Below are 72,089 nucleotides of genomic sequence, written 5' to 3' on the forward strand. Positions count from 1 at the left end.
GATTGACCTGAATTAGATTGTCCTGGATTAGATTGACCTGGGTTCGATTGACATAGATTAGATTGGCCTGCATTAGATTGGCCTAGATTAGATTGACATAGATTATATTTACCTAGACATGTTTGCCTAGGTTAGATTGATGTTGATTAGATTGACATTGATTAGATTGACCTGGATTAGATTGGCCTGGATTAGATTGACCTAGATTAGATTGACATAGGTTAGATTGGCCTGGATTAGATTAACCTAGATTATCTTGTCTTGGATTAGATTGTTCTAGATTAGATTGACATAGATTATATTTACCTAAACCTGTTTTGCCTATATTAGATTGATGTTGATTAGATTGACGTGGATTACATTGACCCAGATTAGATTGACCTGGACTAGATTTACCTGGATTAGATTGACCTGAATTAGATTGTCCTAGATTTAGATTTACCTAGATTAGACTGACCTGGATTAGATTGACCGAGATGAGATTTACATAGACCTGTTTTGTCTAAATTAGAGTGACCTTGATTAAATTGATGTGGATTAGAATGACCAAGATTAGATTTACCTAGGCTAGGTTTATCTAGATTAGATTGAATTTGATTAGATTGATTTGGGTTAGAATGACCTTGATTAGATTTATCTATACTAGCTTTATCTAGACAAGATTGGCGTTGATTTGAATTACCAGAGCTAGTTGGACCGAAATTAGATTTACTGAGACTTGTTTTGTCTAGATTAGAGTGACATTGATTAGATTGACCTGGATTAGATTGTCCTGGATTAGAGTGATCTGGATTAGATCGTCCTGGATTAGATTGTCCTGGATTAGATTGACCCGAATTAGATTGTCCTGGATTAGATTGACCTGGGTTCGATTGACATAGATTAGATTGGCCTGCATTAGATTGTCCTAGATTAGATTGACCTAGATTATATTTACCTAGATTAGATTGACCTAGATTATATTTACCTAGACCTGTTTGCCTAGGTTAGATTGATGTTGATTAGATTGACATCGATTTGATTGACCTGGATTAGACTGACCTGGGTTAGATTGACCTGGATTAGATTGACCTAGATTAGATTGACATAGGTTAGATTGGCCTGGATTAGTTTAACCTAGATTAGATTGGCTTGGATTAGATTGATCTAGATTAGATTGACATAGATTATATTTACCTAAACCTGTTTTGCCTATATTAGATTGATGTTGATTAGATTGATGTGGATCAGATTGACCCAGATTAGATTGACCTGGACAAGATTTACCTGGATTAGATTCACCAGAATTAGATTGATGTTGATTGGATTGATATCGATTAGATTGACGTGGATTAGATTGACCTCGATTAGATTGACATAGGTTAGATTGTCCTAGATTAGATTAACCTAGATTAGATTGGCTTGGATTAGATTGATCTAGATTAGATCGACATAGATTTTATTTACCTAAACATGTTTTGCCTATATTAGATTGATGTTGATTAGATTGACTCTAGACTAGAGTGACATTGATTAAATTGATGTGGATTAGAATGACCAAGATTAGATTTACCTAGACTAGGTTTATCAAAATTAGATTGAATTTGATTAGATTGTTTTGGGTTAGAATGACCTTGATTAGATTTATCTATACTAGCTTTATCTAGACTAGATTGGCGTTGATTTGATTGACCTGGGCTAGTTGGACCGAAATTAGATTTACTTAGACTTGTTTTGTCTAGATTAGAGTGACATTGATTAGACTGACCTGGATTAGATTGTCCTGGATTAGAGTGATCTGAATTAGATTGTCCTGGATTAGATTGACCTGGGTTCGATTGACATAGATTAGATGGGCTTGCATTAGATTGTCCTAGATTAGATTGACCTAGATTATATTTACCTAGACCTGTTTGCCTAGGTTAGATTGATGTTGATTAGATTGACATCGATTTGATTGACCTGGATTAGACTGACCTGGCTTAGATTGACCTGGATTAGATTGACCTAGATTAGATTGACATAGGTTAGATTGGCCTGGATTAGATTAACCTAGATTAGATTGGCTTGGATTAGATTGATCTAGATTAGATTGACATAGATTACATTTACCTAAACCTGTTTTGCCCTAATTAGATTGATGTTGATTATATTGACGTGGATTAGATTGACCCAGATTAGATTGACCTGGACAAGATTTACCTGGATTAGATTGACCAGAATTAGATTGATGTTGATTAGTTTGATATCGATTAGATTGACGTGGATTAGATTGACCTCGATTAGATTGGCCTGGATTAGATTGACCTAGATTAGATTGACATAGGTTAGATTGTCCTGGATTAGATTAACCTAGATTAGATTGGCTTGGATTAGATTGATCTGGATTAGATTGACATAGATTTTATTTACCTAAACCTGTTTTGCCTATATTAGATTGATGTTGATTAGATTGACATGGATTAGGTTGACCCAGATTAGATTGACCTGGACTAGATTTACCTGGATTAGATTGACCTGAATTAGATTGTCCTAGATTTAGATTTACCTAGATTAGACTGACTTGGATTAGATTGACTGAGATTAGATTTACATAGACCTGTTTTGTCTAGATTAGAGTGACATTGATTAAATTGATGTGGATTAGAATGACCAAGATTAGATTTACCTAGACTATGTTTATCAAGATTAGATTAAATTTGATTAGATTGATTTGGGTTAGAATGACCTTGATTAGATTTATCTATACTAGCTTTATCTAGACTAGATTGGCGTTGATTTGATTGACCAGGGCTAGTTGGACCGAAATTAGATTTACTTAGACTTGTCTTGTCTAGATTAGCGTGACATTGATTAGATTGACCTGGATTAGATTGTCCTGGATTAGAGTGATCTGGATTAGATCGTCCTGGATTAGATTGACCTGGATTAGATTGACCTGGGTGAGATTGACCTGGATTTAGTTGACCTGGATTAGATTGACCTGAATTAGATTGTCCTGGATTAGATTGACCTGGGTTCGACTGACATAGATTAGAATGGCCTGCATTAGATTGTCCTAGATTAGATTGACCTAGAGTATATTTACCTAGACATGTTTGCCTAGGTTAAATTGATGTTGATTAGATTGACATCGATTTGATTGACCTGGATTAGACTGACCTGGGTTAGATTGACCTGGATTAGATTGACCTAGATTAGATTGACATAGGTTAGATTGGCCTGGATTAGATTAACCTAGGTTAGATTGGCTTGGATTAGATTGATCTAGATTAGATTGACATAGATTATATTTACCTAAACCTGTTTTGCCTATATTAGATTGATGTTGATTAGGTTGACGTGGATTAGATTGACCCAGATTAGATTGACCTGGACTAGATTTACCTGGATTAGATTGACCTGAATTAGATTGATGTTGATTAGATTGACATTGATTAGATTGACCTGGATTAGATTGACCTCGATTAGATTGGCCTGGATTAGATTGACCTAGATTAGATTGACATAGGTTAGATTGTCCTGGATTAGATTAACCTAGATTAAATTCGCTTGGATTAGATTGATTTTGATTAGATTGACATAGATTATATTTACCTAAACCTGTTTTGCCTATATGAGATTGATGTTGATTAGATTGACCTGGATTAGATTGACCCAGATTAGATTGACCTGGACTAGATTTACCTGGATTAGATTGACTGGATTTAGATTGTCCTAGATTTAGATTTACCTAGATTAGACTGACCTGGATTAGATTGACTGAGATTAGATTTACATAGACCTGTTTTGTCTAGATTAGAGTGACATTGATTAAATTGATGTGGATTAGAATGACCAAGATTAGATTTACCTAGGCTAGGTTTATCTAGATTAGATTGAATTTGATTAGATTGATTTGGGTTAGAATGACCTTGATTAGATTTATCTATACTAGCTTTATCTAGACTAGATTGGCGTTGATTTGATTGACCAGGGCTAGTTGGACCGAAATTAGATTTACTTAGACTTCTTTTGTCTAGATTAGAGTGACATTGATTAGATTGACCTGGATTAGATTGTCCTTGATTAGAGTGATCTGTATTAGATTGACCTGAGTTAGATTGTCCTGGATTAGATTGACCTGGGTTCGATTGACATAGATTAGATTGGCCTGCATTAGATTGTCCAAGATTAGATTGACCTAGATTATATTTACCTAGACCTGTTTGCCTAGGTTAGATTGATGTTGATTAGATTGACGTTGATTAGATTGACCTGGATTAGATTGACCTCGATTAGATTGGCCTGGATTAGATTGACATCGATTAGATTGACAAAGGTTAGATTGGCCTGGATTAGATTAACCTAGATTAGATTGGCTTGGATTAGATTGAACTATATTAGATTGACATAGATTATATTTACCTAAACCTGTTTTGCCTATATTAGATTGGTGTTGATTAGATTGATGTGGATTAGATTGACCTATATTAGATTGACCTGGACTAGATTTACCTGGATTAGATTGAACTGAATTAGATTGATGTTGATTAGATTGATGTGGATTAGAATGACCCAGATTACATTGACCTGGACTAGATTTACCTGGATTAGATTGACCTGAATTAGATTGTCCTAGATTTAGATTTACCTAGATTAGACTGACCTGGATTAGATTGACCTAGATTAGATTGACCTGGATTAGATTGAATTTGATTAGATTGATTTGGGTTAGAATGACCTTGATTAGATTTATCTATACTAGCTTTATCTAGACTAGATTGGCGTTGATTTGATTGACCTGGGCTAGTTGGACCGAAATTAGATTTACTTAGACTTCTTTTGTCTAGATTAGAGTGACCTTGATTAGATTGACCTGGATTAGATTGTCCTGGATTAGAGTGATCTGGATTAGATTGATCTGGGTGAGATTGATCTGGATTTGGTTGACCTGGATTAGATTGAGCTGAATTAGATTGCCCTGGATTAGATGACCTGGGTTCGATTGACATAGATTAGATTGGCCTGCATTAGATTGGCCTATCTTAGATTGACCTAGATTATATTTACCTAGACCTGTTTGCCTAGGTTAGATTGATGTTGATTAGATTGACATCGATTAGATTGACCTGGATTAGATTGACCTCGATTAGATTGGCCTGGATTAGATTGACCTAGATTAGATTGACCTGGATTAGATTGAATTTGATTAGATTGATTTGGGTTAGAATGACCTTGATTAGATTTATCTATACTAGCTTTATCTAGACTAGATTGGCGTTGATTTGATTGACCTGGGCAAGTTGGACCGAAATTAGATTTACTTAGACTTGTTCTGTCTAGATTAGAGTGACATCGATTAGATTGACCTGGATTAGATTGTCCTGGATTAGATCGTCCTGGATTAGATTGACCTGGATTAGATTGACCTGGGTGAGATTGACCTGGATTTGGTTGATCTGTATTAGATTGACCTGAGTTAGATTGTCCTGGATTAGATTGAACTGGGTACGATTGACATAGATTAGATTGGCCTGCATTAGATTGTCCTAGATTAGATTGACCTAGATTATATTTACCTAGACCTGTTTGCCTAGGTTAGATTGATGTTGATTAGATTGACATCGATTTGATTGACCTGGATTAGACTGACCTGGGTTAGATTGACATAGGTTAGATTGGCCTGGATTAGATTAACCTAGATTAGATTGGCTTGGATTAGATTGACCCAGATTAGATTGACCTGGACTTAATTGACGTGGATTAGATTGACCTGAATTAGATTGTCCTAGATTTAGATTTACCTAGATTAGACTGACCTGGATTAGATTGACTGAGATTAGATTTACATAGACCTGTTTTGTCTAGTTTAGAGTGACATTGATTAAATTGATGTGGATTAGAATGACCAAGATTAGATTTACCTAGACTAGGTTTATCTAGATTTGATTGAATTTGATTAGATTGATTTGGGTTAGAATGACCTTGATTAGATTTATCTATACTAGCTTTATCTAGACTAGATTGGTGTTGATTTGATTGACCTGGGCTAGTTGGACCGAAATTAGATTTACTTAGACTTGTTTTGTCTAGATTAGAGTGACATTGATTAGATTGACCTGGATTAGATTGTCCAGGATTAGATTGACTTGGATTAGATTGACCTGGACTAGATTGTACTGGATTAGATTGACCTGGATTAGATTATCCTGGATTAGATTGACCTGGACTAGATTGTACTGGATTAGATTGACCTGGATTAGATTATCCTGGATTAGATTGACCTGGACTAGATTGTACTGGATTAGATTGACCTGTATTAGATTGACCTGGACTAGATTGTACTGGATTAGATTGACCTGGATTAGATTGTCCAGGATTAAATTGACTTGGATTACATTGACTTGGATTAGATTGACCTGGATTAGATTGACCTGGACTAGATTGTCCTGGATTAGATTGACCTGGATTAGATTATCCTGGATTAGATTCACTAGGATGAGATTGACCTGGGTTCGATTGACCTGGGTTCGATTGACCTGGATTAGATTGTCCTGGATTAGACTGACCTAGATTAAACTGACCTGGATTAGAGATTGAATCGGATTAGACTGACCTGAATTAGATTGTTTTGGACTAGATTGACCTGGATTAGACAGACCTGGGTTAGACTGATTTGGGTTAGATTGTCCTGGATTAGACTGATTTGGATTGGATTGTCCTGGATTAGACTGAATTGGATTAGATTGTCCTGGGTTAGACTGACCAGTGGACCTGGCTTCCACTCCAGGCTGCACATGAGCTGGCTGGTTTGACTGGCCCCTTGTGAGTGGGGGATTGGTCCTGTACCTTTCGCGTGTAAACAGGGGGGAGGGGGCGGCAGTAAAATTTGCCCTCCTGCCTTTTGAATATGGAAGAGCCTTAATTTGCTCCCTCCGACCCCAGCCGCACTGCCCCAGCCCTGTACAAGCTCGGGGTAAGATTTGCACTTTGAAGAGGGTCCAGTTTAGCGGAGCTGGGAGACAACCCCGGACCCCGGTGGGTCATGTCCAAGTGGCCCGATTGATTCCCAAGGGCCAGTGTCAGGGGTCCAGCAAGTGACGCCTGCAGTTTACCTCCCCGGCGTCACAATGGGACAATGTCTAAACCACCAGACACCCCCCTCAGACCGCCCCCACCCTCCCTCCCTCCCCAACCCCCTCCCCAAGCCCCGACCGAACTCCAAGCTCCCAGCGTCATTTCAACTCTTCAGTTGAGCCCTTCGATCCCATTTGTGTGTCACTGGCAACAGAAGGGCCACTCGTTCCATCCCCTCCCTCCCTCCCGGCAGAATGCAGCGGCTGCCGCCCCTGGGGCCAGGAAACCCCCACAACATCATCATTGTCAATCCCAACGGGTTGCCCCAGCTACCTGGCGGCCAGGTAAGCCAAGCGCCAGGTAGAGCCATCGCACACCAGCAGCACCAGCAGCAGCACCAGCACCAGCAGCCTCAAGGGGCTGGGGTGTCTCGCCTGCATCAACACCCAGAGCCAGGATTGAGGACAAGCCTTCTGCAGACAGATGCAAGCCAGCCAACCAGGAGACCCACCTCACAGCAGCAGCCAAACCGCTCGATGCTCACCTCCATTCTGCACCCTCTCCCCTCCAGTGCTCAAGGTTAGCTATTCCAATGTTGCCTCTTGCTTTCCCTCCACCCTCCCCCAACCCTCCCTACCCCTCCATCTTCCCAGTGAAATCTCTGAATGTGAGGCTGGGACCATCACAGGGAGCTGCTGCCTCACGATTTCTCTCAGGCTGAATGAATTAAAGAGGATTCCCTCAGAGTGGCAGAAGCTGAGAGGCCACTTGAAGGGTCAGAGAGTTCTTGTTTCACACCAGCAGATGAAAGCAAAAGTACTGCTGGATGATGGAAATCTGAAACAAAAACAGAAAATGCTGGAAAAGCTCAGCAGGTCGGGCAGCGTCTGCAGAGAGAGAGAAACAGAGCTGACGTTTCGAGTCTGTACTTGTTCGCAGGTTGGGAGCATCGCTGGCTGGGCCAGCATTAGTTGTCTGTCCCTAATTTGCCCTTGAGAAGGTGGTGGTGAGCTGCCATTTCGAACCACTGCAGTCCATGTCCAGGTACACCCACAGTGCAGTTTTTGTTCCTTTTACACTTTGTAGCAGTATAATACAAATGAATGGCCCATTTCAGATGGTAGTTAAGAGTCTGGAGTCACATGTAGGCCAGACCGGATAAGGATGGCAGATTTCCTTCCCTAAAGGGCATTAGTGAACCAGGGGTCGGGGGAGGTGATGGCGTAGCGGTATTGTCGCTGGGCTAGTAATCCAAAGACCCAGGGTAATGCTCTGGGGACCCGGGTTCGAATCCCACCATGATTGGAATTTGAATTTAATAAAAGTCTAAGATGATCATGGAACCATCGTCAATTGTGGTTAAAACCCATCTGGTTCACTGACACCCTTTAGGGAAGGAAATCTGTCATTCTCTCCTGGTCCGGCCTTCATGTGACTCCAGACCCACAGCAACATGGTTGACTCTTAACGGCCTGCCAAAATGGCCCTAGCAAACCGTCACAAAAAAGGAATGAAACCGGATGGACCACCCGGCATCGACCTGGGCACCAACAATGGCAAACTCAGCCCTGTCGACCCTGCAATATCTGAATGTGAGGCTGGGACCATCACTAACATATGGGGGCTGGTGCCAAAATTGGGAGAGCTGTCTCATAGACTAATCCAGAAACAGCCTGACATAGTCATCCTCACGGAATCATATCTTACCATGTCCCAGACACCACCATCACCATCCCTGGGTATGTCCTGTCCCACTGGCAGGGCAGACCCAGTAGAGGTGGCGGCACAATGGTATACATTTGGGAGGGAGTTGCCCTGGGAGTCCTCAACATTGACTCCAGACCCCATGAAGTCTCATGGAATCAGGCCAAACATGGGCAAGGAAACCTCTTGCGGATTACCATGTACCACCCTCCCTCAGCTGATGAATCAGTGCTCTTCCATGTCAAACATCACTTGGAGGAAGCACTGAGGTGCAGAATGTACTCTGGGTGGGGGGATTCAATGTCCATCACCAAGAGTGGCTCGGTAGCACCACTACTGACTGAGCTGGCCGAGTCCTAAAGGGCATAGCTGCTAGACTGGGTCCGTGGCAGGTGGTGAGGGAACCAACAAGAGGGAAAAACATACTTGACCTCATCCTCACCAACCTGCCTGCAGCAGATGCATCTGTCCATGACAGTATCAGTAGGAGTGACCACCACACAGTCCTTGTGGAGACGAAATCCCGCCTTCACATTGAGGATACCCTCCATCGTGTTGTGTGGCACTACCACTGTGCTAAATGGGATAGATTTCAAACAGATCTAGCAGCTCAAGACTGGGCATCCATGAGGCATTGTGGGCCATCAGCAGCAGCAGAACTGTACTCAAACACAATCTGTAATCTCATGTTCCGGCATATTCCCCACTCTACCATTACCACCAAGCCAGGGGATCAAGACTGGTTCAATGAAGAGTGCAGGAGGGCATGCCAGGAACAGCACCAGGCATACCCAAAAAAATGAGGTGTCAACCTGGTGAAGCTATAACACAGGACTACTTGCGTGCCAAACAGCATAAGCAGCAAGTGATAGACAGAGCTAAGCAATCCCACAACCAATGTATCAGATCTAAGCTCTGCAGTCCTGCCACATCCAGCCGTGAATGGTGTAAACAACTCACTGGAGGAGGAGGCTCCACAAATATTCCCATCCTCAATGATGGAGGAGCCCAGTACATCAGTGCAAAAGGTAGGGCTGAAGAATTCGCAACAATTTTCAGCCAGAAGTGCCTAGTGGATGATCCATCTCGGCCTCCTCCGGAGGTCCCCAGCATCACAGATGCCAGTCTTCAGCCAATTCGATTCATCCCACATGATATCAAGAAATGGCTGAAGGCACTGGATACTGCAAAGGCTGTGGGCCCTAATAATATTCTGGCAATAGTACTGAAGATTTGTGCTCCAGGACTTGCCCCGCCCCTAGCCAAGCTGTTCCAGTACAGCTACAACACTGGCATCTACCCGGCTATGTGGAAAATTGCTCAGGTATGTCCTGTACACAAAAAGCAGGACAAATCCAACCCAGCCAATTACCGCCCCATCAGTCTACTCTCGATCATCAGTAAAATAATGGAAGGGGTCATCAACAGTGCTATCAAGCGGCACTTGCTTAGCATTAACCTGCTCACTGACTGGAGCAGCACCAAACTGGGCGTTTGGATTCTGCCAGGGCCACTCAGCTCCTGACCTCATTACAGTCTAGGTTCAAACACCAAAAGAGCTGAACTCCCAAGGTGAAGTGAGAGTGACTGCCCTTGACATCAAGGCAGCATTTGACCGAGTGTGGCATCAAGGAGCCCTAGCAAAACTGGAGTCAATGGAAATCAGGGGGAAACTCTCGGCTGGTTGGAGTCATACCGAGCACAAAGGAAGATGGTTGTGGTTGTTGGAGATCAGTCATCTCAGCTCCAGGACATCACCTCAGGAGTTCCTCAGGGTAGTGTCCTTGGCCCAACCATCTTCAGCTGCTTCATTAATGACCTTCCTTCCATCATAAGTCAGAAGTGGGGATGTTCGCTGATGATTGCACAATGTTCAGCACCATTCGCAACTCCTCAGATACTGAATCAGTCCATGTCCAAATGCAGCAAAACCTGGACAATATCCAGGCTTGGGCTGACAAGTGGCATGTAACATTCATGCCACACAAGTGTCAGGCAATGACCATCTGCAACAAGGGAGAATCTAACCATCACCCCTTGATGTTCAATGGCATTACCATCACTGAATCCCCCACTATCAACATCCTGGAGGTTACCATTGACCGGAAACTGAACTGGACTAGCCATATAAATACTGTGGCTACAGGGCTAGGAATCGTGCGACGAGTAACTCACCTCCTGACTCCCCAAAGCCTGTCCACCATCTACAAGGCAAAGTCAGGAATGTGATGTAATACTCCCCACTTGCCTGGATGAGTGCAGCTCCCACAACACTCAAGAAGCTTGACACCATCCAGGACAAAGCAGCCCGCTTGAGTGGCACCACATCCACAAACATTCACTCCCTCCACCACTGACGCACAGTAGCAGCAGTGTGTGTACCATCTACAAGATGCACTGCAGGAATTCACCAAGGCTCCTTAGACAGCACCTTCCAAACCCACGAACACTAGCATCTGGAAGGACAAGGGCAGCAGATAGATGGGAACACCTCTACCTGGAAGTTCCCCTCCAAGCCACTCACCATCCTGACTTGGAAATATATCGTCGTTCCTTCACTGTCGCTGGGTCAAAATCCTGGAACTAGCTCCCTAACAGCACTGTGGCTGTACCTACACCACAGGGACTGCAGCGGTTCAAGAAGGCAGCTCACCCACCACCTTCTCAAGGAGCAATTAGGGATGGGCAATAAGTGCTGGCCTAGCCAGCGAAACCCACATCCCGTGAATGAATAATAAAAAAAATCAGGAAGCACTTTTTTTTCCTCAGAAGGATAGTGGAATTCCCTCTGCCACAAAATGCTATTGAGGCTGGAGGTCAATTCAAAATGTCAAAACTGGGATAATGGATTTTTTTTTGTTAAGTAAGAGTATTAAGAGAGAGGGAATGATGGTGGGTAAATGGAATTGAGGTGCAGATCTGCCATGGTCTAACTGAACAGTGGAACAGGCTCGAGGGGCTGAATGGCCTCCTCTCGTTCCCTATGTGAGTTTGCTCTCAATCACTTAAGCCAACAAAATTTGCGCAGTGTCAACCACCCCTGCGTTCTTTGATGATGCCGTACTTTGTATGTTTTTCTCTCAAACTGCAAAACTGTGCAAGGGACTCACATCGTCAGTATGTGCTGTTAATATTGATGCTAATATCATTGAGGTATGTAGGGTGTCTGCAAGGCTAACGTGGTTTGGGGATAAAACTGACTGCTCATTGGTCCCTGCTGGAGATGTCTGCTCCCTCGTATGTACTTTAAGTGGAGTTTTAATAAATCAGAATTGGAGGGTTGCTTTGCCTCCTCCCACCTTGTGTTTTGGGTTTGCTTCACCCATGGTAATTTCCTTCCTAGAGCTGATTCTCTGCCCCTTTGCATGAACCGTTTAGTCAGCTCAGTTCCAACCTTCCCTTTATCCTCCTTCACAGCCTTGTGTTCATTTTCTTTCTAATCCCTGTTTCCTGATTATTTTGATGATTGGCTTTCAACACTTTAACTTGTTTCCATTTTGTCTAAAATTGGGCTGCTCCCAATTCCCTGGCCTGCCCCAAAGTTCCATTTCTCGTGAATCATCTTTGTAAGGTCAAGCTAATGGGGGCTCTGGCTTTTTTCTGCTTTCAGGTGACGCACCCAATTCACAGAGAATTTGATGGCATTTGTGCAACCAAATATTTATAACTGCCGATGTTGTAATGTTCATGTTGTCATCTTGATTTAGGGCCTTAAGGCGGGCAGTCTGAATTGGACTCATTACTAGCAGCTTCTGCACTTTGTAATGGGCAGAAATTAATCATTACAGAATAGCCTGTTCATCAGATCACAGACTCTTACAGCACAACTGGCGCTGGTGTGGTGGTATTTTCACTGTAGTATTCCAGAGAGACCCAGGGTAATGCTCTGGGGACCTGGGTTTGAATCCCAAATGGTGAAATCTGAATTAAATAAAAGTCTGGAGTTAAAAACCTACCTGCTTTCCTACCTGATCTGGCCTACATGTGACTCCAGACCCACAGCAATGTAGTTGACTCTTAAATGCCCTCTGAACTAGGGCAGCTTGGGATAGGTAATAAATGCTCCATTTGGCCAGTGACGCACACATCCCATGAACAAATTTTTTTAAACATGCTGCCCATCATACCTGTGCCAGCCCTTTGAAGGAGCTGTCCAATTAATCTCCCTGGCTCTCCCCATCCCCCTGTAGCACATTTGTCCAATTGAAAGTTCCCACTAACCTGCTTCTCCCACCCCCTTGCCAGTGGAAACAGTTTCTCAGCATCTACTTTATCGAAACCTCTCTATTAAAGCTCGCATTGGTGGCTGTGCTTTAGGCTACCTAGTCCTCCCTGCCCCTTGACCTCTCCCTCCTGACAGCCCTTAAAAATCTACCTCTTCGGCCATCTCCCCTAATGTCACCTTAATGAGGTTTAGTGTCTTTTTTTTTTGTGCTTTATGACGCTCTTGTGGAGCGACTTGGTCCATTTTATTACGTTAAAGGCGCTATATAAATACAAGTTGTTGTTGGTCTTCTGTGTTCAGAGGAGAACAATCCCACTCTTCCCTTAGTATACCCAGTCTGTGCCTTCTCCCATGCCTTCTTACCGTGTGGTGCTCAGAATGAACACAACCCTTGGACTAGGCAGTGATTTCTAAAGATTGACCATAAGTTGGTAGATTGGTCGAATTGTCAATGCCTTGCAGGCTTAATAATGAAGTAAAAGGGTAGCAAGAAGCTGAGTTCCCCACTGTCTTCCAGCTATGGGTAAGATCATTTATACATACACTGGTGATAACAGTCGCTATTCCGATTTCTTTACCTTTTGCAGGGCCTCTTGTGCATCCAATCGATTATTTCTATGATCTGGGACAAATGACCAGCTTAGATCAGCCCAGCTCTCAAACGGACTTGCCTCGGTATTCAAACCCAGTGCCCTTCACGCTTCAGAACATGGCGACGCAGGTTCCCCAAGCGCCTGATTTTCATTTCTCCCTTTACCTCCTGCTCCCACCTCCCGAGCACAGCGTCCGCTTCCAGCAGCCGCCCGTCACTGTCTACGAAGGAGGCCAGACGTTCTACACGACGCTGCCCGTCCAGGTGCGCAATGCGGTCTACGCCCCCAGGTCCTCTGGCGGCCCACCCAGCCAGCCCCAGACACCCGCGCCGTCTCCGGGCAACGCCAGTGCGCACTGCCCGCCCTCACCACAGCTCCAGCAGCATGACTGGAAGCAGAGCCAACACTGCCAGCCTCAGGAAATTCAGATCCTCCAAGGATTCCCAACTGAAGTCACCCACTCCCTCAGTAAGCAGCAGCAACGCCACTTTGTGTCGATGCAGTACGACCCTGATGTTACCCCTGAGCCAAAGGCCCTCGACTTTGATTCTGCTCCTGGCCCGATTCTGAATCTTGCCTCATGCAATGATAGTCAGTCACAAGAGGACTGTCAACAACACCCCACGGGGCTTAACCAGGCCCAAAACCCTAACCAAGACGTTGAGACAAGCTGTGGACGGGGAGATGGCGTCAGCTCCATCGACCAAAACGAGGAGTGTGAGAGGAAGCTGATGATGCTCACGTTTGAAGATGCGGTCATGATGTTTGACTTTGAACTCTTCGACCACCCGAGGTTAAGCGGCCACCTTCCCGATCAGGAGCAAGCTCCAACCCAAAGCAAGGGAAGGAGTAAGGACAGCCAGAGGAAGACGAGCGAGAAGGTCGACGAGGAGGCCCTGGCAAAGGGGGGAAACTCGGACCCCTCCGTATTCGAGGCGGGGCGTTGCGCGAGTATTAAACTGACCCTGGCCAAGAGGTCACTACCCTCAGCCCACGTTGAAACTCCCAGCCTTCCTCGCAGGCTCGTCAATGACCACTCCTTTTACAACCTGAAACCTGAGCAAGTCAACCTGCAGATGCTGCTGGAACTCGAGGACATTTCAGACGATGAAAGCTGCTGGGAATCATTGAGTCCAGAGAGTAGAACAGCAGCCGGGCATCACTCCCTTGGTGCAGAAAGCATTCCGAAAACGAAGAATCTAACTAACAGGAAAAGGAAACGACAGTGCCTGGATCTTGAATCCTAAGCGACGGACAGAGCCGGAGCATGACTCACTGGCCCCCTACAGTTGCAACCCCTTGAACTTTCAAGGCATGAATTTTAGAACCTGTATATTATGGATGCTGAATGTAGTACAAAATGTTCTAAATTTCAGGCTTATACGTGTTTAATTCTATTTTAATTAGCTGCCGTGTTATTGAGTCAGTAGCTCCTGTAATGGGCTGAAGACTGCTTTACACAGAGGGTCTGGCACTGTCCAAACCCTGGACAGTTCTGTGGGGAACACCCTCTGGGAATCTGCATGAACAGGGTAGAACCTTACGCAGGGGATGGTTGTGTGAACAAAGCAGTGAATTCCATGGGGGAATTGCATTGGCCTGATTGCATATGGACACAAGGGGAGCTGTGAGGACTGGAAAAGGCATTGCACAGAACAGCTGCATGGAGCAAACGCTCAAACAGTCAGGGGACCCGCACAAGCTGAGAAGCACATTGCCCGGAAGGACATTCTAGAGGCTGGGCTGTGCATTCCACAGTACAGTATCCCCAGTACACTAGGCCTCTTTGTCATGCATTATTCAGTCCCCATTTGTTTCCCTTGTGTAACACACTGCACGAGAGGAAGGAATGAATATCGTACATCTCTAAGAGTCCTCTCGATGTGTCACACCAATTATTTCTGAAGAATGCTTTGTAGGCAAATTGAGCAGGTCAATTTTCACACAACTAGAGTCCCAAGGCAGCATAGAAGATAAGTGAGCACTTAATGACTTGACGCTGCTGTTTGGGGGTTGAACATTGGCTGGGGCAATGGCCTACGTGGTTTTTTTTGCGTCCACCTGAACAGGGGGTGGAGGGGGTGGTGGGGAGGTGGTGGTGGTGAGGCTTTCATCTCAAACAGAAGAGTGCACCTCTGACAATGTAGCACTACCCCAGGGACTGCATTGAAATGTCAATAGCCAAGGGCTGACTTCAGATTTGAACCCCCCCCTCCACAACCTTATAACTCAGAACACTTCCAAACTCATGCCAGCTCCCATTCATAAAGCTACCCTTTTGTAATACACTGCTTAGCTTCAAAACAGCTCTGTCGTCTAATGTGTGGTTAAGCCAATGCCGTGGGCTGAAAAATTCTGCACAAACTATCCCTGGGAAGGGCAAAGCTTGTTGGAATGCTTCTGCGCAGCCCTGACCGTGGCTCGTTCCACTGGAGCGCCTCAATATTTTGGCCGTGCCCTGGTCTCACTTGCAGCATGTCTGAGACAAAAGCCTCAGATGAAGGTGGGGAGGAGGGAAATTACTTTACCGCTGTCTGAGTGGACATTGAAAACCTTTGTTGACTTGCCCCGGGGGACGATTTCAGTAATTTGCTTGATCCGCTCTGCTATCTTATGGGTGCCAGCCTTTTGGAATTTAAGTTCCCCGCACCGCACACCCCCTCCTCCCACCCTCCTCCACCCCACCTCCCGCCCCCGCTCCCCAAGACTTTTTTAAAATACTGAAAAACAGGGGGATGCGTCTATATTCCTTATGCTCGACAGGTCTATGGTTCAAATGTGTTGTACAGTGCCTTGCCCTCACTTGGCTCCCCTTATAACATGTGCCTGCTGTCCTTCATAAGGACAGGGTATGCCGGGGTGGGGGGGAGCAGAAAGCACCACCTTGAATGAGGGTAAAAGCAGAGTGTCAGCTACAACCAGAGGGGGTGGGTGTGGATGGAAGGGAAGAGTGAGGCAGGTTGAACTGGGGAGGGGGGGTCAACAGAACACATTGCGGGTGTAATCGGTTGGCGAAGGAGAGTGCCAGCACGATCGAGGGCTGCCAATTCTGGTCGGCCATTTTGCTGGAGGCCTCATCGCATGCTCTCCGGCCTTTATCCACCCCACTCTGCCCCGCCCCCCCCGACACTTCAGCTATTGGTCACCCAGCACACTGCCCCGCCTTCCCACGCCAATTGGAAAGTGAAGAGGCTCATTTCCCCATTGGACAATTATTTGGCTGTCAATCAAACAGCCTCTATTCCCGACTGTGCTTGCTGGTTTGTTGAAAGATCAAACGTCACCTCGCTTTTATTTACTTTTCGGTCGTGCGCTTAAAAATAACCAGGGCGCACCCGTTTTTATGAAAAAAAAAACAAAACTTGGCGGGAGAGAATGCCTTCTGATCCCCTGCCCCCACCCCCACCCCGGAAATGCAGTGTGGCTTTGAGAGGGGCCAGAACTTCAAAGGAATGTGTACGATCCTTAACTTGCTGCCTGAGATCAGCTGTGATCGTATCGGATGGCGGAGCAGGTTCGAGGGGCCGAATGGCCTACTCCTGTTCCTATATTCTTGACCAGAATAACATTACGCTCAAGAACCGAGCTGCTTTGAATCACTTCATTGCTGTTACATTTCTTGAAAGAAATAAAGTTATTTTCCCCTTCCTTCCTTCCACCTGAAGAGAAACCTGTTTGCGGGGCTACAGGGGAGGGGGTAGGGGCAGGGTGGGGTGGTGGGACCAGCTCTTGCAGAAAGCTGGCACAGGCATGATTGGGCAAAGGGCCCCCTCCTTCTGTGCTGCAACCATCCTACAATTTTAATGAGCTGTAATTGGAATAAGGACGTTTGAAAAGACGTATAATTTATTTCCGCGTGATCACTAGAGCAGTTGCCGATAAGTTTAAGCAAATGTCCCCTCTGTTTTAGACGATAGAAACGCATTGTCTGCCGTGCACTGTAAATTACAACGTGCCATAAAATTCACCAAATAAAGTTTGATCAATCATATTTCTGGAGTGGATCATGACACCGGACCCTTCATGAGGAAAAGTGTGCATTTGACATCTGTGTGCGTATTCATTTTAGTCGTTAGAGTATCGCGGGAAGTGCGCATTGTGGGCTTGGCAAGTGGCTGTTGAAGGTGTTTCCAGCCCTGCCATTAGGGGAACGTGTTCTGGATCACAAGGTGTTAACGTGGCGTTCGGACATCCTGTGTCAAAATGCGTGGAAAACCCCTGAGTCAGACCTTCCCTGTGGGTGAAACGTTGCACATGGTCTGCCAGTCACTGCAGCTCTGGTTATACTGGTAGTTAGAAAGGGGTTCCTGGTGCAAACCTGTCCAGATTCTAAATTGTTTTAACACTGAGGGGTTTTTTTTTGGTTATAGAAAATAATTTTAGAACCATAGAACACTACAGCACAGAAAACAGGCCATTTGGCCCTTCTAGTCTGTGCCGAAATATTACTCCGCTAGTCCCATTGACCTGCACCCAATCCATAACCCTCCAGACCTCTCCCATCCATGTATCTATCCAATTTATTCTTAAAACTTAAGAGTGAGCCCACATTTACCACGTCAGATGGTAGCTCGTTCCACACTCTCACCACTCTCTGAGTGAAGATGTTCCCCCTAATGTTCCCCCTAAACCTTTCCCCTTTCACCCTAAAGCCATGTCCCCTCGTGTTTATCTCTCCTAGTCTAAGTGGAAAAAGCCTACTCGCACTTACTCTGTCTATACCCCTCATAATTTTGTAAACTTCTATCAAATCTCCCCTCATTCTTCTACACTCCAAGGAATAAAGTTCTAACCTGTTTAATCTTTCCCTGTAACTCAACTCCTTAAGACCCGGCAACATCCTAGTAAATCTTCTCTGCACTCTCTCAATCTTACTGATATCCTTCCTGTAGTTAGGCGACCAGAACTGCACACAATACTCCAAAGTTGGCCTCACCAATGTCTTATACAACCTCACCATAACATCCCAACTCCTATACTCAATACTTTGACTTATGAAGGCCAGTATGCCAAAAGCTTTGTTGGAGGTTCTCACTGACCTGCCTTCCCTCTCAACAATGACAAGTAATTCCAACTCTATTCCACTATCCACATAGATCAGGCTTTCAGTTAACCCCCACTGGACCTTCGAGATGGGTGCGAGAGTAACACGTAGCTGATGAAGTTTACAATTCCCCCTGCTAATACCTTGGTCCCTGTGGTCAGTTGGTGTTCCTCCCATGCATATAGACTTTCAGCTCTTGCTGCTTCTCCACAATGTATTCGGTACCTCGTAAAACCCTCCCTTTCTCTTCCTCCCCGGCCCCACTCACTCTCCTGGATTCAATTCTTCTCCTCTGTGTCACCTCCTCTGCTCCCCTCATTGCTCTCCTGGCTCATTTTTGCTCTCCTCTCACTCCCTTTGCCCCTCTCCACCCCATGGGCTGAATCTTACCGATGTCGGGCAGGCTGGGCGAGAGCGGGCGCAGGTGGACGCGGAGCCGATCGCCGCCCACGATCGGCTCCGCGCCGCCATTTTACGCGGGCGGGCCAGTTAAGGCCCGCCCAGCGTGAATCGCGGCTCCCGAGGACAGCGGGAAGGGACCAGGCGGCGGTAGGACTCCACCGATCGCTGGGTCCAATGGCGACCCGGCGACCGCGCAGGCAGCCTTCCAAGGGCCGGCAGCGATGGCGCACAGGGAGACGTCCGAGAGCGCTCTCGGGGGGCAGGCCAGGCGGGAGGGCAGGTCGGCGGGGCCGTGTGCCCCGAGATTCTCGGATGAGTGCCTCGCTGCCCTCCTCGAGGAGGTGGCGGCACGGCGTGAGGTCATAGTGCCAAGGGACGGGAGGAGGACGCCCCTCCCCTCCCCCCCACACATGACGGGGAGGGGGTGGCAGAAAGGGTCAGCTCCCACGATGTGGTGAGACCCACCTGGTTGCAGTGCCGCAAGCGGTTCAATGACCCCCTGCGATCGGGAAGGGCGAGCACCGTGTTGGCCTGGGTCGCTCAGCACAGCTGTTAGGTTGGTCCTCCCCACCCCTACCCCAGCTCGGAATTTAGTTATTGCATTGATTCATTCACGGCATGTGGCCTTCGCTGGGTGGGCCAACATCCATTGCCCATGCCTAACTGACCCTGAGAGGGTGGTGCTGAGCTGCCTTCTGTATCCGCTGCATGCGGTGCACTTACACCCACAGGACTGTTTTGTGGGGGGCGACCTCAAGGATCTGCATCTAGGCGCAGCGCTGGAACACCGAGACATTTCCAGGTCAGGATGCTGAGTGACTGGGAGGGGGAACTTCCAGGTGGCGAGGCAGCCATCCATCTGCTGCCCTTGTCCTTCTAGGTGGTAGTGCTCCTTGGTTTGGAAGGTCATACAGCGTGAGTGGCAAATGTGATGGAGGCAGCTTCTGGGCAAGGGGGTGAGCCCTGGCTGCTGGGAGTGAGTGTGCGGCAGCTCCAGGGTCATGAGCCCTGCAATGTTTCGCTGGGGTGGGGGTGGCAGGGCTGCAATGGCAATGCAGGGTACAGGGCGGACCAATCAATGCTCCTCTCTCCTTTCAGGAGAAGACCCCACACACAATAATGCCGAGCGGCTGCAGACTGGCGGAGGGCAGCCCCACCTTCTCATACTCACCAGATACCAGCAAGAGGCGTTGGAGCTGGAGAGGCACCGTGCGCCCAGGTCTACTGGCCGCGGTGAGGTTGGGGTGCCAGTGGGAGGTAAGAGTGCCCTGAGGTCACAATGTCTGTCAGTGCAAACATTCCATTGTTGACTGTTTATTGAATTCAGCCTCCGACATGGGTTTCCCATTGATAATGGAAGGAGGAGCACACCCTGATCCAGGGGGCCAGGCTTGCACAGTAACAGGGTAACGACTTCTACTAATCAAATGTCCTTGTTCTTCCTTTTAGCCTCACCAGAGCACGCCCGGGCTCAGGAGGTAGAGGGACCGCCGCTGACCCCTGAGGGCTCAGGAGATATAAATGCACCAGCGTCACACCATCTCAGCCAGGCAGGCACCAGCGCAGATCCCAGCACCTCAGTGGGGATAAGATCGTCGGCTAGTATCTCGGAGCACAGCGATGAGGGCACTTCACACTCACTTGAGGTACAGGTGGAGGCAGAGAGTGCCCAGGGCGCCGGCAGTCGAAGGACTGCAGGGGCCCAGGAACATGTTGAGCCGGTGGCTGATGATGGGCCTCAGGAGTTGTCCCTGAGGCAGCAGATGCTGGATGTCCAGCAGGGTGTGCGGGAGGATCTGGCAGAGATACATGAGGAAATGCGTGGCATGGTCTCTGTGATGGAGGAGTCCATGCAGAGCATGAGCAATGCAATGACCCTCACGGCCAAGCACAATGCCTCCTCCATGGGGAGAGTGGCAACTCTCATGGAGAGGCTGCTCCAGGAGATTAATCAGGACTTCCTGGGGATGCGCTCGGACCTGCAAACCCTGACACCAGCAATGACCTCAGGTGGTCAGTGCCAGTGTGGGAGATTGATTGGGCACCCAGTATCCCAGCTCGGTGCCCATCCATCAGTGGTGAGCAGGGAGGTCCGAAGCGACCTCACGTTGGTGCACGAGCTACTTGTCGTCTCTGCGGGCTCCTCTCAGGGCGCTCTGGATGAGGGCAACAGCTCCTCTGCCCCTCTGTCAGTGACCATGGCATCCAATGAGGCTGCGGTGACTGGGGAGATGCCAGCCATGCCACTGGCCGCTCCCTCCCAGGCGGGGCCAACACAGGCTCCACGGGCCAGAGGACACCCGCCAAGGTCACCAAGGCCAACAGCACAGCAGAGTGAGCAGGCTGTCTCCAATGCTGGTGTCAGCGACAGGGGAGCATCTAGACGTAGCACCCGCAAACGTAAGTGTAAATCACCTTAGGCACAACGCCAGTGTATCACTGGTGGTTTTCTGTTGCCCCAGTATTAGTTGCTTTTCATTAGGTGTGCTGCTCAACACCTTATAATGCACTTTCATTTCTGTTTTGTAGTATGAAATCATTAAATGTTTTAGTTCGCAACAAGCCTCTGGGTGCTTCCTTACTTCTGCAGGTGGACGGGAACCCATGATGTTATGAGTGAGTTGTTTGTCATTGAGCTTTATTGACAAGGCACATAGTTAATGTTCCTAACCAGACAGATGTTGCTGTCAGGTATCGAGCATGGAGCCTGCAGCCCTGGCATGTGTTGGAGGTCCATCTGTGCTGGGCTAGCTGAAGGAGCGTTGGATCAAAGCCTCCCTGGTGTCCCTGCCTCCCTGGAGGTTGCCCTGGTCAGTGTCTACCCCCTCAGCGTTCTCCTGTGAGTGCTCATCCTCGGACTCACTGCTGGACTCATCGTGTGCAGCCAGAGCATCTGTGTCTACATTTTCTTCGTCTACTGCATCCCCCCTTTCCAGCACAAGATTGTGGAGAGCACAGCATGCAACCACTATCAGCGACACACGATCTGGGGGATACTGGAATGCCTGAGCGGTCCAGGCATCAGAAGCTCATCTTGAGAAGACCGATGGTTCTCTCCACCACAGCCCTTATGGAGCCATGGCTCCTATTGTACCGCTGCTCAGCCTCTGTTCTTGGTTGGCGGAGAGGCGTCATGAGCCACCTTCTGAGGGGATAGCTCTTATCACCCAGCAGCCATCCATCCAGCCGGGCTGGAGCACTGAAGAGCCCCGGCACCTGAGAGTGTCTGAGGATGTGGGGGTCATGGGAGCTGCCTGGGTACCTTGCACAGACTTGTAGAATCAGCATCCTGTGATCACACACTATCTGCATGTTCATGGAGTAGAAGCCCTTCCTGTTGACGAAGGCACTCGACTGACCCACTGGCACCTTGATGGCCACATATGTACAGTCTATAGCACCCTGGACGTGGGGGAATCTAGCAATGGCCGCGAAGCCTCTGGCTCACTCACCTGGCTGGCCTCTTCCCAGCGGAAGTGGATGAAGGTGGATACCCGTCTGAACAGAGCGTCTGTGACCTGCTTGACACAAGTGTGGACAGCTGATTGAGAGACACCGCAAAGATCACCCACCGAGCCCTGGAAGGAACCAGAGGCATAGAAGTTGAGGGCAGCTGTGATCTTCAGAGCCACTAGCATGGGGTGTCCACCCACACAGTTAGCAGAGATCTCAGGGCCTATCATCTGACAGATATAGTTGACTGTCTCCCTTGAGAGACGGAGCCTCCTTCGGCACTGCACCTCAGACATATTGAGGTAGCTGCTTCGCTGCCTGTAAACCCTGGCAGCAGGATAGTGGCGTCTTCTGCAGCCCCTTCCACCTTGGACTACCTGCTGGCCCTGCACCCCTTGTGCCTACACCTGTCCTCCCAAAGGTGGCTCCCCTGGAGGCTGAATATGGAGTCCTGGCCTCCTCCCCCTTCTGGCCCTCCCTTCCTCCTCAGGGGAGGACCCTCCAGTGGAGAGCACAATCCCCATTCCCAGGGTGAGGGAAGGTTGCCTGAAACCTGCAAGGCCCCAGGAATGATGTTTACTCCAGAGTCCTGACCTGAAGCCTGTTGCTCCTGTCCGAGCAGCTGTGAAGAGATTTGAAGTTGTCCTGTTCACACAGGCAAGTAGCTGTAAGTTTAAAAAGTAAATTACTCACATTAGCGAGCCCACTCACCCCTCTTATCCCACCTGTGGATGAGGTTTTAAAAAAATGGTGGCCTACCCGCCTGCCCGTTGGGCCGTGCGACACCCTGGAAATCGCACGGGCTGAGAAAAATCGCTCTGTGTGATACGGCCTCAAGGGCCTTAAGTGGCCCGTTAATTAATGGCGGGCGCACCTCGGAACTCATAGCGCGCCCGCCCACCGAAATATCGCGATGACGCGCAGTGATGTCGGGACGCACACCCAACGTCATCGCGCGTCATTTTACACGTCAGCGTGTCAGGCCCGACCCCGCACACTGACGTCAATATCCTGGCCTCTACCTTTGTAAGAAATTGCGAATAGCAAGTTATTGAATATCGTAGAAATAGATCTCTTTCCCTCTTAAACGCCCCTCGCAGTTTGATGGGATGAAAACAGGCCTACCCTGTCCTGCATCGGTCTCTGCCCTTAAGGACACGTCTTTAGCACGGGCTCTGAAATAAGACATTTCTAAAGCCGGATAAGGCAGGAGATCGCGGCACGTACATGTACCAAGCACCTGAGAAAGGGTTAAGCAGGCTCTCGTGAGGGAAACAACCACTTCGGACAAGAAAGAGCTCCTCAAAGTGACCCATGCTGGCTTCGGCCTAACACTTTAGCTAGCTCTAGAAGGTTGAGGGCAGAGGCTGCCATTTCGAGTCACGGAGATCAGCTTCATCTGTCTGTTGATCCGATCCAGGAGCAGGAGTAAACCCTACTCAACTGACATGGGTCACATGCCTTTTCTTGTTTATTTAACCCACGCATCATATTTAAACAGTTGCTTCAGAATAAGCTGCTTTAAAATCGCCTAGCCCCTTTTCAGGTAATCTGTGACTCCCGCACCCAAAATCTTACATGTTCTTCACTCTCTGTGGTTTCATCCCTTTCACTCAGGATTTAAGGTGGTCGATGGGGTGCCAATCAAGCGGGGCTGCTTTGCCCTGGGTGGTGTCGAGCTTCTTGAGCGTTGTGGGAGCTGCGCTCATCCAGGCAAATGGGGAGTATTCCATCACACTCCTGACTAGTGCCTTGTAGATGGTGGACAGGCTTTGGGGAGTCATGAGGTGAGTTACTCGCTGCAGGATTCCCAGCCTCTGACCTGCTCCTGTAGCCACAGTGTTTATACGGCTGGCCCAGTTCAGTTTCTGGTCCATGGTAACCCCCGCCCCACCCCCAATATTGATAGTGGGGGATTTAGCGATGGCAATACCATTGAACGTCAAGAGGAGATGGTTAAATAATCTCTTGTTGGCGTTATTGATTAACAATATAACATCACCTCTTATTGTCAAAGAACCCTTGGATCAGACACGTTTTGCCTATAAATGACCAAAAGATGGCACCAAATATCGAAGGTTCAACTAGGCCGGAAATGTTGATGAAAACTAAGGAGAACATCAGAAATTCAGCGATTGAACTGAAATGATAAAGATGAATTGCTGAATTAAACTATGTCGGTTGCCGTTCAAAAACCTGAGAGTTTTTAACAAGTTAATTCTAGATCAAACTGGTGGGATTGTCCTCCTTAGAGCAGAGGAGAGTAAGGGGAGATTTAACAGAGGTGTTCAAAGTTATGAGAGGTTTTGATAGAGTGAGTGAATGCTTCCAGTGGCAGGGAGGGTCAGTAAATAGAGGGCACAGATTTAAGAGAATTAGCAACAAAACCCAGGAGAGAGATGAGTCTTTTTAACACAGCAAGTTATTATGATCTGCATTGCGCTGCCTGAAAGGGCGGTGGAAACAGATTCAGTCGGAACTTTTGATAGGGAATTGGATAAATACTTGAAGGGAAAAAATGTTTCCAGGGCTATGGTGAAAGAACAGGGGGGAGTGGGATTAATTGGATAGCTCTGTCGAAGAGCTGGAACAGGCACGATGGGCCAAATGGCCTCCTTCTGTGTTCTGTTTCATTCTACCTGGATCATGGCCCGGTGATGTTTGCACCCTTGTTAAAATTGCTCTCTGTGTACCTCTCACCAGGAGAGGGCGGGTACTGAGGTATGTTATCATTAGACAGTACCGCATGTACGCAATATTGATGGAGATGTTTGTCAAGCCTGCCCCATGCTCAGGACTGGAGAGTCATAGCTGAACACTTCTCCCCCCTCCAGCAGGTAATCTTCTGGGAGAAGGAGCAGGAAACACACAGAGGAAAGGCCCAGGGGCATTAAAGCAAAAAAGAAAACTCTGGAAAATTCCTCTCCGGCTCCCAAAATTGATCAAAGCCTATCCAGGTGATCACGTGGACCGAGTGCGACCTATAAAGACACTTGCTGTTTGTATAATGTGATCTCCGCCCCAGTCAGGATCCGATCCAGCTCCCTCTCGATGGCTGTGGAGAATCAGCACCCGCCTCACTATCCAGCAACACATTCCAGAGTCTCATCACTCTCTGGGCAAAGAACAACTGCCTAATATCGTGTCTATCCCTACTCCTACACCACATTACCTCCGGTCCTGGACACCACACTTTAGGAAGGACGTGAGGGTCTTTGTGAGGGTGCAGAGGAGATTTATCAGGACGGTTCCAGGGTTGGGGGATTTTAGAAGTGAGGGTTGTTCTCCTTGGGGCAAAGGTGGTTGAGGGGAGATTTGATAGAGGGGGGGCAAGATTCTGACAGGTTTGGATAAGGCAGACTAAGAAAAGCTGTTCCCATTGGCTGATGGTGCGAGGACCAGGGGGTCACAGGTTTAAGATTCTGGGCGGGAGAAGCAGAGGGGGGAACGTGAAGAAGAACTTTTTTTTTACACAGCGAGTGGTAGACCTGGAACTCGCTGCCCACCAGGGTGGGGAAAACAGAGACGATCGATGATTTCAAAAGCAAATTGGATGGGGGTTTGAGGGAAATAAACTTGGAGGGCGATAGAACAGATGAATTGTCCCCAGCCCATCGTCCAATCCCAGCCCCGGCCGTGTATTCACTATACCCCCTGACCTTCCCCTCTCCGACGCTGAACGTTCAGTGCTCAGCAAAGGACTTAGTTTCATACCCTTACGCCCTCATCTCAATAAACTTCGGGCTCGGCATGATGCTGAACTCTTCTTCCGCCGTCTTCGTCTCCGTGCTCACTTCTTTGGGCAGGAGTCCTCTCCCAGTTCAACGGATCCTTTTACCCACCTCCAATATTCTCCCTCCACCTGGACCTCTCCCTCTGGATTCTTACCTTCTCTTTATCTTTTCATTGAGAACTGTCGGCGTGACATTAGCCGTCTCAATTTCTCTGCTCCTCTCACCCATTCTAATCTGTCTCTCTCTGAACTTACTGCACTCCGTTCTCTCAGGTCCAACCCTAACATTGTCATCAAACCCGCTGACAAGGATGGTGCTGTTGTTGTCTGGCATACTGACCTCTACCTCACGGAGGCTGAGCGTCAACTCGCAGACACTTCCTCCTACCTCCCCCTGGACCATGACCCCACCACTGAACAGCAAGCCATTGTTTCCAGGACTGTCACTGATCTCATCTCCTCTGGAGATCTTCCTTCCACAGCTTCCAACCTCATAGTCTCCCAACCCCGGACGGCCGGCTTCTACCTCCTACCCAAAATCCACAAACAGGACTGTCCCGGCAGACCGATCGTGTCAGCCTGTTCCTGCCCCATGGAACTCATTTCTTGCTATCTTGAGTCCATTCTCTCTCTCCTTGTCCAGTCCCTTCCCACCTACATCCGTGATTCCTCTGACACACTACATCATATCAACAATTTCCAGTTCCCTGGCCCCAACCGCCTCCTCTTCACCATGGACGTCCAATCCCTCTACACCTCCATCACCCACCAGGATGGTCTGATGGCTCTCCGCTTCTTCCTCAAACAGAGGCCCGAACAATCCCCATCCACCACTACTCTCCTCCGTCTGGCTGAACTTGTTCTCACACTGAACAATTTCTCCTTAAACTCCTCTCACTTCCTCCAAATAAAAGGTGTGGCTATGGGTACCCGCATGGGCCCCAGCTATGCCTGTCTCTTTATAGGGTATGTGGAACATTCCTTGTTCCAGTCCTACTCTGGCCCCCTCTCACAACTCTTTCTCCGGTACATCGATGATTACTTCGGTGCTGCTTCATGCTCTCGTCGGGACCTGGAAAAATTTATTAATTTTGCTTCCAATGTCCACCCCTCCATCATTTTCACATGGTCCATCTCTGACACTTCCCTTCCCTTCCTTGACCTCTCTGTCTCAATTTCTGGTGATAGACTGTCCACCAATATTCATTACAAGCCCACTGACTCCCACGGCTACCTCGACTACAGCTCCTCACACCCCGCTTCCTGTAAGGACTCCATCCCATTCTCTCAGTTCCTTCGCCTCCGTCGCATCTGTTCTGATGTTGCCACTTTCAAAAGCAGTTCCTTTGACATGTCTTCCTTCTTCCTTAACCGAGGTTTTCCATCCACGGTGGTTGACAGGGCCCTCAACCGTGTCCGGCCCATCTCCCGCGCATCCACCCTCACACCTTCCTCTCCCTCCCAGAACCATGATAGGGTCCCCCTTGTCCTCACTTATCACCCCACCAGCCTCCGCATTCAAAGGATCATCCTCCGCCATTTCCGCCAACTCCAGCATGATGCCACCACCAAATACATCTTCCCTTCACCCACCCTGGCGGCATTCCGTAGGGATCGTTCCCTCCGGGACACCCTGGTCCACTCCTCCATCACCCCCTACACCTCAACCCCCTCCCACGGCACCTTCCCATGCAACCGCAGAAGGTGCAACACCTGCCCCTTTACTTCCCCTCTCCTCACCGTCCAAGGGCCCAAACACTCCTTTCAAGTGAAGCAGCATTTCACTTGCACTTCCCTCAATTTAGTCTACTGCATTCGTTGCTCCCAATGCGGTCTCCTCTACATTGGAGAGTCCAAATGCAGATTGGGTGACCACTTTGCAGAACACCTTCGGTCTGTCCGCAAGCATGAACCAGACCTCCCTGTCGCTTGCCATTTTAACATTCCACCCCGCTCTCTTGCCCACATGTCTGTCCTTGGCCTGCTGCATTGTTCCAGTGAAGCTCAACGCAAACTGGAGGAACAGCACCTCACCTTCCGACTAGGCACTTTACAGCCTTCCGGACTGAATATTGAGTTCAACAATTTTAGATCATGAACTCTCTCCTCCATCCTCACCCCCTTTCCGATCCCCCCCTTTTATATAGATTTATATAGATTTTCTTTTCCCACCTACTGTCCGGGGAGGGGGAGTGCGGGGTGTCCGGGGAGGGGGGAGTGCGGGGTGTCCGGGGAGGGGGGAGTGCGGGGTGTCCGGGGAGGGGGGAGTGCGGGGTGTCCGGGGAGGGGGGAGTGCAGGGTGTCCGGGGAGGGGGGAGTGCGGGGTGTCCGGGGAGGGGGGAGTGCGGGGTGTCCGGGGAGGGGGGAGTGCGAACTGTCCAGGTGCCCTTTAAATATGGTGCCCAGACCTTTGACCCCGCGAGGTAATGGTGGTATCTGTGACTCCCTCCCTGCCCTCACTGTGTGAATCAGTCCCTCCTGGCTCCATGTGTATTGTGCTGAACAGAGCAGGATGGTCCCTGACCTGCTATCCCATCCCCAGCGGAAGTCATTCCCGCTTCCGCGCCTGCCGCTGGGGTCGGACTCCAGGACGGAAGATTCCGGCCATTATCTCCAACAGGTCCTTGGTAAATGAGAAAAGCTTCTGTTTGTGAATTGCGGGGATTTTATTACGTGGTATAGCCGAACAAATTTCACTGAAAACTCCTGGAAGAACATGGAGCATCTATTTGTGGCATATGAAATCCATTCATTTTACACCTTCTCCCCACACATTTTAACAAGTGAGCTGAGGGTCTTTCGAGCCGGGAGTTTCCGGGGATTGGCGGTCAGTTTGTCCATTCCATTCAGTGCTCCTCTGCGGCCAAGAGATGACCAGGGTATTGGCTTCCAAGAGACTGCATCACCCAATAGTGCTGCTGGGAACTGAGAGAGTTACTTTAACCACCCCCCCACTCCACCCCACCACCCCAACCCAATCCTAACGGGGCTGGATTCCATGGTCAGCGAGCGCTGTCACTCCTCTCCACGGCCACAAGCCCGCCAGGGGGAGGCACTGTCCGGTCCATCTGGGTGCTCAGGGGAGGGCTCACTTGTAAAAAGGCGCCTCAATCTCGCTTCCTCTTAGCTTGGCCTCTCACCCTCCGTCGACAGGACAAGCAGCACTTGATCACCAAGCAGAGAAGCAGCAACGCCATGGCAACAAGAGCCGCCACGACATCGAGGCAGTGGTATTGGATCCAGTTGTAATTGTCAGCTGCAGATCGTAAATGTTTGGCTCCTCTGTGCCTCATCACATACTCCACCCAGTAGGCCGAGAGCTCCAGGGACTCCATTGAGCGGTCCTTGTAGATGGAAGACATCTTCATGATGGCTTCCTTGTATCTGAAAGAGAAAGTCATTGTTCTTTGGAAAAATATACTTTATTCATGAAATATCTGAGAGAACATTGCAAAACATTTCTAAATGGCCATCACAAAACGTGCAATCAGGTTCAAGTTTTACACATAGATCACGAGGTGCTTCAATACAAACAATGAACATAACAGACATTTCAACATGGTCCTTACAGACAGTCAGACAGTGCAATGGGATTCAAGTTATCAACACAGATCATGTTGCACTCTGAGGTGCTTCAACACAATTGTGATACAAGCAATATTCAATGCAGACACTCATTGTGAGTCATTCAGCCCGAGGGGTCTATACAATTCCCAGCCCCTCGGTGCACTATGGCAGAAAGGTCTTAGACAGCGACCTTTCCCCATTGCGCCTTTGCAGCGGCTGCCCCAAGCTTTAGTGCGTCCCTCAGCACGTAGTCCTGGATCTTGGAATGTGCCAGTCTGCAACACTCGGTCGGGGACAACTCTTTGCGCTGGAAGACCAACAAGTTTCAGGCAGACCAAAGAGCGTCTTTCACCGAGTTGATGATCCTCCAGCTGCAGTTGATGTCTGTCTCGGTGTGTGTCCCTGGGAACAGCCCGTAGAGCACAGAGTCCTGTGTCACAGAACTGCTCGGGATGAACCTCGACAGAAACCACTGCATCTCTCTCCAGACCTTCTTTACAAAGGCACAATCCACAAGGAGGTGAACAACGGTCTCTTCCCCACCACAGCCACCTCGAGGGCAACGTGCGGAGGGGGTGAGACTCCTGGCGTGTAGGAAGGATCTGACAGGGAGGGCCTTTCTCACTACCAGCCAAGCTACATCTTGGTGCTTGTTGGAAAGTTCTGGCGATGAGGCATTCTGCCAAATGACTTTTTTTCTCATATAACTCATTCTGCTCGGGGAACCATCCCACCGGATTTACCCTCTCCTTTTCCCTCAGGGCCTCTAAGACATTACGTTCCGACCACTGCCCGATGGACTTGTGGTCAAAGGTGTTTCTCTGCATAAATTTTTCCACGAGGGACAGGTGGTCCAACTACTTGGAGCGTTCCGCGGCAGTGTGGCCAGACCCATCCTTCGCAACACCGGGGACAGGTAGAACCTTAGCACATAGTGACACTTGGTGTTTGCGTACCGAGGGTCTACACACAGCTTGATGCAGCCGCACACAAAGGTGGCCATCAGTATGAGGGCGATGTTGGGCACATTTTTTCACCCCTTATCTAGAGGCTTGTACATCGCGTCCCTGCGGACACGCTCCATTTCCGACCTCCAGATAAAGCGAAAGATGGCTCGGGTGATCGCCATCGCGCAGGAGTGTGGAATGGGCCAGACCTGCACCATGTACAGCAACAGCGAGAGCGCCTCACACCTGATGACCATGTTCTTACCCGCAATGGAGAGGGAGCATCGCTCCCACATACCCAGTTTCCTTTTCATCATAGACACTCACTCCTTCCAGTTTCTAACGCAGCCCCGGTCCCTCCGAACCATATCCCCAGCACCTCCAGGCCGTCAGCCCTGACGGTGAAGGGGACAAAGGATCGGTCAGCCAGTTCCCAAAGAACATGGCCTCGCTCTTCCCACGATTTACCTTGGCTCCCGAGGCCAGTTAAAACTGGTCGCAGATGTGGATCAGTCTGCGCACCGACAGTGGATCTGAGCAGAAGACGGTGACATCGTCCATATACAGGGAGGCTTTGACCTGAGTGCCTCCACTGCCTGGGATCGTCACTCCTCTTATGCCCGGATCCTTCCTGATGGACTCAGCAAAGGGTTCTATGCAACACACAAACAGGACAGGGGAGAGAGGGCAGCCCTGACTGACTCCAGATTTAATCGGAAAGCTATCTGATTCCCACCCATTGACTGAAACTGTGCTACTGATGTTAGTGTAGAGCAGTTGGATCCAATTTCGAATTCCCTCCCCAAACCCCATTTTGGAGAGCACATCCACCATGTAGGTGTGCGATATTCTATCAAAGGCCTTCTCCTGATCCAAGCTGATAAGGCAGGTGTCTACCCCCCTGTCCTGCACATAGGCAATCGTATCCCTGAGTAGCGCGAGGCTGTCAGACATCTTCCTGCCCGGCACAGCACAGGTATGGTCAGGGTGGATCACCAACTGGCGATGACCTTGGACAGAATCTTATAGTCCACATTCAACAGTGAGATGGGTCCCCAATTTCTAATTTCCTCCCTTTCCCCCTTCTGCTTGTAGATGAGGGTGTTGATGCCTTTCCTGATGGATTCTGACATGCTGCCAGCCAGGAGCATAATCTCGTACACTTCTAGCAGGTCTGGGCCCATCCAGTCCCACAGAGCCGAATACAACTCTGCCGGTAAGCTGTCGCTCACGGGAGTTTTACTCTTCTCGAAGGACTCAAGGGCCTTAGTCAGTTCGTCAGGAGTTAGTGGTTTGTTCAGACTCTCCCGTGTACTGTCGTCTAAGACCTCCGTGATAGAGGACAGGAAGGACTGGGAGGCCGTGCTGTCTGTGGCCTTCACGTCATACAATCCGGCATAAAAGGATTTGCTGATCCTCTAAATGTCGGACTGCGATGACTTTACTGAGCTGTCTTCTTCCTTCAGGCTGCTGATCACAGAGCTCTCTCTATGTACCTTTTGGAAGAAGAAACGTGAGCAGGTTTCATCCTGGCGTATCTAAGACTCCTCTACCTACTTCAGCGCTTCCCTGGTGTGAACAGTAGGAGGACCTGAACGAATCCTCCTGATGCAGCTTTATTGATGTGCTTACCAGTTCCAAAGGAGCATGTGCAAGACAAGGCAAGTGTTTCACTTCACCATACTGACACTACAGTGAGAAGTGCAGCCTAGATGTACATCGCAATCGCTAGACCAATGTTCTTCTGCCGCAAAATAAAACCAGCAAATGCTGGAACCCTCAGCAGGCCAGGCAATCACCAGCTTAGATTTGATCAGCAAGTCGGCCTCCTGTTTGGCCGCTTCCATGGTGACCATCCTATTCAGAGGGACCTGGAATGCACTGCCTGGGATTGTGGTGGAGACGGGGTCAATTGAGGCTTTCCAAAGGGAATTGAGTCCATCTTCTGGAAAGGGGAAAAAGTTTCAGGGCCACAGGAAAAAGGCAGGGGAATGGCACGGGGCAAATTGCTCCTCTTTAAGAGGGCCAGCACAGGCCTGATGGGCCAAATGGCCTCCTTCTGCGCTGCAACCACTCCATGGTTCCAAATTGGCTGCTATACCTCCTACCCCACCACAGCGAGCAGACTTGGAAAACATTGTCTATCGGGCGGAAAGCGCTTTGGGCTGTGAAGGAAGCTGCAGAAATACCTTCTTATGGACCCATGGATAGATCTCCCTTTTCTCTGCTTCGCTCCGGATTCTTTGGCTTTGAAAGCAAGAGGAAAGGATTTTGAAGATGCCACCTAGCTTGAAGCGGTGTGAAGCTCACTCACCTGGTGTCGTTGATAACCAAGATTAGTGCGTCCCTCAGAGCCCGAGAGCTGGTATCTCTTAAACTCAAGACAACGCCAGCTCCACGATCCCTTATACGCTCGGCATTGTCTGCCTGGTCCGAAAAGAAGGGCAGTAAGACCATTGGCACGGCACTGCAGATAGCCTCGTAGATTCCATGGGACCCGCCGTGTGTCAGGAAAGCTCGCATTTTGGGATGCCCTAGTCCACACAACAAGGGATAAGAATAAAGTTTAATTTACTGCCATCCAAGTTATCTTCAGCAAGGTGTGTAAGCGCTGGGAGATTCTCCAGAGGAAGTCCCTCAAGAGACTGCTGTTTGAAAAAGGGGTCTCCTCTGTGACCAAGGGGGCTTTCGTGTTATTTTGTCCTTTTTGCCTCTAAACGCCAACCGTGTTTCCTGCTTTTTGATTTCAAGTCCGTCGACTGGGTTGATCCAGAGTTATTTTAGTGCGGAGAGTCCGGCCCTTTCTCCGGGCCCTGAATCTGGAAACGTCGGGAATGATTCTCAAGCTCAATGTACACGGGGTAGGGGAGTAGGGGTGGTTGTGTTGTGTTGGGAGGGTGGTTGTGTGGGGTGGGTGGTTGTGTTGGGGGTGGTGGTTGTGTTGGGGGGGTGGTTGTATTGGGGGTGGTGGTTGTGTTGGGGGGGTGGTTGTGTGGGGTGGGTGGTTGTGTTGGGGGTGGTGGTTTTGTTGGGGGGTGGTTGTGTGGGGTGGGTGGTTGTGTTGGGGGTGGTGGTTGTGTTGGGGGGTGGTTGTGTGGGGGGGGTGGTTGTTGGGGGGGTGGTTGTGTAGGGGGGGTGGTTGTGTGTGGGGGGGGTGGTTGTGTTGGGGGGGTGGTTGTGTGGAGTGGGGTGGTTGTGTTGGGGGGTGGTTGTGTTGGGGGGGTGGTTGTGCGGTGGGGGGTGGTTGTGTGGGGGGTGGTTGTGTGGGGGGGTGGTTGTCTGTCGGGGGGGTGGTTGTGTGGGGGGGGTTGTTGTGTGTGGGGGGGGGTGGTTGTGTTGGGGGGGTGGTTGTGTGGGGGTGGTGGTTGTGTTGGGGGGAGTGGTTGTGCGGGGGGGATGGTTGTGTGGGGGGTTGTTGTGTGGGGTGGGGTGGTTGTGTGGGGGGGTGGTTGTGTGGGTGGGGTTGTTGTGTGGGGGGTGTGGTTGTGTGGGGGGTGGTTGTGTGGGGGGTGGTGGTTGTGTTGGGGGGAGTGGTTGTGCGGGAGGGATGGTTGTGTGGGGGGTGGTTGTGTGGGGGGTGGTTGTGTGGGGGGTGGTTGTGTGGGGGGATGGTTGTGTGGGGGGATGGTTGTGTGGGGGGTGGTTGTGTGGGGGGTGGTTGTGTGGGGTGGGGTGGTTGTGTGGGGGGGTGGTTGTGTGGGTGGGGTTGTTGTGTGGGGGGTGTGGTTGTGTGGGGGGTGGTTGTGTGGGGGGTGGTGGTTGTGTTGGGGGGAGTGGTTGTGCGGGAGGGATGGTTGTGTGGAGGGTGGTTGTGTGGGGGGTGGTTGTGTGGGGGATGGTTGTCTGGGGTAGGTTGTGTGGGGGGATGGTTGTGTGGGGGGATGGTTTTGTGGGGGGTGGTTGTGTGGGGGGGTGGTTGTGTGGGGGGGGTGGTTGTGTGGGGGGGTGGTTGTGTGGGGGGGGGTGGTTGTGTGGGGGGGGGTGGTTGTGTTGGGGGGGGTGGTTGTGTGTGGGGGGGGGTGGTTGTGTTGGGGGGGTGGTTGTGTTGGGGGGGGTGGTTGTGTGGGGGGTGTGTGGGGGGGTGGTTTTGTGGGTGGGTGGTTGTGTGGTGGGGGGTGGTTGTGTGGTGGGGGGTGGTTGTGTTGGGGGGGGTGGTTGTGTTGGGGGGGGTGGTTGTGTTGGGGGGGGTGGTTGTGTTGGGGGGGTGGTTGTGTGTGAGGGGGGTGGTTGTGTGGGGTGGGTGGTTGTGTTGGGGGTGGTGGTTTTGTTGGGGGGTGGTTGTGTGGGGTGGGTGGTTGTGTTGGGGGTGGTGGTTTTGTTGGGGGGTGGTTGTGTGGGGTGGGTGGTTGTGTTGGGGGTGGTGGTTGTGTTGGGGGGTGGTTGTGTGGGGGGGGTGGTTGTGTGGGGGTATGGTTGTGTGGGGGGGGTAGTTGTGTGGGGGGGTGGTTGTGTGGGGGGGGTGGTTGTTGGGGGGGGGCGTTGTGTGGGGGGGGTGGTTGTTAGGGGGGTGTGTGGGGGGGTGGTTGTGTGGGGCGGTGGTTGTGTTGGGGCGGTGGTTGTTGGGGGGGTGGTTGTGTGGGGGTATGGTTGTGTGGGGGGGGTGGTTGTTGGGGGGGGTGTGTGGGGGGGTGGTTGTGTGGGGCGGTGGTTGTGTTGGGGGGGTGGTTGTTGGGGGGGTGGTTGTGTGGGGGGGTGGTTGTGTGGGGGGGGTGGTTGTGTCGGGGGGGTGGTTGTGTGGGGGGGGGTGGTTGTGTGGGGGTATGGTTGTGTGGGGGGGGGTGTTGTGTGGGGGGGGTGGTTGTTGGGGGGGTTTGTGTGAGTCGGGGGGGGTGGTTGTGTTGGGGGGGTTTCTGTGAGTCGGGGGGGTGGTTGTGTGGGGGGGTGTTGTGTGGGGGGGGTGGTTGTTAGGGGGGTGTGTGGGGGGGTGGTTGTGTGGGGCGGTGGTTGTGTTGGGGGGGTGGTTGTTGGGGGGGTGGTTGTGTCGGGGGGGTGGTTGTGTGGGGGGGGTGGTTGTTGGGGGGGGGTGTTGTGTGGGGGGGGTGGTTGTGTGGGGGGGGTGGTTGTGTGGGGGTATGGTTGTGTGGGGGGGGGGTAGTTGTGTGGGGGGGTGGTTGTGTGGGGGGGGTGGTTGTGTGGGGGTATGGTTGTGTGGGGGGGGGGTAGTTGTGTGGGGGGGTGGTTGTGTGGGGGTATGGTTGTGTGGGGGGGGGGTAGTTGTGTGGGGGGGTGGTTGTGTGGGGGGGGTGGTTGTTGGGGGGGTGTGTGGGGGGGGGTAGTTGTGTGGGGGGGTGGTTGTGTGGGGGGGGGTAGTTGTGTGGGGGGGTGGTTGTGTGGGGGGGGTGGTTGTTGGGGGGGGGCGTTGTGTGGGGGGGGTGGTTGTTAGGGGGGTGTGTGGGGGGGTGGTTGTGTTGGGGGGGTGGTTGTTGGGGGGGTGGTTGTTGGGGGGGTGGTTGTGTGGGGGGGTGGTTATGTGGTGGGGGTGGTTGTTGGGGGGGTTTGTGTGAGTTGGGGGGGTTCTCAGTGCATCTGAAGAGCTGCCAGCAAGAACCCCAAACTGCTTGCTCTCCGGGCTGCGTGTAAATTCTGGCCGCCCCCCTGTGGGTTGCAGGGGCTGTAAAGGGTGCCCCAAAGCTGTCGGGGTAAAACCTTGCCGCCCCCCCCCCCCTTTCAAGCCCAGAGGCTCCTCGCTTGATGGGGTGCCGAGCCCGAGGCCTCTGATCCCGACTCAGCCTGGGTACATGGGCAGAGTGACAGGCTGGGCACTTACCGCTGCTGCCCCACTTGGGCTGTCCCTCAGACGGAGACACCAATGGGTCGTTACCTGAAGAGGGAAAATTTGCAGGGCTGCAGGAGAAAGGAGAGGGACGAGGCAAGAGAGAGAGAGAGAGAGAGAGCCCAGCACTGATACGATGGGCCGAATAGCCTCCTTCTGCGCTGTAACTATTCCACCCCAGTCTATGAGGGCACTGGGGAATGGTGGCTGTTCAGAGCAAGGCCCAAAAAACAGGAGGACACTGGACGGGGAAGCCCTTTAAAGGTGCAAGGATCAGAAAGTATTTACACTTGGATTTCCTCCCTAAGAAATTCTCCTGTGTTGTATATTTCTTTTTTTATTAATTTACGGATTTGGGTGTCACTGGCTAGACCAGCATTTGTTGCCCGTCCCTAATTGCCCCTTGAGAAGGTGGTGGTGAGCTGCCTCCTTGAACCGCTGCAGTCCCTGTGGTGTAGGTACATCCACAGTGCTGTTAGGGAGGGAGTTCCAGGATTTTAATCCAGCGACAGTGAAGGAACGGCGATATATTTCCAAGTCAGGATGGTGTGTGGCTTGGAGGGGAACTTCCAGGTGGTGGTGTTCCCATCTATCTGCTGCCCTTGTCCTACTAGATGGTAGCGGTCGTGGGTTTGGAAGGTGCTTCCGAAGGAGGCTTACACCGGTGAGGTTAGTGAGGAAATCTACCCTTCCAGGAAGTGGACTGAATGTGATAAAATATGGCAGAGACCACTGCAGAGAAGGCCAGGTCTTAGAGTCTAGTTTAACAACGTTACCGCAAATCTCAATTTGTCACAATCAGGTATTCCCAAACTCGTGTATTCTGACTGGGAAGGGGACAGGGGCCTCATACTGGCTGGGTGGGGTTACTGCCTGCATTTTCTACCACCCTACCAGAATCAACACATGCTGCTCTCTCACCCAGTAGATCATTCTGTGGCAGCCATTTCATCAGCTTGGTATTTGATGCCAACGTCGAAGGTTTTTCTCCAACGTATCTCCACAGGACCTATCACCAAAGAGACAACATTCCAATAATCAGTTGCCAGATCAGCCTCGGTTCAGCGGGTAGCACTTTCGCCTCGGAGTCAGAAGGTTCTAGGTTCAAGTCCCAGGATTCAAGCACAAAATATTCTAATCTGACTTCCCTGTGCAGCACTAAGGGTGTGGCTGCACTGTTGGAGATACTGCCTTTCAAATGAGACATTAAATCCAAGGCCCCCTCTGCCTGCTCAGGTGAATGTAAAAAAATCCCATGGCACTGTGTCAGAGAACAACAGGGAAGTCTCGCTGGTGTCCTGGTCAATATATATCCGTCAACAAACATCACTAAAACATATAATCTGGCCATTATTGCATTGCTGTTCATGGGAGCTTGCTGTGTGCAAATTGGCTGCTGTGTTTTCTATATTACAACAGTGACTACACTTCAAAAGAAGGTCATTGTCTGTAAAGCACTTTGGAACATCCTGAGGTCAGGCTATGTGAATGTAAGTGATTTTATTTGCACCCCTCATCTGTCCCGACCCAATTCAGTGCATTATTTTGGGTAAATCCACACGAATTCTCCAGTTGTGACCTTTGAAGCTGTAACATTGGGCAGCAGGCTTCTGACAAGTTTCAGTCAATATGAATCTTCACAGGTAATTTCTTAAAGGCTGCATTACAATACAAAGCAGCTTAGCTGTGTCATGTTTAGAAATAGTACCAAGACACTGTCATCATATTTTCCTCTGACAATTAGAATGAAGACGTAGGTGGGAGTAAACAAGGTGAGTGGAAAGCGGTACCAAAATTTCAGGATTACTAGGCACATACAGCCTTCCATCCTCATTGAGTTTGAGAAGAGTTTCTCCATGAGCACACAATCAATCCTCTGTCATTTTAAACACCCTTCTATCTTCTAAATACAAGGAGATGCACGCCATGTTTATTCAACCCATTGTCATAATGCATCCTGCCAAAGACATTCCTCCTCCCCCTTCAGATATTTCGTGCCCTAAGAGGGTGTTGGCGACCATGGACTCCCATTGGATTGGTCCATGATGATGCTTGGCAAAGTACGGCAGTGGCTCACCATTGCCTTCTGCAGCATAGCTGAGCACCTCCTGTGGCCATCAAGCCCTGAAGTGGGGCTTGAACCCAGAGCTGCTGGCCTAGAGGTAGGGACGCTGCCAGTGCATCTCAAGACCTCCTCATCCAAATCTGCCATCCCTTCTCCCTCCTTAACTGCATCTATTCTCTTCAATCACTGCCTGTGGTTGACCTTTAGCTTTCCCTCCACCTTCTCTCCCCTGACTCTGCACTTGCCTAAAAACTGACCACCTCCGATATCTCTCAGTTCTGATGAAAGGCCATCAGTCTGAAACATTAACACTGCTTTTTCTGTCTGCAGGCCTGAGTGTTTCCTGTATTACCTGTGTGCAAAAAGGTGTTGCTTTGTTGCTGGTTCTAATGCCGAAGGTATTCACAAAAACTAGTCCAGACGTGTCTTGGCACTAAAGCCCGGTTGAAACCATGCGTGTAAAAATGATACAGCATTTAGCAGGAAGAACACACAAAAGGAAGGGAGTTCAGGATTTAAAGTCAGGCCTGGAATTAGCATTGTTGAAGGCAAATCACTACAGCCCTGATCAAAACAATATCGCCTTGTCATCAGCCCCATGGTATAGGGTGCCTTAGTGCATCAGGACCTGGAGGAGATGGCTGCCCAAAAGCATAAAGGGTGTTAGGTTGTACAAGCTGGATCGACTACAACTAACCTTGAATGGTGAGTCTTTGATTGAAGGCCATTATGTGTTAAAACATGGTTGTGGTCTGGGGGGAAAGAGAGGGGCTAATTGGATAGCTCCTTCAAAGAGCCATGCATGATGGGCCAAATGGGCTGCTTCTGTGCTGGCTTGTTTCATGGCCTGGGTTTTACAGCTCCGCTGTGACAGGGGCCCCATCGCCGGGGGTGTGGCAGGACAGCCCAAAGGCCATTGGCTGGGACTGGATGATCCCCAGCAGTGGGCGGGGCTGGAAAATCCCACCCTATGAGAGTGTGGCCTTTGCTCCTCTTGGGGTGCGTGCCCTCCCCAAGTTCTGTGATTTCTTCCAGATCGCTCCCAATAAGACCTGACAGGTAAAGAACCCTCGAACATATTGCCCAATCCTTCTGGTCCATATAGATACAAAGCAGCAGAAGGAAGGGTTTTAAGATGCGAAGCTTATGTGAAGCTGCAATGAATGGACACCTGATGCTGCATTTAGCTAACATTAATCTATTGTTCCAGTGTTCGTTGCCACCTCTATCTGGAATCACCTTCTGAGGAAGTTGACCCAGTGCTTCTGCAACCAGATTGGCTGCTTCGATTGGCATGCCCGACATCATTGACCCTAAGGAGAAGATCACAGCTCCATGTTCTCCAGAACTGTTCATAAATTCTTCTAAATCCTGCAGAGAAACAAAAAGGAGAGCAAGATGAATAAATGCTCGTTCGGTGGTACAGACCTTGAGTGTTGCTGAATTAAGGTACACGGCGAAGTTTTCGTCTCGCACTCATCAGGACAATGTCAACATAAGGGGGAAAAACAACGATTTATACTGTATATGAAGAGAGTGCTGAGCGTTGCCTTGGAGAATGCACCAATGATAGTGACTGACAGTTAACTGCCAACCAATGCTTGAAATTTAAACAAGGCAGCTTGAGCTTGATTGGTCAAGACATTGCCCTGAGGATTGAGTCAGCAAATGGCTGTCACTTATTTTGTTTAGCTGAAAATATCCCCTCATATCGGCATTCTTGCAAGTGTCCTGATGAGTACAAGATGTAAAGCTTTGACATGTCTCTTTTTTCAGCAATACTCAATATGAGTATTTAAATATGAGTGACTGAAATGCCGGCTCCGTGACAATTAGGTCTAATTGTGTTGATTATTTATGGTTGATCCAGGAAACCTTACTGATGCCAAGATGGCCGATGATGAAACAGTGATTTATGGGATCCGTTGTTGACACTATCCACAAGGAGGTGATATAGATAATGTTGTGGAATATCCTCTAAAACAGAAGCTGCAAGTGAGAATATTCATATTTCCACACCCTCCTGCTGATGCCAAGTTACACACAAATTTCCTGCCAATTTCATTGGCATAAATCAGAACATAAAAATGGGTGTAGCTTGGCATGAGTGGCCAGTGTGGTTTGGACATTTTTGGAACATAACCAATGGGCCTTCACGGTGTTGGAGTGAAGAACTATAAAATTGGGGTGCAAAGAATGTCCGCCAGAGTAAGGCTGGGGAGAACATAAGAAGTAGAAGCATGAGTTGGCCATTCAGCCCCTCAAAAGCCCACCTCCTTGTAGATTGTGCCTTTGCAAAGAAGGTCTGGAGAGAGATGCAGTGGTTTTTGTCGAGGTTCATCCCGAGCAGTTCTGTGACACAGGACTCTGTGCTCTACGGGCTGTTCCCAGGGACACACACCGAGACAAACATCAACTGCAGCTGGAGGATCATCAGCTCGGTGAAAGACGCTCTTTGGTCTGCCCGAAACTTGTTGGTCTTCCAGCGCAAAGAGTTGTCCCTGACTGAGTGTTGCAGACTGGCACATTCCAAGGTCCAGGACTACGTGCTGAGGGACGCACTAAAGCTTGGGGCAGCCGCCACAAAGGCACAATGGGGAAAGGTCTCTGTCTAAGACCTTTCTGCCACAGGGCACCGAGGGACTGGGAATTGTATCAACCCCATGGGCTGTATGAATCACATTGAATGTATACAGTGAATACTAATTGTATTATAATTATACTGAAGCACCTCACAGTGCAACATGATGTATTTTGTCAACTTAAAGACCATTGCACTTTCTGTAACAACCATTTTGAAATGTCTGTATTGTCCTTATTATTGTATTGAAGCACCTCAGAGTGCAACTGGATCAACCAGTAGATAATCCGAATATCATTGCACTTTCTGTAACAACCATTTTGAAATGTTTTGTAATGTTCTTTTAGACATTTTCTTAATAAAGTATATTTTTGCAAAACAAAATTCAGCCCCTCAAGCCTGCTCCATCAATCAATACAATCATGGCTGGTGTTCTAATCTACCTGAACTCCACTTTCCCACCCACTCTCCATATTTCTTGATTTCCATGAGAGATAAATTACCAAAGATCAAGTTTGGAAATTAAAATAGCACTGACTAAATATACTGAATTAAATAAAAGTAGAAAATGCTGGAAAAGCTCAGCAGGTCTGGCAGCAGTTGTGGAGAGAGAGAAACAGTTCATGTTTCGAGTCTGTGTGACTCTTCTTCAGCTCTGAAGAAGAGTCATACTGGACTTGAAAGGTTAACTCTGTTTCTCTCTCCACAGATGCTGCCAGACCTGCTGAGCTTTTCCAGCATTTTCTGCTTTGACTTCAGATTTCCAGCATCTGCAGTATTTTCCTTTTCTCTTGCTGATTTGAATAGATGGCATATTCAAATGACCTACAGCCTCAAATAATTCGTAATTATGTCAGCTTACTTGTGCTTCCAGTTCCAATGGAGCATATATTTATCATTTAATGTCCCTACCGTTGCTAACATTAATGTTTATTCTCTCTTTCCATTGACACCAGTCTTGTCCATACCTGCGGTAAGGGTTTCCTGTCCTTGCAGTTAATGCCTCCAACTAGCACCATATTTGGCATCAGGGGTCTCGGGTACTCGAGCGTGAAGTCATACCTCAGCAGCCAGATGGAAGTTTGACTCAGCAGCTGGACCAGTGTCACTTCTCTCTGAAGGAACCTCTGGGCCAGCTCTTCAAAAGGCGAATATATGAACCAGCACAACAGCGGCTCCAGTAAGCTGAGCAGCACGTTTTGCATCCTTTGCAGGAAGGTCATCCGATCGGTGTTCCCAGAGTAAATCCTTGGCACGTAGGAGAGCGGCCGGGGGCATTGCGTGGCTAAATTATCCAAGCCGCAAGGCAGCCCCCGCAGCAGGTTGACCGTGGGCAGCGAGAGGTTCTCCGCAATAATAGCGCCACAGGGGACAAAAGGGTCAGTCAGTAAAGCGTCATACTTCTCTTCAGCCAGCTCCTTCATGAGCTCTGTGTTGTACAGCAGATACTCGCAGATGCTGTGGAAGAACTGTCTGACTTTACTCACATGCTGCAAGGTTCTTTGAACCCTCTGGTAAAACGTCCCATTGTAAATACCCATCTCTGTTAGGTTCTCGTACAACTCGTCCACCTCAGCTTGGCTGAAAGCGATGGGAAATGTTTTGCTGCTGTAGTTGGGGGAGGTGGTGATCAGCAAGTTGCTTTCAGGGTAGACCACCATAATCTTATGCCCTCTTCCATGCAGTTCCTTGAGTAGAATTTGCATGCTCAGCCAGTGGCTCCCATCGGTTGGAATAACCAGCAGCTTTCCACCTGCGGCGAGACCCCAGAAACATTGCAGACAAGCCAGCAGACATCCCATCTGGTGGGTCAAAGCCATCTCTTGTGCAGTTTCTCAAACCCCTCTGTGACAGGCTCAGTAACAGAGTCCAGCCTGAGCTCCCAGCAGTTATATATTGCCTGCTGAAAATCCGTTAAAGGACGATTAACAGAGTCTGTGACTTCTGAGCTATTAATGTTTAACACAACAGACACAATCACTCAATCACATTATCTCAGTTAATATGTTTAACCTTTGCTGAGCCAGACAGTTCAGTTGACCATAGCAGGGTGCAGTAATCTGATGTGTAATGTACCTTCAAGAAGATTGTTATAATGGAAGATCACATGATCTTGGGATCCAATAGCAGAGTCGTGCCGGCTACCTCAGTCGTCAGTAGCCTTTAGTTCAGAGTCTGTAATGTAGAGACGGAGATGGAGTTGTAAGCACACAGGTGTAGCTGCTGAGTTCCTTTGGAAATAAGCAGAATGTGTTTCTGCTAAGAGCTGTCTGCTGAGCAACTCTGTCTACGGTACCAACTCAGTCATCCCGGAACAAGTGTGCAACCCAGAATCTTAAGTCCCAGCAGACCAGTGATCGAACGCAGGGTCACAGCTTTGATCCCCACATAGGCCATTGACATTCCAACTCAATCATTAGGGGGGCATCTCCTTAGGGAATGGGAACGAGAGACCTGCATGGCATGCTGTCTTCCTGCTGGCAGGGTGCCCATGCTGGGACCTTAACCATTCTCCATATTTACTAATGGCTCAGGTGATGGGACAGAAGCTCACGTAAGCCAATTTGCCACTGACACAAAGGTATGCAGCATTGGAGTGCTGCTTTGGGCTGCATTTGATTGCTTAAGTTGGAGTTTGGGGAGAAAGGGACTTTTAAGGGTTAATGTCTATCCAAAGTCTAGTCTTTCTTTAATTTAGCGACTAGCTACAAGTTGCTCTTTGGGCTGGGAGATGGTGCGTTTTAGTCCCGCTTTAAAACAGGGATTATACGGGCTCTGCGTGCAGCTGCAGCTAGTTAATTATTTAACTGGTTTAAACAGGTTTTCAGAAGCTGGATTCAGATCGCATGACACTGGATAGGCAATGGATAATATTTAAGGAACAAATGTATGCATTGCAACAGTTAATAATTCCTTTCTGGTGCAAAAACACAAGAGGAAAAGCAGCCCAACCGTGGCTAACAAAAGAAATTAAGGATAGTATTAGATCCAAAGAGGATTCATATAAATTTTCTAGAAAAAGTAGCAAGCCTGAGGATTGGGAGCAGTTTAGAATTCAGCAAAGGAGGACCAAGAGATTGATTAAGAGGGCAAAACTAGAGTATGAAAGTAAACTTGCAAGGAACATAAAAGTGGACTGTAAAAGTTTCTATAAGTAAGCAAAAAGAAAAAGATTAGTGAAGACAAATGTAGGTCCCTTACAGTCCGAAACGAGAGAATGTACAATAGAGATCAAGTAAATGGCAGATCAATTAAGCAACTACTCTAGTTCTGTCTTCACGGAGGAAGACACAAATAATTCCCCAGAAATGCTAGGGAACTAAGGGTCTAGTCAGAAGGAGGAATTGAAGGAAATTAGTATTACTAAAACAATAGTGCTGGAGAAATTAATGGAACTGAAAGCTGATAAATCCCCAGGGCCTGATAATCTATATCCCAGGGAACTAAAGGAGGCAACCATGGAAATTATGGATGCGTTGGTTGTCATTTTCCAAAATTCTGTAGACTCTGGAACAGTCCCAGCAGATTGGAGGGTGGCAAATGTAACCCCACTATTTAAAAAAGGAGAGAGAGAGAAAACAGGGAATTACAGACCGGTTAGCCTAACATCAGTAGCAGGGAAAATGCTAGAGTCTATTATAAAGGATGTGATAACAGGACAGTTAGAAAATATCAACAGGATTAGACTAAGTTAACATGGATTTATTAAAGGGAAATCATGTTTGACAAACATACTGTATTTTTTGAGGATGTAACTAGCTGAACAGATAAGGGAGAACCAGAGGATGTGGTGTATTTGGATTTTCAGAAAGCTTTTGATAAAGTCCCACATAAGAGGTTAGTGTGCAAAATTAAAGCACATGGGATTGGGGGTAATATCTTGGCATAGATTGAGAATTGGTTAGCAGACAGGAAACAGAGTGTAGGAATGAATGGGTCTTTTTCAGAATGGCAGGTGGTGACTAGTGGGGTACCACAGGGATCAGTGCTTGGGCCCCAGCGATTCACGATATATATAAATGATTTGGATGAGGGAACCAAATGTAATATTTCAAAGTTTACTGACTACACGAAACTTGGTGGGAATGTAAGTGGCGAGGCTGTTAAGAGGCTTCAAGGTGATTCAGACAAGTTGAGTGAGTGGGCAAATACATGGCAGATGCAGTATAAAGTGGATAAATGTGAAGTTATCCACTTCGATAGGAAAAACAGAGTGGCAGAGTATTATTTAAATGGTGATAGATTGGGAAATGTTGATGTACAAAGGGACCTGGGTGTTCTTGTACAACAATCACTGAAAGGAAGCATGCAGGTGCAGCAAGCAGTTAGGAAGGCAAATGATCTGTTGACCTTCATTGTGAGAGGACTTGAGCACAGGAGCAAGGATGTCTTACTGCAGCTGTACAGGGTCTTGGTGAAACCACACCTGGAATATTGTGTGCAATTTTGGTCTCCTTACCTAAGAAAGGATATACTTGCCATAGAGAGAGTGCAGCGAACTGATTCCTGGGATGGCAGGATTGTCGTATGAGGAGAGATTGGGTCGACTAGGCTTGTATTCACTGGAGTTTAGAAGAATGAGAGGGGATCTCATTAAAACGTATAAAATTCTGACAGGGATGGACAGACTGGATGCAGGGATGATGTTTCCTCTGGCTGGGGGTTGTCTAGAACAAGGGTCACAGTCTCAAGATATGGGGTAGGACATTTAGGGCTGAGGTGAGGAGAAACTTCTTCACTCAGAGTGTGGTGAACCTGTGGAATTCTCTACCACAGGAGGCTGGGGAGGCCAAGTCACTGAATGTATTTAAGAAGGAAATGGATAGATTTCTGGTCTCTAAAGGCGCCAAGGAATATGGGGAGAGAGCGGGAGTATGGCGTTGAGATGGAGGACCAGCCATGATCATATTGAATGGCAGAGCAGGCTCGAATGGCCTATTCCTGCTCCTATTTTCTATGTTTTTATTGTGTGCAATGTAGATAGAAGCATAACATTACAAAGAGATAGGAACAGGAGAAAAAGAATCAGTGGCCATTGGATTTGCATGTAAGCAAATGTGAGGTCACCCACTTTGGAACTAAAAAGGTCAGAACAAGGGACTTTCTAAATGGTAAAAATCTAGAAACAGTGAAGGGCCAAAGAGACTTGGGGCACTATCATCACAGATTTGCCCAAAGTGCGGTAGTGGGCGGGAAAAAAGTCATTTCATCTGCCTGTCACAATGACCGTATCGTCCCATTCCTGCCTCTTTATTTACGCAGCCACAGGAAACACGCCCCCTCGCTGGCTGGCAGCCTCTGATTGGCCCATCACGCCGTTACCTCACTGCTTCCTCACTCCGGGTCCCATGTTTAAACTGCAGCCGCGTGCACACCTCTCAATGCTCACAGCCCAGGATGGTTTTGGTTTTCGGAGGTATGGACAAAGGATATTCCATAAGACCATGGGACATAGGAGCAGAAATTAGGCCATTCGGCCCATTGAGTCTGCTCCGCCATTCAATCATGGCTGATAAGTTTCTCAACCCCATTCTCCCGCCTTCTCCCCGTTACCTTTGATCCCCTTACCAATCGAGAACCGATCTATCTCGGTCTTAAATACACTCAATGACCTGGCCTCCACAGCCTTCTGTGGCAATGAATTCCATAGATTCACCACTCTCTGGCTAAAGAAGTTTCTCCTCATCTCTGTTCTAAAAGGTCTTCCCTTTACTCTGAGGCTGTGCCCTCGGGTCCTAGTCTCTCCTGCTAATGGAAACATCTTCCCCACGTCCACTCTATCCAGGCCTTTCAGTATTCTGTAAGTTTCAATCAGATCCCCCCTCATCCTTCTAAACTCCATCGAGTATAAACCCAGAGTCCTCAAACGTTCCTCATATGTTAAGCATTTCATTCCTGGGATCATTCTCGTGAACCACCTCTGGACCCTCTCCAGGGCCAGCACATCCTTCCTGAGATACAGGGCCCAAAATTGCTCACAATATTCTAAATGTGGTCTGACCAGAGCCTTATAAAGCCTCAGCAACACATCCCTGCTGTTATATTCTAGTCCTCTCGAAATAAATGCCAACATTGCATTTGCCTTCCTAACTACCGACTCAACCTGCAAGTTAACCTTAAGAGAATCCTGGACTAGGACTCCCAAGTCCCTTTGCACTCCAGATTTCTGAATTCTCTCCCCATTTAGAAAATAGTCTATGCCTCTATTCTTCCTACCAAAGTGCATGACCTCACACTTCCCCACATTGTATTCCATCTGCCACTTCTTTGCCCATTCTCCTAACCTGTCCAAATCCTTCTGCAGCCTCCCCGCCTCCTCAATACTACCTGTCCCTCCACCTATCTTTGTATCATCTGCAAATTTAGCCAGGATGCCCTCAGTTCCTTCATCTAGATCATTAATGTATAAAGTGAAAAGTTGTGGTCCCAACACTGACACCTGCGGAACTCCACTAGTCACCGGCTGCCATCCTGAGAAGGACCCCCTTATCCCCACTCTCTGCCTCCTGCCAGACAGCCAATCTTCTATCCATGCTAATACCTTGCCTCTAACACCATGGGCTCTTATCTTACTGAGCAGCCTCCTGTGCGGCACCTTGTCAAAGGCCTTCTGGAAGTCCAAGTAGATAACATCCATTGGCTCTCCTTTGTCTAACCTACTCGTTACCTCCTCAAAGAATTCTAACAGATTTGTCAGGCATGACCTCCCCTTGATGAAATCATGCTGACTTTGCCCGATTTTACCATGCACTTCCAAGTATTCTGAAATCTCATCCTTAATAATGGACTCTAAAATCTTACCAGCAACCGAGGTCAGGCTAATCGGCCTGTAATTCCCGTCTTTTGCCTCACTCCCTTCTTAAACAGGGGGGTTACATTAGCGATTTTCCATACACATACACACACACACATACACACACACGCACATACACATACACACACACACACATACACACACATACACACACACATACACACACACACATATACATACACACAAACATGCACACACATACACATACACATACACACATACACACACACACACATACACACATACACACACTCATACACACACATACGCACACACATACGCACACACATACACATACACACACACATACACACACATACACACACACATACACATACACACACACACAAACACACACATACACGTACACACACACACACATACACAAACACCCACACGTACACATATATACACATACACACAGACACACACACACAGACACACATACACATACACACACATACATACACAAACCCACATACAGACACATACACACACACATGCACACTCACACTTACACACATACATACACACACATACACACACATTCAAACACACGTACACACACACACACACACACATACATACACAGACACACACACACACATGCATACATGCAAACACATACACACATACACAAAAACACACATACACATACTCACACACATACACACACACATACACACACACATAATACAACACACTCACACACATACACATACACACCCGCAAATACACACACAAACACACACACACATACACATATACACACGCACACACACACATACACTCACACACAGACACACACACATACACACACACACATACATACACAAACACACACACAGACACATACACATACACATGCACACTCACAGATACAACCATAAATACACACACACACAGACACACACATTCAAACACATGTACACACACAGATACACAGACAAACATACACATACACACACACACACGCTCACATACACAGACACACACACACATACACAGATAGACACACACATACACATACTGTCACACATACACACACACACACACCTACACACACAGACACAGATACACATACAAACATACACACGCACACAGGCACACACACATACATACACACACACACACACATACACATGCACACACACACACATACACACACACATACACACACATACAGACACACACACAAATACACTCACCCGCACATACACACACAAACACAGATACCCACACACACACAAGCACACACATACACACACACATACAGACACACACATACACATACACACACACACACATATACACACGCACACACACACAGATACATACACACACACACATACAGACACACACATACACATACACACATACACCCACATACACATACACACATACACCCACATACACATACACATAGACACACAAATACACATACGCACACACAAATACACATACGCACACACACACACATACACAACACACTCACACACATACACATACACACCCGCAAATACACACACAAACACACACACACATACACATACACACACGCACACACACACACATACACATACACACACGCACACATACACTCACACGCACACACACACATACACTCACACACAGACACGCACACATACACACACACACACATACATACACAAACACACACACAGACACATACACGTACACATGCACACCCACAGATACAACCATAAATACACACACACACAGACACACACATTCAAACACATGTACACACACAGATACACAGACAAACATACACATACACACACACACACGCTCACATACACATACACACACGCACACACACACACATACACATACACATACACACTCCCACACACATACACACACATACACACACGCCCACACACACAACCACACATACACACATATACATACATACACACACACACACATACATACAGAAACACACGCACAGACACATACACACACATGCACACCCACACATACACACATAAATACACACACACATACAGAAACATTCAAACACACGTACATACATACACATACACAGACAAACATACACATACACACACACACATGCACACATACACAGACACATACACACAGACACACATATACACACATACACACACACACATACACATACTGACACACATACACACACACACATACACACACAGACACAGATACATTTACACACGCACACATACACATGCACACACGCACACATACAGACACACACAAATACACTCACACGCACATACGCACACACACATACACACACAAACACAGATATCCACACACACACAAACACACACATACACACACACATACATACACACACGCACACACACATATACACGCACATACACACACATATACACAAACACACATACACACAAACACACACACACACACATACCCATACACATACACACACACACACATGCACATACACACACCCACACATACACACATACACACAGATACACTCACAAACACAGACACACGTACATACACATACACACATAAACACAGACACCCACACATACACATTAACATGTACACACATACACAAACACACACGTACACATACACACACACACACATACGCACACACACTCACACATACACACACGCACACAGACACATACACTCATCTCAGAAGTAACAAAAGTTAGAGTCCAATTAAAAGTTAAAATAACTTACATGATTAAGTAATTTGCTTGTCCTTGAGATGTACATTGGTCTTTTATTTCAGACATTTTTCAGGATGGTAGGAACCTACAGGAGAAGGGGGTCATTCTGTCCTCCACAGGGGGTTTTGAGTGTCTGTCGGGAGTATCTGGCTGGTTAGTAGTTCCCATTATCTTGACAGAATTACAGTTGTTTAAAGTCCAACACTTTGCATATTTATTGCCTTCTTTTCAAGAGTCGCTTTGTGAGTGGACCTTGACACCCCCTCCCCCACAAGGTGTGACATTCCATGTCGGGGCAGGTCTGCAGTACAATCCACGTAGGAACCTTCCAGGGAAGTGATCAGTTTACAATGCCGGGGTTTTCCGGTGGTCAGGAGAATCGACGGGCGGGTCCGGGAGCGGCCGGGGAGCTGACCACCGCCTGCAATCAGCCAGCCGGCGTGAAACGCGCGCTGCAGCGCTCAGCGCTGCCACGGTGGGGGTGGGGGCGGGAGCAGCGTGGGCGCAGAAGTTCACACGGGCGCCTGCAGCTTCTTAAAATAAAAAATGAAGATATTTAAAATATTGAAAAAGTCCCCTTGTGACTCTGTCACATGAGCAGAGACATGTTCAACATGAGTGTTAAAGGGTTTTATTTTTAATCACTGGCCGAAACCTCATCCTGAACCGTGGATGAGGCTTCACAGAAAATGCAAAAGGCCGCTTGGGCATGAAAAGTATTAGGTCTCATTCCTTCAGGTTGTGAATCATTGTTGGAGGTTTTAAAAATTGCCAAATTTTTTAAAAATGCCTCCTTCATTTTCGTTCTGTCTCCTTTTGTCCCTCTCTCTTAATGCAATCTTTCTTTCCTTCTCTATTTCTCTTCCAGTACCTGATTTGACTCGAGATCGCTTGGTATCCTTCTCTGCCATTCCTCTGTGTTTTTTTTGCAGTTGTTAAGCCTCACTGGTTCACAAGGTTCACTGCCGGTCCTGTAGTTCATAAAGCTTCTAGATGTCCCATTGCCCTCCACACACCACTGTCAGCTCACACCTCCAGCAACTTAGTGCGGAAAATATATTTTGCGTGCAAGAACAAGTTGAACTGGTAGGGACTCAGAATCACAGAATCTTTACCGTGCAGAAGGAGTCCAATCTGCCCATCGAGTCTACACTGGCTCTCTAAAAGAGCATGCCTCCCAGCCCCACTCCCCTGCCTTACCTCTGTAACCTTGCACATTCTCTCCTTTCAGATAGCAATCCAATTCCCTTTCGAATACCTCGATCAAACCTGCCTCCAACACCCTCTCGGGAAATTCGTTCCAGACTCCAACCACCCTCTGGGTGAAAACATTTTTCCTCACCTCACTTTTACTCCTTTTGCCAATTGTTTCAAATCTGTGCCCTCTAGTTCTTGATGGTCTCTTGAGTGGGAACAGTTTCTCACTATTTACCCTCTCTATACCCCTCAGGACCTTGAATACCTCTGTCAAGTCTCCTCTCAGCCTTCTTTTCTCCAAGGAAAACAGTCCCAATCTCTCCAATCTACCCTCGTAGCTACAGTTCCTCATCCCTGGAACCAATCTCGTGAATTTCCTCTGTACTCTCCCCAATCCCTTCACATCCTTCCTCAAGTATGGCGCCCAGAACTGGACGCAGTATTCTAGATGTTCTAGTGTCTTATACAAGTTCAACATAACCTCCTTACCCTTGTACACAATGCCCCTATTAATAAAGTCTAAGATACTATATGCTTTATTAGCTGCTCTCTCAACACGACTCACCATGGGATGCTTGGCTCCAGCAAATTCAGGGCCTTTTCAACTTTGTAACAAGCTTCGTGGGGTTTTAGTAAACTAACAGTAATCTAGAACACAATTGTTTTACTCTAAGAACACAAAGAGTGCTGTTCAATGGGAATGAAAACTAGTTAAGCGATGTGAAATATTGCACAGGCACATCCACAAATTGGTTTGCCACGTGCCCTATGAACACTGCTTAGGTCAGCATGTGTGGAGCAGCGTGTGGAAAGCAGTTATCGACCTAAGCAGGCACGTGTGTAGAAATGGAATGAAGACCCCGAGGGCCAGGTTTTCCCAGGAACAGAGGCGGAATCCAAGAGCAAAATGGCCACCGAGCAGGCGACCGTGAAACCCCGCCTCCATTCCCGCCCTCTCCCATTTTCCCGAGGGCCGGGGAGGGAGTGAACCCTGAGGTCGGCCCACTCCTATTGAGGTGCTCGTTTACAGAGTTGTGGGCCCATTAAGAGAACGTCTCTGGTAAGTTGTCCAGTTTTCAGCGAGGCAGTTGGAGTTCAGCGGCTGTCTGGTGCCAGGCCAGCTACATGGAGGCAAGGGCCGTGTCATAATGGCAGACGGAGTTTGAAAAATGTCTCTTTACTACACAGATAGTCACCTACTTCCATATAGGTCAACTTTGTAAAATACACCATTAAAATGCACATCTTTCAATTTCTAGGAGGTTGTCATGTGATGAAGATGACTGGATGTTAAGAGCTTTATTCCTTCTCAGTGATATCTCATTGGGTAACCATGTTCTATAAATTTATATCCAAACACAGAACAGAATCTAGTTTTTTTTTTAAATTAAGTTCACGACTTTGGAGAACCCTAATCTTTGTACTCTTTTCATTAACGTTATTACATCTTTAGGGTTGCCAACTGTGATTAAATGGATTCCTGGAGGTTTCATCACCTGACTAGTCCCCCTACGCTCCAGCCATCAGTCGGCCAGCACACCCACCCTTGTGACGCACGGCCTTCCTAAGCCAATCGGAAAGCACAAAGACTCATTTCCCAATTGGATGACGCTTGACTGTCAGCCAAACAGCCGTGTTTTCTCATTTTCAATATTTTTATATCTGGTAGAGAGAGGTCTTCAAAGCAATTTACCAAAAAAAAAGCCATCTTTTTTAATGCCCCGATGATATTTCTCCCAGGGTTGCACACAGCAGTGTCCTGGAGATTGACCTTCAAATCTTGGAGACTCCGGGCCAATCCTGGAGAGTTGGCAACCCTACCCGAAAATCCCAACATAATTTTTGCTTTCAAGTGTACTCAATGCCCACAGTTACAATTTGATACCAAGCGCTCTAATTTGGAATGAATTTGAGATCTATATATCCAGCGCGCCCAACGCGCTCAAAACTATCCAGTGTGCTCATAGCCATCGAAGGCACTCAGCAATCTGCATTGAAAAATACAAGGAAACTGATTACTGAAATAATATCTGAATTTATTCCGTTTTTCATTTTGTCCAAAAAAAATCATTCCACAATAAAGTACATGCTTGAGAGCACCACCTGATCCCAGTATTCCTTAATTCATTTTAATCTCAGGGTCTATACTTTCCACCCTCTACCTCCCTCCCCCACCACCAACAATATTGTATAATATTTATAATAACAACTGCCCTGCCCCAGGTTTCAGGGCCTAAACTCTCCCACCCCCTTCCCCCCCTCCCACCAACAATATCAGGGTCTAAACTCACCCCTCCAGAACCAACTCCCTCCCTCCATCCAGCCTCCAAACTCTCCTTTTGGGTGAAGGGGGGGAGGGGAGATTGTGGGTGTTGGGGGAGGGGAGATTGTGGGTGTCGGGGGTTGGGGAGATTGTGGGTGTTGAGGGAGGGGAGATTTTGGGTGAAGGGGGGAGGGGAGATTGTGGGTGTCGGGGGAGGGGAGATTTTGGGTGAAGGGGGGAGGGGAGATTGTGGGTGTCAGGGGAGGGGAGATTTTGGGTGAAGGGGGGAGGGGAGATTGAGGGTGTCGGGGGAGGGGAGATTTTGGGTGAAGGGGGGAGGGGAGATTGTGGGTGTTGGGGGAGGGGAGATTTTGGGTGAAGGTGGGAGGGGAGATTGAGGGTGTCGGGGGAGGGGAGATTTTGGGTGAAGTGGGGAGGGGAGATTGTGGGTGTCAGGGGAGGGGAGATTGTGTGTGTTGTTGGAGTGGAGAGTGTGGGTGGAGGGAGGAGGTGAGAGTATGTGTGTCGGATAGAGGGGAGATTGTGTGTGTTGTTGGAGTGGAGAGTGTGGGTGGAGGGAGGAGGTGAGAGTATGTGTGTCGGATAGAGGGGAGATTGTGGGTGTTGGGGGGAGGGGAAGCTCTGGGTGCAGGGGAAGAGGAGATTGTGGGGAGGGAAGGCTGTGGGTGCCGGGGGAGGGGAGATTGTGGGTCTCTGGGGGAGAGGGGAATGTGTGCGTAGGGGAGATTGTGGGTGTCAGGGGAGAGGAGATTGTGGGTGTCGTGAGAGTAGAGTATGTGGGTGTAGGAGGGAAGGGATATTGTGGGTCCTGAGGAAAGGGGAGATTGTCGGTGTCGGGGGACTGGAGATTTTGGGTGTGGGGGGTGGGGAAATTGTGGGTGTAGCGGGAAGGGAGATTGTGGGTTCAGTGGGGAGGTGAGATTGTGGGTGTAGGGAGGAGGGGATTATTGGTGTCCACAGAGGGGGGATGTTGGGTGTAGGGGGATTATGGGTGTCAGGGGGAGGGGAGATTGTGGGTGTAACGGGGAAGGGGGATTATGAGTGTAGGGTGGAGGGGAGATTGTGAGTGTAGTGGGGAGGGGAAATTGTGGGTGTAGGGATGGAGAGGATTATTGGTGTCCACAGAGGGCGGATGTTGGGTGTAGAGGAATGTGGGTGTCAGAGGGAGTGGAGATTGTGGGTGTTGGGGGGAGGGGGGATTGTGGGTGTAGGGAGTAGAGGAGATTGTATGTGTCGGGTGAGGGGAGATTATGGTTATGGGGGGAGGGTTAATTGTGGGTGTAGTGGGGAGGTGAGATTGTGGGAGTAGTGGGAATTACAATATTTACAATATTCATTCATGTCAAACATACAGCCCAGTGGGGGGCGGATTTTACACAGGTTCCAGCCCCTCATTGTACTACAGTGCGAGGGCCTTAAACTGTGGCCTTACCCATTGAGGTTTTGCGGTGGCTGCCCCGAGCTTTAGTGCGTCCCTCAGCACGTAGTCCTGGACCTTGGAATGTGCCAGCCTGCAACACTCGGTCGGGGACAACTCTTTGTACCGGTAGGCCAGTAAGTCTCAGGTGGATCAAAGAGCGTCTTTCACCGAGTCCTCATGCAGCAGTTCATGTTTTTTTTTTTTTGTAAAAATATACTTTATTCATAAAATATCTTCAATCACATTCAAAACCATTTCAAAAACAACATTACAAGGGTACAATCCAGGTTAAACTTTTACAAAATGTATCACCAGGTGCATCAGTACAAACAATATTACAGTCATTTACAGCCTTTCATTTTGATCTGTACAGCCCGAGGGGCTCTAAACAGTTCCCAGTCTCTCGGTGCGCTGTGGTAGAAAGGTCTTAGACAGCGACCCTTCCCCATTGCGCCTTTGCGGCAGCTGCCCCAAGCTTTAGTGCGTCCCTCAGCACGTAGTCCTGGACTTTGGATTGTGCCAGTCCGCAACAATCGGTCGGGGACAACTCTTTGTGCTGGAAGACCAACAAGTTTCGGGCAGACCAAAGCGCGTCTTTCACCGAGTTGATGATCCTCCAGCTGCAGTCGATGTTTGTCTCGGTGTGTGTCCCTGGGAACAGCCCGTAGAGCACAGAGTCCTGTGTCACAGAACTGCTCGGGATGAACCTCGACAAAAACCACTGCATCTCTCTCCAGACCTTCTTTGCAAAGGCACAATCTACAAGGAGGTGGGCTTTTGAGGGGCTGAATGGCCAACTCATGCTTCTACTTCTTATGTTCTCCCCAGCCTTACTCTGGCGGACATTCTTTGCACCCCAATTTTATAGTTCTTCACTCCAACACCGTGAAGGCCCATTGGTTATGTTCCAAAAATGGGGATACAATCCAGCGGGGCTGCTTTGTCCTGGACGGTGATGAGCTTCTTGAGTGTTGTGGGAGCTGCACACATCCAGGCAAGTGGGGAGTATTCCATCACACTCCTGACTTGTGCCTTATAGATGGTGGACAGGTTTTGGGGAGTCAGGAGGTGACTTACTCACCACAGCATTCCCAGCCTCTGACCTGTTTCACTGGAGCCCAGAATGTTAAGGTGTCTTTAAGATTATGAAGTGTTATGATGCGGTTGAAGGTGATAGACTGGGCTACAGGGGTTGAATTATGAGGAAAGGCTGTATAGATTATGTTTGTATTCCCTCAATGCAGCAGTTCATGTTTTTTTTTTATTATTGTAAAAATATACTTTATTCATAAAAAATCTTCAATCACATTCAAAACCATTTCAAAAACAACATTACAAGGGTACAATCCAGGTTAAACTTTTACAAAATGTATCACCAGGTGCATCAGTACAAACAATATTACAATCATTTACAGCCTTTCATTTTGATCTGTACAGCCCGAGGGGCTCTAAACAGTTCCCAGTCTCTCGGTGCACTGTGGTAGAAAGGTCTTAGACAGCGACCCTTCCCCATTGCGCCTTTGCGGCAGCTGCCCCAAGCTTTAGTGCGTCCCTCAGCACGTAGTCCTGGACTTTGGATTGTGCCAGTCCGCAACAATCGGTCGGGGACAACTCTTTGTGCTGGAAGACCAACAAGTTTCGGGCAGACCAAAGCGCCTCTTTCACCGAGTTGATGATCCTCCAGCTGCAGTCGATGTTTGTCTCGGTGTGTGTCCCTGGGAACAGCCCGTAGAGCACAGAGTCCTGTGTCACAGAACTGCTCGGGATGAACCTCGACAGCAACCACTGCATCTCTCTCCAGACTTTCTTTGCAAAGGCACAATCCACAAGGAGGTGAACAACGGTCTCTTCCCCACCACAGCCACCTCGAGGGCATCGTGCAGAGGGGGTGAGACTCCTGGCGTGTAGGAAGGATCTGACGGGGAGGGCCTTTCTCACCACCAGCCAAGCTACGTCTTGGTGCTTGTTGGAAAGTTCTGGCGATGAGGCATTCTGCCAAATGACTTTGACAGTCTGCTCGGGGAACCATCCCACAGGGTCCACCCTCTCCTTATCCCTCAGGGCCTCTAGGACGTTACGTGCTGACCACTGCCTGATGGACTTGTGGTCAAAGGTGTTTTTCTGCATAAATTTTTCCACCAGGGACAGGTGGTACGGCACGGTCCAACTACTTGGAGCGTTCCGCGGCAGCGTGGCCAGGCCCATCCTTCGCAACACCGGGGACAGGTAGAACCTCAGCACGTAGTGACACTTGGTGTTTGCGTACTGAGGGTCTACGCACCGCTTGATGCAGCCACACACAAAGGTGGCCATCAGTATGAGGGCGATGTTGGGCACGTTTTTTCCCCCTTTATCTAGAGGCTTGTACATCGCGTCCCTGCAGACACGATCCATTTTCGACCTCCAGATAAAGCGGAAGATGGCTCGAGTGATCGCCATCGCGCAGGAGTGTGGAATGGGCCAGACCTGCGCCACGTACAGCAACAGCGAGAGTACCTCACATCTGATGACCAGGTTCTTACCCGCAATGGAGAGGGAGCGTCGCTCCCACATGCCCAGTTTCCTCTTCACCATAGCCACTCGCTCCTTCCAGTTTCTAACGCATGCCCCGGTCCCTCCGAACCATATCCCCAGCACCTTCAGGCCGTCAGCCCTGACAGTGAAGGGGACAAAGGATCGGTCAGCCCAGTTCCCAAAGAACATGGCCTCGCTCTTCCCACGATTTACCTTGGCTCCCGAGGCCAGTTCGAACTGGTCGCAGACGTGCATCAGTCTGCGCACCGACAGCGGATCCGAGCAGAAGACGGCGACGTCGTCCATGTACAGGGAGGCTTTTACCTGAGTGCCTCCACTGCCTGGGATCGTCACTCCTCTTATGCCCGGATCCTTCCTGATGGACTCGGCAAAGGGTTCTATGCAGCACACGAAAAGGACAGGCGAGAGAGGACAGCCCTGCCTGACTCCAGATTTAATCGGAAAGCTATCTGTTTCCCACCCATTGATTGAGACTGCGCTACTGATGTTAGTGTAGAGCAGTTGGATCCAATTTCGAATTCCCTCCCCAAAGCCCATTTTGGAGAGCACATCCCCCATGTAGGTGTGCGATATTCTGTCAAAGGCCTTCTCCTGATCCAAGCTGATGAGGCAGGTATCCACACCCCTGTCCTGTACATAGGCAATCGTATCCCTGAGCAGCGCCAGGCTGTCAGAGATCTTCCTGCCTGGCACAGAGCAGGTCTGGTCAGGGTGAATCACCAATTCCAGAGCGGATTTGACCCGATTGGCGATGACCTTGGACAGAATCTTATAGTCCATATTCAACAGTGAAATGGGTCGCCAATTTCTAATTTCCTCCCTTTCCCCCTTGTGCTTATAGATGAGGGTGATGATGCCTTTCCTCATGGATTCTGACATACTACCGGCCAGGAGCATACTCTCGTACACTTCTAGCAGGTCTGGGCCGATCAAGTCCCACAGAGCCGAATACAACTCCGCCGGCAGGCCGTCGCTTCCGGGGGTTTTACTCTTCTCGAAGGACTCGAGGGCCTTAGTCAGTTCGTCAGGGGTTAGCGGTTTGTCTAGGCTCTCCCGCGTACTGTGGTCTAAGACCTCCGTGATAGAGGACAGGAAGGACTGGGAGGCCGTGCTGTCCGTGGGCTTCACGTCATACAGACCGGCATAAAAGGATTTGCTGATCCTCAGAATGTCGGACCGTGATGACTTTACTGAGCCGTCTTCTTCCTTCAGGCTGCTGATCACAGAGCGCTCTCTGTGTACCTTTTGGAAGAAGAAACGTGAGCACGTCTCATCCTGCTCCACGGAGCGGACTCTGGAACGGAAGATGATCTTGGAGGCCTCCGAGGCAAAGTGCGAGGCTTGCTGGCCCTTCACCTCTTGGAGCTCCTCCTTGACATCGACCCCCATCGACCGCAGCCGGAGCAGATTCTGCATCTTTTCCTGGAGTCGGGACATTTCCCTCTGTTCCTTTCTAGCTTTCTGGGTGCCTTTGCGGATGAAAAACCTCTTGATGCTTCCCTTGATCACTTCCCACCAGTGTGTCAGGGACTCAAAGAGGGGTTTCACGGTTCTCCAACCTTTGTAATCCCTCTTGAGCTCCTCAATGTTCTCTGGGGTCAGCAGTTGCACATTTAGCTTCCATGCCCCCCTGCCCACCCTCAGGTCTTCCTCCAAGTGGCAGTCCGCCAGTAGGAGGCAGTGGTCAGAGAAGAACACCGGCTTGACCTCGGTGGATCTGACTGTGAATGCACGGGACACAAACAGGAAGTCTATCCTGGAACGAATGGACCCGTCTGGCCGCGACCAGGTGTATCTACGCTGCGCTCCGTCTGCAGGGTTGCTGAAGACGTCGTGCAGCTTGGCATCCTTAACTGTTTCCATCAGGGATCTGGACGTAGCGTCCAATCTGCTTCCGGCCCTGCCGGATCGTCCAGCCGCATCGATGATGCAGTTGAAGTCCCCGCCCAGAATGACCGGCCTGGAGGTCGCCAGCAGCAGTGGGAGCTGCTGAAAAACCTCCAGCCGCTCAGCCCCTTGTGCCGGGCCATACACGTTAATTAACCGGAGTGGAGCGTTCTTGTACATTACGTCTGCTACGAGGAGTCGCCCGCCCACCACCTCCTTGACCTCGGAGACGGTGAAGTTGCCTCCCCGCAGCAGAATACCCAGGCCGGAGGAACGAGAGTCGTTTCCGCCCGACCAGATCGATGGCCCGTGGGACCACCATCGTGACCATTGCCTGTAGGAGCTGAGGTGCGGTATCGCACACTCCTGCAGAAACAACAGGTCAGCTTTGACCTTGGCTAGGTAGTCCAAGGTCGCAACACATCGCGTAGTAGATTTAATGCTACGCACATTTATGGATACAATCTTTAAACCCATTTTAAAGCATTTATTCTCCTACCAAACCCACTGTCTCTGAGAGTCCCAGACCTTTAGTCTGCTCCTTCATACCCGTAGTGAGCTCAAATTCCTTCACTTTGGATGGGCTGAGGTAGATCTCCTTGGCCGTGTTCTGCTCCGGTGGCATCTGGAGGTTCACGTAGTGAGCGGGTTTTGAGGTGACCTTTGCTGGAGAAGCTTCTCCAAAACTCACCCCCTCTGGGGGGTTGCTGTTCCCGGCTTCCTGGAGCTGGGGTGCGATGATTGCCTCACTGCTCCCAGATTCCAGGGGCTGTGGTGCACTGGCCTCCTCAGGTTGCAGGCCAAGTTGGGGTGCGCTGGGCTCCTTGTTGTCTCCAATTTTCTGGAGCTCGGGTGTCTCGTCCTCCAACGCCCTGGAGCTTTGCCGCCTCTTCTGTCGGTGCCGCTCTGGCACTTCATCATCCGAAGAGCTGCTGCCCTTGTCATCCGTGTCGGATGGGAGACGCCTCTTGCCGCTTCTCTGGGAAACGCCTTTGCTTCTTCTTCGCTCCCTCTTACTTTTCTTGTTCTTCACCGTCCGCCACTCCCCCTGCTGCTTTTCCACTGCTGCCTCCTCCTCCATTGATTCGCTGTCCTGAGGACTGGAGGGTTCAGGGGGTAGTGCTGTTGATTGGCTCTCTGTTGCCTCAATCTCTTTCTCCACCTTGTCTCTCTCTGTGTCCTCCTTTGTCCCGTTGAGCTCCCTGGGGGCCTTGGTGGTTGGAGTGACACGGAACCTTTCTTCTGCTTCCCCCTGGTCGGCTTTGGCTGCCTGTGCGTAAGTACGGCAGCGTTTGGGGCAGGTCCTGTAGAGGTGACTTGCCTCGCCACACAGGTTGCAGCACTTGGCCTGTTTGCAGTCTTTTGTCTGGTGCCCTTCCTGTTTGCAGATCTTGCAGAGGGAGGCGCTGCAGTTGGCCACCACATGGCCAGCCTTGCCGCATGAGCGACAATGCTTGGGTTGCCCAGCGTAGACCAGGTAGCCACGGTTTCCCCCGATTGCGAAACTGGAAGGAGGGTGGAAAATGGCTCCCTTACCATCGGTCTTTAGCGTGACCTTAAACAGGCGTTTGCCTGTCCAGATCCCCAAGTCGTCTCGAATCTCGGTGCCGCTCCCCACCTTATCGAAGTACCTGGTGAGGAAGGTGACCACGTCGGCGACAGGGACGAAGGGGTTGTACACATGCACCATCACCTCACGTTCCCGTTGCAACGGCAGAGAGAAGTGCGGCTCCGCCGTCAGGATCTTCATCTCCGGCAGGTCTCTCTTCTCCTCGAACACCCTCAGGAGCCGGACGCAGTCTGCCACTTGCTTGAAAGTCACGTCGAAATAACCACCTTTGCGGGAGTCGTGCAGGGTGAAGATCTCCGTAGCTTGGAAGCCGCACGCCTTCAACAGGATCCTCCTGGTGAAGAAGCCCCGATCCATAGGTGATCCTCCTTCGTCACTGTGGTTCACCGTGACTCGGACGGTGATAGGTAACCCACGGTATAGATTTGGATTGCGATTGGTTATCGCCCTTCCATCCCGACCTTGCCATGGCAGGACCATGGTGTTGCCTAATGCAGCAGTTCATGTTTTTTTTTTTTTTGTAAAAATATACTTTATTCATAAAAATCTTCAATCACATTCAAAACCATTTCAAAAACAACATTACAAGGGTACAATCCAGGTTAAACTTTTACAAAATGTATCACCAGGTGCATCAGTACAAACAATATTACAGTCATTTACAGCCTTTCATTTTGATCTGTACAGCCCGAGGGGCTCTAAACAGTTCCCAGTCTCTCGGTGCGCTGTGGTAGAAAGGTCTTAGACAGCGACCCTTCCCCATTGCGCCTTTGCGGCAGCTGCCCCAAGCTTTAGTGCGTCCCTCAGCACGTAGTCCTGGACTTTGGATTGTGCCAGTCCGCAACAATCGGTCGGGGACAACTCTTTGTGCTGGAAGACCAACAAGTTTCGGGCAGACCAAAGCGCCTCTTTCACCGAGTTGATGATCCTCCAGCTGCAGTTGATGTTTGTCTCGGTGTGTGTCCCTGGGAACAGCCCGTAGAGCACAGAGTCCTGTGTCACAGAACTGCTCGGGATGAACCTCGACAGCAACCACTGCATCTCTCTCCAGACTTTCTTTGCAAAGGCACAATCCACAAGGAGGTGAACAACGGTCTCTTCCCCACCACAGCCACCTCGAGGGCATCGTGCAGAGGGGGTGAGACTCCTGGCGTGTAGGAAGGATCTGACGGGGAGGGCCTTTCTCACCACCAGCCAAGCTACGTCTTGGTGCTTGTTGGAAAGTTCTGGCGATGAGGCATTCTGCCAAATGACTTTGACAGTCTGCTCGGGGAACCATCCCACAGGGTCCACCCTCTCCTTATCCCTCAGGGCCTCAAGGACGTTACGTGCTGACCACTGCCTGATGGACTTGTGGTCAAAGTTGTTTTTCTGCATAAATTTTTCCACCAGGGACAGGTGGTACGGCACGGTCCAACTACTTGGAGCGTTCCGCGGCAGCGTGGCCAGACCCATCCTTCGCAACACCGGGGACAGGTAGAACCTCAGCACGTAGTGACACTTGGTGTTTGCGTACTGAGGGTCTACGCACCGCTTGATGCAGCCGCACACAAAGGTGGCCATCAGGATGAGGGCGATGTTGGGCACGTTTTTTCCCCCTTTATCTAGAGGCTTGTACATCGCGTCCCTGCAGACACGATCCATTTTCGACCTCCAGATAAAGCGGAAGATGGCTCGAGTGATCGCCATCGCGCAGGAGTGGGGAATGGGCCAGACCTGCGCCACGTACAGCAACAGCGAGAGTACCTCACATCTGATGACCAGGTTCTTACCCGCAATGGAGAGGGAGCGTCGCTCCCACATGCCCAGTTTCCTTTTCACCATAGCCACTCGCTCCTTCCAGTTTCTAACGCATGCCCCGGTCCCTCCGAACCATATCCCCAGCACCTTCAGGCCGTCAGCCCTGACAGTGAAGGGGACAAAGGATCGGTCAGCCCACTTCCCAAAGAACATGGCCTCGCTCTTCCCACGATTTACCTTGGCTCCCGAGGCCAGTTCGAACTGGTCGCAGACGTGCATCAGTCTGCGCACCGACAGCGGATCCGAGCAGAAGACGGCGACGTCGTCCATGTACAGGGAGGCTTTTACCTGAGTGCCTCCACTGCCTGGGATCGTCACTCCTCTTATGCCCGGATCCTTCCTGATGGACTCGGCAAAGGGTTCTATGCAGCACACGAAAAGGACAGGCGAGAGAGGACAGCCCTGCCTGACTCCAGATTTAATCGGAAAGCTATCTGTTTCCCACCCATTGATTGAGACTGCGCTACTGATGTTAGTGTAGAGCAGTTGGATCCAATTTCGAATTCCCTCCCCAAAGCCCATTTTGGAGAGCACATCCCCCATGTAGGTGTGCGATATTCTGTCAAAGGCCTTCTCCTGATCCAAGCTGATGAGGCAGGTATCCACACCCCTGTCCTGTACATAGGCAATCGTATCCCTGAGCAGCGCCAGGCTGTCAGAGATCTTCCTGCCTGGCACAGAGCAGGTCTGGTCAGGGTGAATCACCAATTCCAGGGCGGATTTGACCCGGTTGGCGATGACCTTGGACAGAATCTTATAGTCCACATTCAACAGTGAAATGGGTCGCCAATTTCTAATTTCCTCCCTTTCCCCCTTGTGCTTGTAGATGAGGGTGATGATGCCTTTCCTCATGGATTCTGACATGCTGCCGGCCAGGAGCATACTCTCGTACACTTCTAGCAGGTCTGGGCCGATCAAGTCCCACAGAGCCGAATACAACTCCGCCGGCAGGCCGTCGCTTCCGGGGGTTTTACTCTTCTCGAAGGACTCGAGGGCCTTAGTCAGTTCGTCAGGAGTTAGCGGTTTGTCTAGGCTCTCCCGCGTACTGTGGTCTAAGACCTCCGTGATAGAGGACAGGAAGGACTGGGAGGCCGTGCTGTCCGTGGGCTTCACGTCATACAGTCCGGCATAAAAGGATTTGCTGATCCTCAGAATGTCGGACCGTGATGACTTTACTGAGCCGTCTTCTTCCTTCAGGCTGCTGATCACAGAGCGCTCTCTGTGTACCTTTTGGAAGAAGAAACGTGAGCACGTCTCATCCTGCTCCACGGAGCGGACTCTGGAACGGAAGATGATCTTGGAGGCCTCCGAGGCAAAGTGCGAGGCTTGCTGGCCCTTCACCTCTTGGAGCTCCTCCTTGACATCCACCCCCATCGACCGCAGCCGGAGCAGATTCTGCATCTTTTCCTGGAGTCGGGACATTTCCCTCTGTTCCTTTCTAGCTTTCTGGGTGCCTTTGCGGATGAAAAACCTCTTGATGCTTCCCTTGATCACTTCCCACCAGTGTGTCAGGGACTCAAAGAGGGGTTTCACGGTTCTCCAACCTTTGTACTCCCTCTTGAGCTCCTCAATGTTCTCTGGGGTCAGCAGTTGCACATTTAGCTTCCATGCCCCCCTGCCCACCCTCAGGTCTTCCTCCAAGTGGCAGTCCGCCAGTAGGAGGCAGTGGTCAGAGAAGAACACCGGCTTGACGTCGGTGGATCTGACTGTGAATGCACGGGACACAAACAGGAAGTCTATCCTGGAACGAATGGACCCGTCTGGCCGCGACCAGGTGTATCTACGCTGCGCTCCGTCTGCAGGGTTGCTGAAGACGTCGTGCAGCTTGGCATCCTTAACTGTTTCCATCAGGGATCTGGACGTAGCGTCCAATCTGCTTCCGGCCCTGCCGGATCGTCCAGCCGCATCGATGATGCAGTTGAAGTCCCCGCCCAGAATGACCGGCCTGGAGGTCGCCAGCAGCAGTGGGAGCTGCTGAAAAACCTCCAGCCGCTCAGCCCCTTGTGCCGGGCCGTACACGTTAATTAACCGGAGTGGAGCGTTCTTGTACATTACGTCTGCTACCAGGAGTCGCCCGCCCACCACCTCCTTGACCTCGGAGACGGTGAAGTTGCCTCCCCGCAGCAGAATACCCAGGCCGGAGGAACGAGAGTCGTTTCCGCCCGACCAGATCGATGGCCCGTGGGACCACCATCGTGACCATTGCCTGTAGGAGCTGAGGTGCGGTATCGCACACTCCTGCAGAAACAACAGGTCAGCTTTGACCTTGGCTAGGTAGTCCAAGGTCGCAACACATCGCGTAGTAGATTTAATGCTACGCACATTTATGGATACAATCTTTAAACCCATATTAAAGCATTTATTCTCCTACCAAACCCACTGTCTCTGAGAGTCCCAGACCTTTAGTCTGCTCCTTCATACCCGTAGTGAGCTCAAATTCCTTCACTTTGGATGGGCTGAGGTAGATCTCCTTGGCCGTGTTCTGCTCCAGTGGCATCTGGAGGTTCACGTAGTGAGCGGATTTTGAGATGACCTTTGCTGGAGAAGCTTCTCCAAAACTCACCCCCTCTGGGGGGTTGCTGTTCCCGGCTTCCTGGAGCTGGGGTGCGATGATTGCCTCACTGCTCCCAGATTCCAGGGGCTGTGGTGCACTGGCCTCCTCAGGTTGCAGGCCAAGTTGGGGTGCGCTGGTCTCCTTGTTGTCTCCAATTTTCTGGAGCTCGGGTGTCTCGTCCTCCAACGCCCTGGAGCTTTGCCGCCTCTTCTGTCGGTGCCGCTCTGGCACTTCCTCATCCGAAGAGCTGCTGCCCTTGTCATCCGTGTCGGATGGGAGACGCCTCTTGCCGCTTCTCTGGGAAACGCCTTTGCTTCTTCTTCGCTCCCTCTTACTTTTCTTGTTCTTCACCGTCCGCCACTCCCCCTGCTGCTTTTCCACTGCTGCCTCCTCCTCCATTGATTCGCTGTCCTGAGGACTCGAAGGTTCAGGGGGTAGTGCTGTTGATTGGCTCTCTGTTGCCTCAATCTCTTTCTCCACCTTGTCTCTCTCTGTGTCCTCCTTTGTCCCGTTGAGCTCCCTGGGGGCCTTGGTGGTTGGAGTGACACGGAAAATTTCTTCTGCTTCCCCGTGGTCGGCTTTGGCTGCCTGTGCGTAAGTACGGCAGCGTTTGGGGCAGGTCCTGTAGAGGTGACTTGCCTCGCCACACAGGTTGCAGCACTTGGCCTGTTTGCAGTCTTTTGTCTGGTGCCCTTCCTGTTTGCAGATCTTGCAGAGGGAGGCGCTGCAGTTGGCCGCCACATGGCCAGCCTTGCCGCATGAGCGACAATGCTTGGGTTGCCCAGCGTAGACCAGGTAGCCACGGTTTCCCCCGATAGCGAAACTGGAAGGAGGGTGGAAAATGGCTCCCTTACCATCGGTCTTTAGCGTGACCTTAAACAGGCGTTTGCCTGTCCAGATCCCCAAGTCGTCTCGAATCTCGGTGCCGCTCCCCACCTTATCGAAGTACCTGGTGAGGAAGGTGACCACGTCGGCGACAGGGACGAAGGGGTTGTACACATGCACCATCACCTCACGTTCCCGTTGCAACGGCAGAGAAAAGTGCGGCTCCGCCGTCAGGATCTTCATCTCCGGCAGGTCTCTCTTCTCCTCGAACACCCTCAGGAGCCGGACGCAGTCTGCCACTTGCTTGAACGTGACGTCGAAATAACCACCTTTGCGGGAGTCGTGCAGGGTGAAGATCTCCGTAGCTTGGAAGCCGCACGCCTTCAACAGGATCCTCCTGGTGAAGAAGCCCCGATCCATAGGTGATCCTCCTTCGTCGCTGTGGTTCACCGTGACTCGGACGGTGATAGGTAACCCACGGTATGAATTCGGATTGCGATTGGTTTTCGCCCTTCCATCCCGACCTTGCCATGGCAGGACCATGGTGTCGCTCCTGCAACACTTGATCTTAGCCAAGAGGCCGAGAAGCAGCAGTTCATGTTCATCTACCTGAAAGTGCAAAAGAGGCCTGGGTCTAACGTCTCATCGACAGTGCTGCACCCACCCCCTGCCCCGGTACTGCACTTCAGTGTCAGCCTAGTTTTCATGCTCGAGGCTAAGACCCCATGGCCTGGCTCAGAGAGGTGAAAGTGATATCACTGGGAAATGGTTAACATGGAGGGCAACGCTGAGCTCAGGGTCTTGCGCCACTTAATCAGAGAGTAACTTGATGCACCACGGAGTTCACAGCACCTTCAAAGCAGCCAAACAAGCTGGACCAGTTGGCAGGTGGGGCATTTGAGGTTTTGCCACAGCTATTTGTCACGTGAGGAACTATTTGTTTAAAGCAAGGCTTTGATAAGCTGTATACAATAGCTTAGGTTTTACAGGAGTGTCAGGATTATTTCTGCAGAGCTTTGATAATCACAAGATTTATGTTTTTGGCAACTGTTGGCACGCGATGTGATGAGATGTTCTGCTTTAGTCCAGCTTGCAAAATGCAGATGTGAAAATGGGTTGGTCCCGCCCGGCAGCCCCAGAACGTTATCGCTGGATGTTACCCTGTTTTATATCAATGGGAATCTTACCTATGGCAGTGCCTCCCGACAGGCATCCAACATCACAAAGGGAGGCAGTGCCACTGAACACACTGAAAGGGCCAAGGCCCAAGTGACAAATGGATTTCGACAATTCACCGCAGCCTTTTTCCACATCTCAATCTATCGCCCATTTCAAGAGGCCGCAGGCTCCTTTATGGAACCCCGCACACCACCGCCCACACCCCCCCACCCACCCCCGCCTCACCTTCCAGACATTGGTGGGAATCCTGGTGGACAGGCTCTCCGTGTGAAAATTTACAACCCAGTCCTAGGGTCTGGCACATGGGTATGAAGCACCTCTTTATTCTGCCTGAGCAAGGGCTGGCGGTGAAGGATTAAACCCTCTACACACCAACCAAAAATTCGTAACATCTCCCTTTCAACAGTATGAGCATCAGAATAGGGGAAGGCCATTCAGCTCCTCAAGCATGTTCCGCCTGTTGTTCATTAAGATTGTGGCTAATCTGTATCTTAGCTCCATTTTCCTGGCTTAATTCCACAGCCCTCAATAACCTTACCGAACAAAAATCTATCGATCTCTGTTTTGCTGTTTTTAATTGCCCCTCAGAAGATTTAGAGGTGAGAAAATATATGGAAATGCAAGTTCTCCACATCCACAGGTTCCCCTTTATCCATGTTGGATGTTACTCCCTCAAAGAACTCTATTAAACTAAATTCCAGATTTGCACTACCCTTTGTGTGAAGAAGAGTTTCCTGACATCACCCCTGAATGGCCTGGCTCGAATTTTAAGCTGTGCCCCCATGTTCTGGACTGCCCACAGCCACAGAGGAAATTTCTTCCTATCCACTCTGTCATCTTATCTCACTATCTTAAACACCTCAATTAAATCACCCTTTAATCTTCTATACTTGAGGGAATACAAACATAATCTATACAGCCTTTCCTCATAATTCAACCCCTGTAGCCCAGTCTATCACCTTCAACCGCATCATAACACTTCATAATCTTAAAGACACCTTAACATTCTGGGCTCCAGTGAAACAGGTCAGAGGCTGGGAATCCTGTGGTGAGTAAGTCACCTCCTGACTCCCCAAAACCTGTCCACCATCTATAAGGCACAAGTCAGGAGTGTGATGGAATACTCCCCACTTGCCTGGATGTGTGCAGCTCCCACAACACTCAAGAAGCTCATCACCGTCCAGGACAAAGCAGCCCCGCTTGATTGGCACCCCATCCACAAACATTCACTCCCTCCACTACCGATGCACAGTAGCAGCAGTGTGTACCATCTACAAGATGTACTGCAGGAACTTACCAAGGCTCCTTAGACAGCACCTTCCAAACCCACAACCACTACCATCTAGAAGGACAAGGGCAGCAGACACATGGGAACATCACCACCTGGAAGTTCCCCTCCAAGTCAATCACATCCTGACTTGGAAATATATCGCCGTTCCTTCACTGTTGCTGGGTCAAAATCCTGGAACTCCCTTCCTAACAGCATTGTGGCTGTACCTGCACCACATAGACTGCAATGGTTCAAGAAGGCAGCTCACCACCACCTTCTCAAGGAGCAATTAGGGATGGGCAATAAATGCTGGCCCAGCCAGCGACACCCGCATCCCATGAATAAGTATAATAAACAAAGTCTTAAATTCTCAACCATGAGGTTCTTCACTGTCAGAGGTGGGAGAAGTGACCTTTGCACCCAAGTCTGGTGTCCAGCCTCTGGCCATACAAATTTCCCAGGCTGATCAGTGTAGAACAGTGATACTGGTGGGTAAGGGAGGGCACAGGACTGAGGGCACAGGAGGCGAGGGGAGTGGTGGTAAGAACAGCGGCAAATGCAGAGTGTGTCAGTGGCAACTAAAGTCAAATAGTAAAGTGTGCATCTGTGCTTTGCCAGATAGTGGTGGGAGGTGGGGAAGTGCAGGCCAATGAATGCTGGGGCTACAGACTTGTGGGGCTGAGTAGAGTGTGAGTGAGGTCTCAGTGCGATTCCAACCTTAGCTGCTCTGCATGACCGGATCATTAATTTTTTTTGTCTGCCCTTATAGCCAGGTCCTGGGCTCTATACTCCTCACTTATGCCTGCTCTGCCCACCCTGCTGGACAAATAGCGGACCTCTTCTCCCACCCAGGCTCTGGCTCACCGCCTCCACTGTTACCTCTGGAGTAGCTTCCGAAAGTCGGGATGGCCTTTCCCCGCTCCAACCATTTCCCAATGAATAGCTCCAATTCAGATGAGGGCTCTCAAAGGGGCCCACTCCTCTAAGAGATGCAGGCTGCGTCGCCAATGCTCGATTATTTTTGCCCCACCTCTATCAGTGAACTGCCAATAGGCAGCACAAACAGTGCTGAAATCTCACCAATACCAATCAAACGAGGCGCCCGCACTCCAGTTTTGCATGCACTTGTCGCTCATGTCATATGTAAAGCACATTCCAATCAGGCCTCCAGGAAAAACACGAGTTGAATTTCTCCCACTTTCACTCTTTCTAGCAGGTCCTTGGGATTAGGGCGACGCGAAACAGAAGCAATGGTCCAGAGCTTGCTCGGAAAACGAGGGCATCTGAACAATGCTCGAGGTCATTAATGTGCAAAGCAACTCAGCAATTCATGGTGTAAGCTTTTCGAAAAGCAATATGCCACAAGTTCCATGAAGTCCCTGCATTTGCGTGTTAATTTACCATTAAACCTGCCTCAGAGATGTAAGTCTAGTAATTAACAGCGTGAGTGCCCTTGAATGATGGCCACTAGAAAGTGAACAATGAAAAGTATGAGGTCTCATTCCTTCAGGTTGTGAATCATTGTTGGAGGTTTGAAAGATTGCCAAATTTTCAAAAATGCCTCCTTCATTTTCGTTCTGTCTCCTTTTGTCCCTCTCTCTTAATGCAATCTTTCTTTCCCTCTCTATTTCTCTTTCAGTACCTGATTTGACTCGAGATCGCTTGGTATCCTTCTCTGCCATTCCACTGTGTTTTTTTGCAGTTGTTAAGCCTCACTGGTTCACAAGGTTCACTGCTGGTCCTGTAGTTCATAAAGCTTCTAGATGTCCCATTGCCCTCCACACACCACCGTCAGCTCACACCTCCAGCAACTTAGTGCGGAAAATATATTGTGAGTGCAAGCGTGCAAGAACAAGTTGAACTGGTAGGACATTTTAATCTCAGGGTCTATACTTTCCACCCTCTACCTCCCTCCCCCACCACCAACAATATTGTATAATATTTATAATAACAACTGCCCCGCCCCAGATTTCAGGGTCTAAACTCTCCCACCCCCTTCCACCCCCTCCCACCAACAATATCAGGGTCTAAACTCACCACTCCAGAACCAACTCCCTCCCTCCAGCCTCCAAACACTCCTACCAACCCTCCCACCGGGCCTCAAGACTCGATGGGCTCTCCCGACAAGCCCACCACCCCCGCCAGACCTCTCGACAACACCACAGCCACCCCCCTACCTGCAAACCCCCTCCTCAACTCCCCCAATACTTGCCTGGTTGCTACGGTCCACACGGCTCCCGCGCCAGCTCCAAGTCTGTGCCAGGGCCAGCTAGGAAAATGTCACTTCCAGTTTCCAGCCAGCCCTGGGAACAGAGGTCTCCGGGGGGAGGGGGGAGAAAGAGGGGAGAGGGGGAAAGAGGGGAGGGTGGGGGGGGAAAGAGGGGAGGGGAAAGGGGGGAGGGGGGAAGGAGGGAAGGAGGGTAGGGGTGGGAAGGAGTGGGGAGGGGGAGGGAGTAGGGCAAAGAGGGGAGGGGAGAAGAGGGGGAGGAAGTAAGAGGGGAGGGGAAGGGGAGGGGAGGGGGATGGGAGGGGGAGGGAGAAGGGGGAGGGGAGAGGAGGTGAGGGGAGTGGGAGAGAGGGGAGGGGAGTGGGAGAGAGGGGAGGGGTGGGGGAGAAAGAGAGGAGGGGGAAGTGGGGAGGAGAGGGGGAAAGCGGAGAAGGGGAAAGTGGGCAGGGGAAAAGGGAAGAGGGGTAAAGAGGGGAGGGGGAGAGGGGATGGTGTAGGGGGAGAGGGGACGGTGTAGGGGGAGAGGGGATGGTGTAGGGGGAGAGGGGACTGTGTAGGGGGAGAGGGGATGGTGTAGGGGGAGAGGGGAGGGGAGGGGGTTGGGGTAGGGGAGAGGGGATGGTGTAGGGGGAGAGGGGAGGGGAGAGGGCTTGGAGTAGGGGAGAGGGGATGGTTTAGGGGG

At 49.6% G+C, this 72,089-nt stretch overlaps 1 protein-coding gene and 1 long non-coding RNA gene across 7 annotated transcripts; one reads left to right on the top strand and one right to left on the bottom strand.

The window, feature by feature from the left end:
• The first annotated feature begins 29,164 nt into the window (after nucleotides 1-29,164).
• On the top strand, nucleotides 29,165-51,011 carry LOC144675607 (uncharacterized). 6 transcript variants are annotated; one of them, XR_013575113.1, is made up of 3 exons: nucleotides 37,058-38,942; nucleotides 42,082-42,272; nucleotides 50,722-51,011. It is a non-coding gene; the product is annotated as an uncharacterized LOC144675607 (long non-coding RNA). The 6 variants fall into 6 exon arrangements; XR_013575112.1 differs by lacking the exons at nucleotides 37,058-38,942; nucleotides 50,722-51,011 and adding an exon at nucleotides 29,165-29,422 and having other exon boundaries at nucleotides 42,082-43,059; XR_013575109.1 differs by lacking the exons at nucleotides 37,058-38,942; nucleotides 50,722-51,011 and adding an exon at nucleotides 31,628-31,922 and having other exon boundaries at nucleotides 42,082-43,059.
• Nucleotides 29,294-42,945, bottom strand: LOC144675606 (UDP-glucuronosyltransferase 1A1-like). The gene is made up of 5 exons (XM_078536251.1): nucleotides 42,094-42,945; nucleotides 39,784-39,915; nucleotides 37,401-37,488; nucleotides 33,021-33,240; nucleotides 29,294-29,576 (listed from the first exon to the last, which is right to left on the bottom strand). Exons 1-5 carry the CDS (start codon nucleotides 42,943-42,945, stop codon nucleotides 29,300-29,302), a joined length of 1,569 nt encoding a protein of 522 aa, XP_078392377.1. The 3' UTR covers nucleotides 29,294-29,299.
• Nucleotides 51,012-72,089: the final 21,078 nt, after the last annotated feature.

Source organism: Cetorhinus maximus, unplaced genomic scaffold (assembly GCF_964194155.1).
Source record: "Cetorhinus maximus unplaced genomic scaffold, sCetMax3.hap1.1 HAP1_SCAFFOLD_1040, whole genome shotgun sequence".
NCBI lineage: Eukaryota > Metazoa > Chordata > Chondrichthyes > Lamniformes > Cetorhinidae > Cetorhinus > Cetorhinus maximus.

Excerpts from the sequence above, each read along its gene's own strand:
- LOC144675606 (XM_078536251.1), bottom strand. The coding sequence starts at position 42,945 with ATGGCTTTGACCCACCAGATGGGATGTCTGCTGGCTTGTCTGCAATGT. Across the intron at positions 33,241-37,400 it reads GCCACAGAATGATCTACTGG|GGCATCCCAAAATGCGAGCT; the intron begins GTGAGAGAGCAG and ends TGTGTGGACTAG. Across the intron at positions 29,577-33,020 it reads TTGGTTATCAACGACACCAG|ATACAAGGAAGCCATCATGA; the intron begins GTGAGTGAGCTT and ends TTTCTCTTTCAG.